Genomic DNA, 72089 nt, shown 5'->3' with positions numbered 1-72089 from the left:
TGGCTGCCTATTGCTTATGCAAATTCTTCTTTTAACAGTTTCCTGTCCACAGTGGGGAGGGAGACAAGTCTCATCCAGGGGTGCTGTCCGAAATGACGTTCTGGGAAAAGATGGTAAAATAATTTCCTGAGCTCTATGGAACCCTGTGACTACCTTTGGTAGGTATGTTGGGTCTGGCCGGAAGACTATTCTGTCTGGGTGGATTATCATATAAGGATCTTTTATTGATAAGGACTGTATGTCTCCCACTCTCCTTGCTGTTGTAATGGCGACTAAGAAGGCTACCTTTAATGTTAGCAGCTTAATAGGGATTGTATCTGCTGGTTGAAAAACATCTGACATCAGGAAATCAAGAACCAGTGATAGGCTCCAGGGAGGTACCACTTTTACTGGTATAGGTTGTGATCTGGCCACTGCCTTTAGAAAAGTTCTTTATATGCAACTCAGTGGACAACTGCCTGTCCAAAAAAAACTGATAATGCTGACACCTGGACTCTGAGGGTGCTGACTGCCAACCCCATGTCCACGCCATCCTGTAAAAATTCTAAAATAAACCTCGTGTCATTTGATCTGACACTATTTTTCTCTTTCCAAGAACAGAAAAAAAACCTTCCATACCTTGGAATAAATTCTTCGTGTGTTTTCTTTTCTACATCTTAACAGAGTGTTAATAACCCTCTGTAAAAATCCTAAACCACTTAAAGTCTGCCTTTCAGGATCCAGGCTGTGAGCTGGAAAAACCCCGGGTCTGGATGTAGCTGACTGTTCTGCATTAATAAGTCTGGCCTGGCTCCTAAGTGCCAAGGGCCCCTTATCCTTAGGGTCTGTAGAAACGGGAACCAGGCCCTTCTCGGCCACCAGGGTGCTATGAATATCACCTCTGAACGTGAGTGTCTCAACTTGTTGAGGGCTCTTGGGATCAGGTTGAACGGAGGAAAGGCGTACAATAGGCCTGTCGGCCATTCTACTGTTAGTGCGTCCAACCGGTCTGTTGAAGAGGAAGGATGTAGGGAACAGAAATCTGTTGTCTTTGCGTTCTGTGGAGTGGCAAACAGATCCAATATTGGTCTGCCCCACTGGGCTACTATCTGATCGAACACTTCCTGATTCAGTTGCCACTCTGCCTCCGTCAGGGTTGACCTGCTGAGCGCATCTGCCCAACGGTTCTGGGTCCCCTGTATGTGAGTTGCCATCAGTGACGTCACCTGTTCCTCTGCCCAGACTAAGATCTCCATGGTTAACTCTCTGAGACTCTGTACTCTGGTTCCCCCCTGCTTTCTGATATAGGAAACTGTGACCATATTGTCTGAAAACAACGTTACTTCTCTGTTGTGTAACTGAGGTTGAAACGACTGTAGTGCCAATTTGACAGCCATCAGCTCTCTGAAATTTGATGACTTCTGACTGAGCTGCGGAGACCACTGCCCCTGCACCTGATGCCCCTGACAGTGGGCTCCCCAACCCCATGCGCTGGCATCCGTATAAACTTTTACTGGATCTCTTTGCATCCAGGGACGACCCCTGGCTAGCCGGTCTGCATCCAACCACCAATGGAGTGACTGTAATACTGGCTGTGGGGGGACAAAGTGATTGTCCAAGGAGGCCTTCTGTTTGTCCCATGTCTGTAGTAGCCATGACTGTAATTCCCGCATATGAGCTTGCGCCCACTCTACCGCCGGGATTACTGCCGTCATGTGACCTAACAGGGTCATTGTCTGTCGTAAGGAAACTGTCGGGGCTAATTCATAGTCTCTCACCATTGTCATCAACTTGTCTACCTTTGACTCTGGTAGCAGAATCTTTTCCTGTCTTGAGTCCCATATAAACCCCAGGAATAGAGCTGTTTGAGTGGGTTGTAAGCATGACTTCTCTCTGCTGACTATCCATCCTAGCGTCTCCAGGGTTTGGATGCAGAGCTGTAAACTTTCTTTTAACGCTTGTTCTGTATTTGCCAGAACTAAAAAGTCGTCTAGGTATGGCAGGACCCTTACATTCTGGAGATGGAGATGACCGACAGCTTCCGCTACCACCTTCGTAAATATCCTCGGAGCGGAGGATATTCCGAATGGTAGGGCGCGATATTGATAATGGCATACCGCGTCCCCTATAATTACCGCGAATCTCAGGAACTTCTGAAATTGCGGATGGATAGGGATGTGGAGGTAAGCGTCCTCCAACTCCAAGGTGGCCATGAACGCTTCTGGCCAAATCAAATTGCGGATCGAAGCGACGCTCTCCATCCGAAATCTTTTCTCCAGAATTTAAGGGTTCAGGGGTTTCAAGTTGAGGATCAATCTGTATTTCCCTGACGGTTTTTGAATTACAAATACTCGGTAATAAAACCCCTTGCAATATTCCTGAACCGGAACCCTCTGAATTACCCTCTGTTGTAACAACTTTATCACAGAGGATTGAATAGCTACCGCCCTTTCTGGGTCCCTGGGAGTTCCTGTAATTACAAAATTTCTGGGGGGCTGGGCCCGGAATTCTATTTTGTATCCATTCCTTATTAACTCTAAAATAAAACTGTTCCCTGTTATCTTCTGCCAGGCTTGAAAAAAATAAAGAAGCCTTCCCCCCACCTGTAAGTCTCCGTCATTTGTCAGGCTTTGCAGAGGCTGGCTGTGGCTTATTGAACAGGAAGGTAGACTTTCCCCTGCCTGCATTATAAGTCCATCTCCTTGTTCTTTGGTGCTGTGGTTGCTGCGAGCTCTGTCTGCCTCCATGTCGTCTGAGAAAATAACGTTTCCCCTGAAAGGACCTATTTGTACCCCTTTTCCTTTTGTCTGGGAACTTTTTGGCTTTATCTGAGGACCTCTCAAGTATGTCAGTTAAGTCCTTGCCAAACAATAACTGCCCCTCAAACTCCATAGCGCATAACCGATGTTTGGAGGATACATCGCCCTCCCACGTGTTCAACCACACTGCGCGCCTAGCGGAGTTTATGAGAGCAGTTGATTTGGCTGTGGACCTTAAAGATTCAGTGGCCCCGTCAGCCAAAAAAGCTACTGTCCTGGAAATGACTGGTAGGGATTCCAAGATCTTTTCATGTCGGGTACCTGCCACTAAGTGTGCCTTTAACCCCCGCATCCACTTTTCCAAATTGCGCGTCAGGCAGATGGCTGCAATGGCGGTTTTAAACCCAAAGGCCGCTGCCTGCCATGCCCTTTTCAGAAGAATTTCTGCCTTACGATCCATTGGATCCTTTAAACTGCCCGCGTCCTCAAAGGATAAGTCTGCTGATTTAGAGTACTGGGCTAATGGTGCATCTAATTTAGGGCACTTTCCCCATACATCCTGATCCTCCTGCTTAAAGGGAAACCTTCTCTTAAACGACTTTGGTATGAATAATCTTTTTTCAGGCTGTTTCCACTGAGCTGATATCACACTTAATAGATTTGTGCACCGGAAACGTTCTGGTACCAGTTTCCTCCAGTCCCCTGTAAATATCATCCTGAACCGATGTGGCTGGAGTAGAGTCCTGGATATTCTCGGACTCGTATACAGCCTTTAAAAGCTCTGCTGTATCCTCCACACTAAACAGATACCTGGCCATTTTAGATGTGGAGGCTGTCTGGCCCTCTGAATCTCTAGCCTCCCCATCCTCAAACGATTCCCCCGAACCCTCCTCCAAAGATTCATTGGGAGAGTCAGGCTCAACTAGCCCAAAAACCGTAGGCAACACCTGTGACGGCTGCTGCGGACCGTGTACCAGTGGTTGCTCCTCAGCCTGTGTCCGACCCTGTATTGGTACTGAATCAGTGCTGACCACTACTGCCTGGGGTGGGGGGAGGGCCTGGGGCTGTACCTGCACCTGAGGCTGGGGCTGTGGCTGCGTGGGGAAAGCAGCTCTGAAGGCTGCAAATGTGGTTGTCAATTCTCTCTTCATTAACCTCATTAAATCTATCATTACCACATTAGTATCTGTGCTAGAATCCCCCTTATGCCTACACTTGTCACATGAGGATCTAGAACAAGTAGGTGGTAAAACATCTCCACATTTACATATAGTTACATATAGTTATTTTGGTTGAAAAAAGACATACGTCCATCGAGTTCAACCAGTATAAAGTACAACACCAGCCTGCTCCCTCACATATCCCTGTTGATCCAGAGGAAGGCGAAAAAACCCTTACAAGGCATGGTCCAATTAGCCCCTAAAGGGAAAAATTCCTTCCCGACTCCAGATGGCAATCAGATAAAATCCCTGGATCAACATCATTAGGCATTACCTAGTAATTGTAGCCATGGATGTCTTTCAACGCAAGGAAAGCATCTAAGCCCCCTTTAAATGCAGGTATAGAGTTTGCCATAACGACTTCCTGTGGCAATGCATTCCACATCTTAATCACTCTTACTGTAAAGAACCCTTTCCTAAATAAATGGCTAAAACATTTTTCCTCCATGCGCAGATCATGTCCTCTAGTCCTTTGAGAAGGCCTAGGGACAAAAAGCTCATCCGCCAAGGTATTATATTGCCCTCTGATGTATTTATACATGTTAATTAGATCCCCTCTAAGGCGTCTTTTCTCTAGACTAAATAAACCCAGTTTATCTAACCTTTCTCGATAAGTGAGACCTTCCATCCCACGCATCAATTTTGTTGCTCGTCTCTGCACCTGCTCTAAAACTGCAATATCTTTTTTGTAATGTGGTGCCCAGAACTGAATTCCATATTCCAGATGTGGCCTTACTAGAGAGTTAAACAGGGGCAATATTATGCTAGCATCTCGAGTTTTTATTTCCCTTTCAATGCATCCCAAAATTTTGTTAGCTTTAGCTGCAGCTGCTTGGCATTGAGTACGATTATTTAACTTGTTGTCAATGAGTACTCCTAAGTCCTTCTCCAAGTTTGATGTCCCCAACTGTATCCCATTTATTTTGTATGGTGCTAGACCATTAGTACGTCCAAAATGCATGACCTTACATTTGTCAACATTGAATTTCATCTGCCATGTATGTGCCCATATAGCCATCCTATCCAGATCCTGTTGCAATATGACACTATCTTCCTGAGAGTTAATGATTCTGCACAATTTTGTATCATCTGCAAAAATAGCAACATTGCTCACTACTGCATCTACTAGGTCATTAATAAATAAATTGAAGAGCACTGGACCCAGAACAGACCCCTGTGGGACCCCACTGCTAACAGTCTCCCATTTTGAGTATGATCCATTGACCACAACTCTTTGTTTTCTGTCCATTAGCCAGTTCCCTATCCATGAACACAGACTCTTCCCCAGTCCTTGCATCCTCAACTTTTGCACCAGACTTTTGTGGGGAACAGTGTCGAAGGCCTTTGCAAAGTCCAAGTATATCACATCTACAGCATTCCCAATATCCATATTAGCATTCACTACCTCATAAAAGCTGAGCATGTTAGTCAAACAGGACCTGTCTTTAGTAAACCTATGTTGATGCTGAGAAATAAGATTATTTTCTACTATGAAGTCATGTATAGTATCTCTTAGTAACCCCTCAAATAGTTTGCATACAACTGATGTTAAACTTACAGGTCTATAATTTCCTGGATCAGATTTTTTGCCCTTCTTAAATAATGGGAAAACGTGGGCTGTACGCCAATCCACTGGGACTCTGCCAGTTGCAAGAGAGTCACAAAAGATAAGATAAAGGGGTTTATCTATAACTGAACTTAATTCCCTTAGGACCCAAGGATGCATGCCATCCGGGCCAGGTGCCTTGTCTATTTTTAATTTATTTAGTCTTGCCTTCACTTCTTCCTGCGTTAAGTATTTAATATTACAGTTAGAAGATTGAGACTCTTCCGCCTCTGTAGTTTGCAACAGTGCTGTTTCTTTTGTGAAGACAGAAGCAAAGAAAGCATTTAATAACTCTGCCTTACCTTGGTCATCCACCATTGAGTTCCCATCCTCATCCTTTAGGAGTCCTATACAGTCAACCTTTCTTTTTTTAGAGTTAATGTACTTGTAAAACTTTTTTGGGTTAGATTTGATATCCTTAGCGATTTGTTTTTCAGCTTCAATCTTTGCCTGCCTAATTTCTTTTTTACAATTTTTATTGCACTCCTTATAATTGCTTAGTGCAGCCTCGGTCCCCTCCTGTTTTAAGACCTTATAGGCATTCTTTTTCCTCTTCATTTTATCTTTAACCTTTCTATTCATCCATAGAGGCCTTTTTTTATTCCTAGACATTTTGTTTCCATATGGGATATACATACTACAGTATTGATTGAGTATAAGTTTAAAAGCTTGCCATTTCCCTTCAGTGTCTTCCCCTTGTAGTACATTATCCCAGTTCACCAAACTTAGTGCCTGCCTAATTTGAGTGAACTTTGCTTTTCTAAAGTTCATAGTTTTAGTGGTCCCGCTGCCCCGTGGCCTATCAGTCACCAGCTCAAACGTTATCATGTTGTGATCACTATTTCCCAAATGTTCTTGAACCTGCACATTTGATACATTATCTGGTCTATTAGAAATAAACAGATCCAGTAACGCATTCCCCCTAGTTGGTTCAGTTACCATGTGAGTCAAGTAATTGTCCTGTAGTGCTGCCAGAAATCTGCTGCTTTTACCAGAATGGGTAGCCTCAATACTCCAGTCAATGTCTGGAAAGTTGAAGTCGCCCATAATTATGACCTCATTTTTACCTGCAGCTTTTTCAATCTGCTGTAGTAATCGCAGTTCTGCAGCTTCATTAATAAGAGGTGGCCTGTAGCATACCCCAATAAGCAATTGGCAACTTTTATTTCCACCATGAATATTTACCCAAACGGACTCCACATCTTCGCAATCTTCCTCCATCTCATCTTTGAGGACAGCTGTAAGAGAATTCTTAACAAAGAGACAAACCCCTCCACCTTTTTTCCCTGTTCTATCCCTCCTAAACACATTGTATCCTTTTAAATTAGCTATCCAGTCATGGCTTTCATCCATCCATGTCTCGGTTATTCCCACAATGTCATAGCCTTTGTCATTCAGAATGAACTCTAGTTCGTCTATTTTATTTGCAAGGCTCCGAGCATTGGTTACCATGCACTTTGTATTTTTACCACCACATTTACCAATTTTGTTTACATGAAATTGGCTACTTGAATTTTTACCAACCTCCTTAATCTTTACACTGTCCCCACCCCCCTCTCCACCCTCCATAATGATAGGTTCCCACTGTCTTTTTACCTCATCTTGTCTATGTATTGAGACTTTATCCTCCCGCCTCCCCCCAGATCCTAGTTTAAAATCTCCTCCAACCGTTTAGCCATCTTCTCCCCTAATGCAGCTGCACCCTCCCCATTAAGGTGCAGCCCATCCCTGCTGTAGAACCTGTAGCCGACTGCAAAGTCTGCCCAGTTCTCCAGGAACCCAAACCCTTCCTTCCTACACCAATTTCTCAGCCACTTATTTAACTCCCTAAGCTCCCTCTGTCTCTCAGATGTAGCACGTGGCACTGGCAGTATTTCAGAAAACACCACCTTGGAGGTCCTTGCTTTAAGTTTATCTCCAAGTACCTGAAAATCATTTTTGAGGACCTTCCATCTCCCACTAACTTTGTCATTGGTGCCAATGTGTACCATGACATTTAGAGCACTTGTTTGTTTTCTGAGCTGACTTTGCATGCTTCTGTAAGAGAAAAAACACAAACAATCTCTGTCAGTTCCACCCTGCCAAACCATTCCTTCTAACCTGTGCAGGGATCAGAGCTGTCTTGTACCTGAGTCTGCTGAGTTGTCTCATCCGCAGCTGGTACTCTGCTGTCTGCGGTAGCCTCCGCTTGTTCCATGTCCGCACAGACAGCGTGTCAGCGTCCACGTGTACCCCGCAGCTTAAAAGCTGATCTCCGCACTCAGCCCCGCCTCCCGAGGTCAAAGAAAACCTTCCGGCTGAACCACCCCTCGTACTGCGGTGGGCGGAGCTTCCGCGCGTGTCATTCCGCTTTCCCTTCCGGATTCCGGAACGCGCCCACGTGACCTCCAGCCTCGGCCAGGAAGACGCCGCACCTAGACTTTTGAACAGGCGGCCATGAGAGAGGACACCTCCGGCTCTCCTCCAGAGCTTTCAGCGCCGACAGGTAGTGTTTTTCTGCCTCCCCAGACGTTCCAACACCTCCATCCGTCCTGCCCACACAAGCATAGACTGCTCTCTCATGGGGAAAAAAAAGCCCTATCTCCACCATAGGTGCTATAGCACGCTCCCCTACGGTGTATAAAACAATAAAACACTGCACTAGTCCATGGGTGAGTGGAAACAAATGAAGAACTGATGATGGGAAGGAGGGGACTGGCTATATAGGGCGAGACCAAGGGCGGATCGATTAATTGAATTAATTTGCATTTGTTTCCATAGGGGAGGGACTCAATGGTAATCTCAGGTGAGCTGTCCTGGAGTATGATGAGAGAAAAATGCAATCTCTACTGTCACTGTATCCAGCCAGCTATTGTCTACACTTTACACACTGCAATATGCCTCTTCCAAATGCAATGTCCTCTTGAGCGGTCTGATTTTTTTTTTTTTTTTTTTTTTTTTTATAAACACACATTTTCACTGGTGTTTCTCTTTAAGTAGCTGACATACTCAAGAGTTGGAATGCCTAAGGTGACCTAGGTGCCTGGTTCTCAGTGGGCACGGTGTTCCCTGTGAAAGCAGGAATAGAACACAATGGAAAAGCGGTGCCACACATTATGTGCATTGTGTCACATACAGTAAAGCATGCTTCTCTGTATAGTTAATGCTGCAGTTATGCCGTAAACTCCCTGTATGCAGTGTGTTGGGAAACCCCACCATAACAACCACACTGTAAATGTTGCATTGCAACATTCTGAGTTACAATGTGGCTGTTAGGACACACCGCAAGTCTCCACTGTGAACATGGCTGTATCGTTGCCTCGGTTTGGTGCAGATACAGTTTGGCCGACTCAGGCCCCATTTACACTTAATCAGTTGGTAAGCTTTTTCTTTTTTTTTTCCTGCTCCATAGCAGTGCATTATGAAAAAGCTTTCAGGTAAAATGCATATAGTGTTAACTGAGCCATTGGGAAACATGGGCATTACTTTGAAAATCAGTTATATCTGTAAGACCACTGATTTTCAAAGTATTGTCCATGTTTTCCTTATGTCTCAGTTCACACATAGCGCGTTTTAACTGAAATCTTTTTCACAATGCACGGATATAGAAAAAAAAGCATACGAACGCGTACTAATGCACACTAACGCACACCACCTTATCAAGTGTAAAAGGGCCCTAAATGCTCTTTCACATGAACAGCTAAGCTGCACAATTGCCATGATTAAGTGCCTTCCAGTTGCAAAATAATGCAACCGAATGGTTACGTTCGTAATCACAAGTGTGTCAGCAATTGACACGTGGTGTGGTTACTGTCCGGTACAAAACCCCCCAAAAGAAAACACATAAAAGCACGGCATGTTGCATCCAGGGGCAGCTGCCACAAACTCAGACATGGATGCAAGAGGGCACCGCATATGACCAGCAGTTAAAGGGATACTTAAGTCAAAGGGGAAAAATAAGTTTAACTCACCTGGGGCTTTCCTCAGCCCCCTGCAGCCGATCGGTGCCCTCACAGCCCCGCTCTGATGCTCCTGGACCCGCCGGCGGCGACTTCCGGTTTCGCCGTCACCGGCCGACAGGCATGGGAACGCGAGTGATTCTCCGCGTTCCCAGCCATAATATCGCCCCCTATGCTGCTATTGCGACATAGGGGGTGATATTATGGCTGGGAACGCGGAGAATCACTCGCGTTCACATGCCTGTCGGCCGGTGACGGCGAAACCGGAAGTCGCCGCCGGCGGGTCCAGGAGCATCAGAGCGGGGCTGCGAGGGCACCGATCGGCTGCAGGGGGCTGAGGAAAGCCCCAGGTGAGTTAAACTTATTTTTCCCCTTTTACTTAAGTATCCCTTTAAGTGTACTGCTGTCAACCATTAGTGTAAAAGAGCATTTAGGGGTGGTTTACATGGGCGACTGCCGATGGCGCATTTAGCTCATGCTAAACATTTCCTGCATCTTTTATTCTTAGCCTCCATGGGGACACAGAGCCACAAATTACACTGGATGCCAGGGCTGTGGAGTCGGTACAAAAATCCACCGACTCCTCAGTTTAGGATTCCACCGACTCAGATTCCTAATTTGCATATTACAATCTTGTTGATTGAAAGTATGTAACATGAAATTCGTCTCTTAACTGCCAACGCTTAGGAATTTTAAAAGACAACTGAAGTGAGAAGGATATGTAACTGCTATATTTATTCCCTTTAGACTAAAACTAGTCCTTGGTAAGAGTACTTGTAGAAGGTACAGACAGGTACCCTTCGGCTGACATCTTTGTAACCAGTTTTCAGTGGGTGCCCGTCTAAAAGCCACTAATGGGGGTGGGGCAACAAAGTTATCAGGAGGGACAGTTTCCATCCAGACCACGTAACTAGATTGCTACCATACGGTCAATTCCTCCGTCTGAAGGAGAAACCATACAGAATTGGAGGAGAACTTCATAGTTCAAGAAACTGCTCTAAAGGAGAGAGTCCGCGGTAGAGGATATCCCAAGAATGAACTGAATGCTTTCAATGAAGCCTTACAAAAAAAGCGGGAAGAACTCTTATTCAAAGACCGCAATTCTATACGCGATGATCAGATCACCTTCACTTTCACCTATACCCAAATGGCCAATATTGTAAGAAACATTAAGAAGAACTGGTCAATACTAGTTAGGGACCCCATCCTGAAAACTTTGTTGTCCCATCCCCATTAGCAGGGTCGGACTGGGACACCAAGGGCCCACCAAGGAAGTTTCAGCCTGGCCCCCGCCCCCGTCCTCGCGCCCCCCCCCCCCCCGATCCTCCCCCCCTCCCCCCCCCCCGATCCTCCCCCCTCCCCCCCATTTTGGGCTCACATCCACATGTACTCTAGAAATTTGGCATGAGTTTATGGTAGGGAAAAGATAGTGAGCACTTCTGAGGACAGCCTCCAATAGGGATAGGTCCACATGCGGCGCGCCCGGCGCGCCGCAGCGAAAGTAAATGGGTGTCACCACGCACTGGAACATCGGCGTGGTCACGATGAGTCATGGGCAGACTTAAAAAAAAACCAAACACAACATAAGTAGCGGTGTTATTCACAGAGATTAGGTCCGACCAGATACATTTTAGATAAAATATTCAAGTAGTTACATGCCTCATGATAATTCATCAAGTAGTCAAACCGCAGCAGATTTTCCAACAAAATGCAATCAGGTTGGCGGCAGATACCCCCACAACATGCAATCAGGTTGGTGGCAGATACCCCCACAAAATGCAATCAGATTGGCGGCAGATACCCCCCCCCCCAAAAGCAGGGCTGTGGAGTCGGGAGTCGTGAAGTTGGGCAATTTTGGGTGCCTGGAGTCGGGAAAAAATGCACCGACTCCTAATGAATTTGTAACTGTAATTAAAATAGAATATATGATAAAATGTTCTATTTCTCAGATAATAGTCATTAAAAATAATGTATATATATATATATATATATATATATACAGTATATATACAGTAATAGCTGTGCTTAGTACACAAAAATGAAATAAACCAATCAAAATTAGTTACTTGTGCTGCTTCAATAAAGCAGTCCCCGTATTTTTAAGGTCAGATATACACATCTGATCGTGACTGTATATATGATGTGTACACAGGAATCTCATATATACTAAACAACATCTATGCTGTAAGAATAAAGCCTGATGTGTAGCTGTGTCACTAATAGAGATTGTCAATGAGATGGAAATAATTCTGCACTGATGCTGATTTATGCAAATGTATGCACTCCCTTTGCTGATGAAATCAAATAATTTGATAGGTTGTTAAAATTTGGTTTGGTGACTACAAATTAAAGGGTACCTGAGACGGATGAAAAGTAAAGTTTTATACATACATGGGGCTTCCTCCAGCCCCCTTCAGGCTAATCAGTCCCTCGCTGTCCTCCACCACCCGGATCTTCTGCTAGGAGTCCTGGTAATTCAGCCAGTCAGCGCTGTCCGGCCGCATGCCGCTCCCACAGCCAGGAACATTCTACACCTGCGCAATAGTGCTGCACAGGTGTAGTATGCTCCTGGCGGCGGAGTGTGTGCATGCGCACTACGCCCGACTGGCTCAAGTACCTGGACTCATAGCAGAAGATCCAGGTGGTGAAGGAGGACAACGAGGGACTGATTATCCTGAAGGCGGCTGGAGGAAGCCCCAGGTATGTATAAAACTTTAATTTCATCCGTCTCAGGTTTACTTTGTTACACAGTAGTACTAAACTCTACATATGCACTCCCCACAGAGCTGCAGGGAATCCACTGAGAATGCTGTGCACATTGAACACAGAGGTGTTGTCTGTCACCCATAAACCTTGTTCAGATTGTGCATGAAGAATGTGTAATAGAGGAAGAATCTCCTCATTCCCCTGCAGAGTACCTGCACATCATTCTTACATGTACCCACACTTACATTGCCTAGGGCCTGATAGATGTTCTTTGTTCCGGTTTGTACCTTTTACAAGTACTCTTACCAAGGACTAGTTTTAGTCTAAAGGGAATAAATATAGTAGTCTACATATCCTCACTTCAGTTGTCTTGTAAAATTCCTAAGCGTTGGCAGTTAAGAGACGAATTTCATGTTACATACTTTTAACCAACAAAATTGTAATATGCAAATTAGAGGAGTCGGAGTCGGTGGAATCCTAAACTGAGGAGTCGGAGTCGGTGGATTTTTGGACCGACTCCACAGCCCTGCCCAAAAGTGGGCAGCAGTGACCAGAAAATCGTAATGTGGGCAGCAGACACCTGAAAATCGTAATGTGGGCAGCAGACACCTGAAAATCGTAATGTGGGCAGCAGACACCTGAAAATCGTAATGTGGGCAGCAGACACCTGAAAATCGTAACGTGGGCAGCAGACACCTGAAAATCGCAATGTGGGCAGCAGTGACCAGAAAATCGTAATGTGGGCAGCAGACACCTGAAAATCGTAATGTGGGCAGCAGACACCTGAAAATCCTAATGTGGGCAGCAGACACCTGAAAATCGCAATGTGGGCAGCAGACACCTGAAAATCGTAATGTGGGCAGCAGACACCAGAAAATCGTAATGTAGGCAGCAGACACCTGAAAATCGTAATGTGGGCAGCAGACACCTGAAAATCGTAATGTGGGCAGCAGACACCAGAAAATCGTAATGTGGGCAGCAGACACCAGAAAATCGTAATGTGGGCAGCAGACACCAGAAAATCGTAATGTGGGCAGCAGACACCTGAAAATCGCAATGTGGGCAGCAGACACCTGAAAATCGTAATGTGGGCAGCAGACACCAGAAAATCGTAATGTAGGCAGCAGACACCTGAAAATCGTAATGTGGGCAGCAGACACCTGAAAATCGTAATGTGGGCAGCAGACACCTGAAAATCGTAATGTGGGCAGCAGACACCAGAAAATCGTAATGTGGGCAGCAGACACCAGAAAATCGTAATGTGGGCAGCAGACACCTGAAAATCGTAATGTGGGCAGCAGACACCTGAAAATCGTAATGTGGGCAGCAGACACCTGAAAATCGTAATGTGGGCAGCAGACACCTGAAAATCGTAATGTGGGCAGCAGACACCTGAAAATCGTAATGTGGGCAGCAGACACCTGAAAATCGTAACGTGGGCAGCAGACACCTGAAAATCGCAATGTGGGCAGCAGTGACCAGAAAATCGTAATGTGGGCAGCAGACACCTGAAAATCGTAATGTGGGCAGCAGACACCTGAAAATCCTAATGTGGGCAGCAGACACCTGAAAATCGCAATGTGGGCAGCAGACACCTGAAAATCGTAATGTGGGCAGCAGACACCAGAAAATCGTAATGTAGGCAGCAGACACCTGAAAATCGTAATGTGGGCAGCAGACACCTGAAAATCGTAATGTGGGCAGCAGACACCTGAAAATCGTAATGTGGGCAGCAGACACCAGAAAATCGTAATGTGGGCAGCAGACACCAGAAAATCGTAATGTGGGCAGCAGACACCTGAAAATCGTAATGTGGGCAGCAGACACCTGAAAATCGTAATGTGGGCAGCAGACACCTGAAAATCGTAATGTGGGCAGCAGACACCTGAAAATCGTAATGTGGGCAGCAGACACCTGAAAATCGTAATGTGGGCAGCAGACACCTGAAAATCGTAACGTGGGCAGCAGACACCTGAAAATCGCAATGTGGGCAGCAGTGACCAGAAAATCGTAATGTGGGCAGCAGACACCTGAAAATCGTAATGTGGGCAGCAGACACCTGAAAATCCTAATGTGGGCAGCAGACACCAGAAAATCGTAATGTGGGCAGCAGACACCAGAAAATCGTAATGTGGGCAGCAGACACCAGAAAATCGTAATGTGGGCAGCAGACACCAGAAAATCGTAATGTGGGCAGCAGACACCTGAAAATCGTAATGTGGGCAGCAGACACCAGAAAATCGTAATGTGGGCAGCAGACACCTGAAAATCGTAATGTGGGCAGCAGACACCTGAAAATCGTAATGTGGGCAGCAGACACCTGAAAATCGTAATGTGGGCAGCAGACACCTGAAAATCGTAATGTGGGCAGCAGACACCTGAAAATCGTAATATGGGCAGCAGACACCTGAAAATCGTAATGTGGGCAGCAGACACCTGAAAATCGTAATGTGGGCAGCAGTGACCAGAAAATCGCAATGTGGGCAGGTTGGTGGCAGATAACAACCCCCCCCCCCCCCTCAAAATGCAATCAGGTTGGCAGCAGGCAAAGATCGGCGGGCCGGGGCGGAAGCCACCCCCCTCCCTCACCTAGGGGCCCCCCCTCCAGAATTGCAGCCAGCGGCAGCACCGGGGATGAATCACTTACCAGCATGACGGAGATCCGTAGCTCTGCGTGCCGCTGGCTGGTCTCTGTCTCCTGAACTGACTGTCCAATCACGCTCTCGCAGTACTTCCTGCGAGAGCGTGATTGGACAGTCAGTTCAGGAGACAGAGAGACCAGCCAGCGGCACGCAGAGCTACGGATCTCTCAGTCATGCCGTTAAGTGATTCTTCCCCGGTGCTGCCGCTGGCTGCAATTCTGGAGGGAGGGGGGGGGAGCGCGGAAGGGGGGCCCCTAGGTGAGGGAGGGGGGGGGGGAGGCTTCCGCCCCTCCCCGCCGATCTGTGCACAATGTCCCCCCTTCCTGCGCTTAGCCCCCCTCCTTTTTAGCACTGAGGCCCCCAGGAGGCGGGACGGCCGGGGCCCACCGATGGGACCATCAGTGGGCCTGTCCGAGGCTGCCCATTAGTGGCATTTAGACACGCACCCATTGTCACGCACCCATTGTTGAGGACCATGTCACCAGGAGTGAGAGCGAAAACCACTGAAAACTGGTTACAAAGATGTTGGCCGAAGGACAACCACAGATGTAAATTTTGCTCCCACTGCCAATTTATGCAGACCGGCACGTCTTATTGTGTAGGCGCATTGCAGTGGACAGTGCGTGATTTGATAACTTGCAATACCAAATTTGTAGTCTACGCTCTGTGGTGTCCCTGCGGCCGATTTTACATTGGTAAAACCACTCTTCCCCCTAAAAAGAGAATACAGGAACACTGGCGTTCCATTGACAACGGTAAAGGGGCCACAAGAATGATAGACCATGTCTGACAGGTACATGATAGCAACCCAGATGTGGGTTTGTCATGCAAATTTATGCAGCTTGAAACCCAAAATGAACTTGTGGTAGGATTTGATTTTCCTAACAAACTACTGTAGTTGCACGCTTCCTCTTATTGTCGAGCACTGCCATTCCAGCGCAGGAGACTTGGGCGCAGCAGTGAGTAACTTTAGCGCTGTTAGAAGACGGAGCTAAAGTTACTTATAAAACACTATAATTTGGCCTCCAGCAATTGCTGGAAGTCGAATTATTTCATTCCCCACCATCCATGGCAGCCTAGAGGGGGAATAATATTTAAAATCAACGGGAATTTGTGCAGGAGCAGGATCAGCCATACAGCCCAAATCTCCTGCGCAGATTCCTCTCATGCGCCTTATTGTATCAAATACAGTAGAAGAGTAGATCATTAGTACCAGTTTTCTATTACTTTATAACCTTTTGCAATACTGCCATCTGCTGGTGAAATGTGTATTTTAAATTACTGAACTAATGTCTGTAATGACATTGCCTTTAACCACTTGCCGACCGCCCACTGTAGATTGGCGGCGGCAAGGTGGCAGCCCCAGGACTACGTAACGCAGAATGGCGTCAGGTCCTGGGACACTGTTTTGCCGGGGATCGCGCGCTGGGATGTGCGCGCATCCGCCAGCAATAGGCTCCGCCCACCCGCAACGTCAACCTGCCGGCCAATCGGAAGCGCCGGCGGGTTGTTAACCCGACGATCGCGGCATAGGAAGCGTATAATACGCTTTGTAAATGTTTACAAAGTGTATTATACAGTCTGCCTCCTGCCCTGGTGGTCCCAGTGTCCGAGGGACCACCAGGGCAGGCTGCAGCCACCCTAGTCTGCACCCAAACACACTGATCTGCCCCCCCCCTGCCCCCTGATCGCCCACAGCACCCCTCAGACCACTGTTTGCACCCAATCACCCCCCTAATCACCCATCAATCACTCCCTGTCACTATCTGTCAACGCTATTTTTTTTTTTAGCCCCTAAACTGCCCCCTGGGGACTCCTGATCACCCTACCACCCCTCAGATTCTCCCCAGACCCCCCCCCCCCCCGTGTACTGTATGCATCTATCCCCCCCGATCACCTGTCAATCACCAATCACCCCCTGTCACTGCCACCCATCAATCAGCCCCTAACGTGCCCCTTGCGGGCAATCTGATCACCCACACCATTAGATCGCCTGCAGACCCGACTTCAGATCACCTCCCAAGTGCACTGTTTACATCTGTTCTCTCCTCTAAACACCCACTAATTACCCATCAATCACCCCCTATCACCACCTGTCACTGTTACCCATCAGATTAGACTCTAATCTGCCCCTTGCGGGCACCCAATCACCTGCCCACACGCACAGATTGCCCTCAGACCCCCCTTATCAATTCGCCAGTGCATTTTTTACATCTGTTCTTCCCTGTAATAACCCACTGATCACCTGTCAATCACCCCCTGTCACTGCCACCCATCACCCCCTGTCACTGCCACCCATCAATCAGCCCCTAACCTGCCCCTTGCGAGCAATCTGATCACCCACCCATACCATTAGATCGCCTGCAGACCCGACGTCAGATCACCTCCCAAGTGCATTGTTTACATCTGTTCTCTCCACTAAACACCCACTAATTACCCATCAATCACCCTCTGTCACCACCTGTCACTGCTACACATCAGATTAGACCCCTATCTGCCCCTAGGGCACCCAATCACCCGCCCACACCCTCAGAACGCCCTCAGACCCCAGCCCTGATCACCTCGCCAGTGCATTGCTTGCATCTATTCCCCCCACTAAAAAGCACCTTGCGACACCCATCAATAATCTCCTGTCACCCCCTAGCACACCTACCCATCAAATCAGGCCCTAATTTGCCCCGTGTGGGCTCCTGATCACTCAGCCAAACCCTCAGATCCCCCTCAGACCCCCTTCCGATCACCTCCCCAGTGCATTGATTGCATCTATTTTCCCCTCTAACCACTCCCTGAGACACCAATCAATCACCTCCTGTCCCCCCCCTAGCACTCCTATCCATCAGATCAGGCCCAACACAACCTGTCATGTAAAAAGCCACCCTGCCTATGACAGGTTCCACAAAATTCGCCCCCTCATAGACCACCTGACATCAAAATTTGCAGATGCTTATACCCCTGAACAGTCATTTTGAGACATTTGGTTTCCAGACTACTCATGGTTTTGGGCCCGTAAAATGCCAGGGCAGTATAGGAACTCCACAAGTGACCCCTTTTTAGAAAAATGACACCACAAGGTATTCTGTTAGGTGTATCAAGCATTTATAGAAGATATTATTTTTTGTCACAAGTTAACGGAAATTGATTTTTATTGTTTTTTCACAAAGTTTCTTTTTTCACTAACTTGTGACAAAAAATAAGATCTTCTATGAACTCACCATACTCCTAACGGAATACCTTGGGGTGTCTTCTTTCTAAAATGGGGTCACTTGTGGCGTTCCTATACTGCCCTGGCATTTTAGGGGCCCTAAACCGTGAGTAGTAGTCTAGAAAACAAATGCCTCAAAATGACCTGTGAATAGGACGTTGGGCCCCTTAGCACACCTAGGCTGCAAAAAAGTGTCACACATGTCGTATCGCCGTACTAAGGAGAAGTAGTATAATGTGTTTTGGGGTGTATTTTTACACATACCCATGCTGGGTGGGAGAAATCTCTCTGTAAAATGGACAATTGTGTGTAAAAAAAAAAAAAAAAAAAAAAAAAAAAAAAAAAAAAAAAAATCTAAAATTTGTCATTTACAGAGATGATATTTCTCCCACCCAGCATGGGTATATGTAAAAATACACCACAAAACACATTATACTACTTCTTCTTAGCACAGCAGTACCACGTGTGGCACTTTTTTGCAGCCTAAAGTCCAATGAGTACCTTTAGGATTTCACAGGTCATTTTGAGACATTTGGGTTCAAGACTACTCCTCACGGTTTAGGGCCCCTAAAATGCCAGGGCGGTATAGGAACCCCACAAGTGACCCCATTTTAGAAAGAAGACACCCCAAGGTATTCTGTTAGGTGTATGGTGAGTTCATAGAAAATCTTATTTTTTGTCACAAGTTAGCGGAAATTGATTTGTATTTTTTTTTTTTTCACAAAGTGTCAATTTCCGCTAACTTGTGACAAAAAAAAAAAAAATTCTATGAACTCACCATACTCCAGGTGGATAGAATACCTTGGGGTGTCTTTCTAAAATGGGGTCACTTGTGGGGTTTCTATACTGCCCTGGCATTTTAGGGGCCCTAAACCGTGAGGAGTAGTCTAGAATCCTAATGCCTCGAAATGACCTGTGAATAGGACGTTTGACACTTTTTTGCAACCTAGGTGCGCTAAGGGGCACTTTGTGAAAAAAAACAATTTAATTTTAATTGTTTTTTTTCACAAAGTGTCATTTTCCGCTAACTTGTGACAAAAAAATATCTTCTATGAACTCACCATACTCCTAACGGAATACCCTGTGGTGTCTTCTTTCTAAAATGGGGTCATTTGTGGGGTTTCTATACTGTCCTGGCATTTTAGGGGCCCTAAACCGTGAGAAGTAGTCTTGAAACCAAATGTCACAAAATGACCTGTGAAATCCTAAAAGTACTCATTGGACTTTGGGCCCCTTAGCGCAGTTAGGGTGCAAAAAAGAGCCACACATGTGATATCACCGTACTCAGGAGAAGTAGTATAATGTGTTTTGGGGTGTATTTTTACACATACCCATGCTGAGTGGGAGAAATATCTCTGTAAATGGACAATTGTGTGTAAAAAACAAAATCAAAAAATTGTCATTTACAGAGATATTTCTCCCACCTAGCATGGGTATGTGTAAAAATACACCCCAAAACACATTATACTACTTCTCCTGAGCACGGCAGTACCACATGTGTGGCACATTTTTTGCTCATGGGCATGCCTTTAAGCCAGACAACTGCCAACAAAGTCGTGCTATGAGCCCTCTGGAGGAGCCTCTTGCAACGGCCATGCGTGTCACTTCTTCTTCCTGCTTCATTCAGTGATGCATTTCTCTAAGGCCTCCTTTCCACGAACTGTTAAATTGAAAACGGACCAAAACTATTTGGTGTAGAACGGAGATTCAGGCATCAAATGCAAGAGGAGAGCACAAGCTACAGAAAGGTATGCATCTTTAAGTACTTTGCAGTATGGGTCGGAGTCCCGAGAGGTGCTCGGAGTACCTTTAAATGAAGCAAAGTAAATGGTCGGATCATTCAAAATCAGCCTCACAACTCACAAGTTTACCTAAGGCAGCAAAAAGTCTAGAACCGGCCCTGCCCAACTCCATGTCATGCACGGTTGAAGATCAACCAATAGAAAAAGAAGGTAAAAATAGAGATAGACCAAAGACCTAAAAACAATTTCCCTTGAAAATACAAAAATGCACAACAAAAAAAGATTTGAGCTTTCAACAACAAAATGTGCTGGGAATTCAGCTATGGCAAGTACAAGACAAACCTACAGTAAATCATATTGCATCTGGGCATGCACAGATCACTTGTTTAACACAAGCAGTGTAAAATATCATTATAGCTTGCCTGTATTTATAGACATTTCAGCTAATTTCAAAGGTAGGTCAGAAGGTGCCACTCCTGCCGGTGAACCTAATATATCGGGTAAGGCGTTTCTACGTCCCGTCCTTGCAGATGTAGCGAAATCCAGAACTGGCTCCACTTCTGTCATCTTTACCTGGTGAACAAGAAAGAAATGAGATGCTATAAAGAACAAGAAATTGTTATCAGAGTGGGCTTAGAACAACAAAACCAAACTCAAGAGCAAGGCTTCTATACAAACTCAGGTTTGGAAGCTGCTAAATCATTATCCAGAAGCTTCATTGAAGAAAACCAAAGACTATTCTTAGGTGCCCCTCTTAGGTCACGGGAGCATGGCTGAAGTGGTGTGTGGCTGGGACAGTTGCGGAATTTAATTGTGGTGAAAGCAGCACAGAGGGGACAAAAAGGACATAGAGGCATCGGAATGAATATAGCAGACTGGAAGAAGCCTCAGGTAAGTAGAAGTCATCTTGTTAACCCTGCATTAGGGCCCATTCACATTTGCAAATCGCTAGCGCTTTTGCTAGTGTTTTGCTTTGGCGATCTACACGCAAAAATTTTGTATAGCACTAATCGCAGGCAATTAACGCAAATCGCCCAAGTGAGAACGGGCCCATAGGGTATTATGGCACTAGCGCTTTAAAAGCGCTTGAGCGTTTTGCCGAAATCGCCGGCAAAACACTCAGATGTGAACGATGCCTTAAAGGACAACTGAAGCGAAAGGGATATGGATATAGAGGCTGCCATATTTACTTTCGTTTAAGCAATACTAGTTGCCTGGCTACCCTGCTAAACCTCTGCCTCTAATACTTTTAGCTCTAGACCCTTAACAAGCATGCAGCATATCAGGCGTTTCTGACATTGTCAGATATGACAATAATAGCTGCATTATACTAATTCCACTAGCAAAAGCCACCGGATGTTTTTTTTTTTTTTTTTTTAATCTTCATTCATAATTCTTCAAAGTTGCGGACAAACATGTGGACACATTTTTGGAATTTCAAATCACATAAAGAAACTGCCTGACACGTGTTTCATGGCTTAGAGCCACTTCCTCAGAGGCATACAGTATACACGCACACCAATTGTCGACCAAAAGAAGTATACCATCGCAATCTATGAATGCAGAAATAAAAGACAAGCTGTTCATAAAAAAACCCTGTGGCTTTTGCTAGCGGAATTTGTATAGCGTTTGTATTCTGGGGTGGAACAGAACTACTTAATTTATTGTGATTAATATTATCTGCATGCTTGCTGCAGGTATGATTCAGACACTACTGCAGCCAAATAGCAGGACTGCCAGGTAACTGGCATTGTTTAAAAGGAAATAAATATGGCATCCTCCACATTCTTCTCACTTCAGTTGTATGAATTCTGATTATCTTTTACAAGGTTTCCTTTCCGGTCCAACAAATTCTGATTCTGGCTGAAATTTTCAGATCTCCTCTACTGCACAAGTTAGGGCTGGTGCACACCAAAACCCGCTAGCAGATCCGCAAAATGCTAGCAGATTTTTAAACGCTTTTTTTTATTTTTCTATGGCGTTTTGCTAGCATTTTGCGGATTGCTGCTGCGGTTTTCAGTATAGTAGATTTCATATATTGTTACAGTAAAGCAGTTACTGAACAGCTTCTGTAACAAAACCGCCGGCAAAACCGCTCTGAAGTGCCGTTTTTCAGAGCGGTTTGCGTTTTTCCTATACTTAACATTGAGGCAGAAACGCATCCAAAATCCAAAAAATGCCTCACCCAGGCATTTTTCGTTTCTGCAAAACGCCTGCCGCTCTGGTGTGCACCACCCCATTGAGATACATTGACCAAGCAGATCCGCAGCCGCAAGCGGATCTGAAAACGCCCAAAAAGCCGCTCGGTGTGCACCAGCCCTAACTCCTCACTCCGTTGTACAGTTAGTGACTGGACAGCAGGTCAGGAGAGGTAAAGCCTCAGCAAAGGAAATGGAGGAGGGCAAAAAGAGGTAATAGCTGCAAAATATGATCAGTACAGCGGTTTCATTATTAAAAGAACACACTGCAGAACTGGATTCTGCAGTTTGGAACAGGCCCAATCAAATGCAGTAACTACATAAATGGATGGACCAAGCTGGATAAATCTGCATAGAATTTACATAATTTGAATGCACTGAAGTGTAAAGCCTGGTACATACATGCAATTTCGATTTGCCAATGTTACCACTGCTATGTAGCATGAAAGGCCCATTCTCACGAGGGCAATTAGTGGGTGATTCCCGCTAATCGCTGAAGCATAAGCGCCAGCGCAATAGAAACCTAATGGCAGTGATCTGTCTCCACTGCAATTGCCACAGATCGCAGGCATTTCACGGCAATTGCGAAACATGTTGCCTGAAGCACTTTGCTGCGATTCTGGTGCAATCGTGGTACAGCGCTTATAAAAGCGATGATCACGATTGTCAGGAATCGCTGGAGTGTACAGTGATTTTATGGCGCAGAGGCTGCTGACCTCACCAGGTCGGCTGCTGCAACGGAGGGGACCCAGGCCACCGGCAGGAAGGAGAGCTGAGGCAAGGGACAGAAGCTGTCAGGGGCTAGAGGAAGCCCCAGGTATATAGATACACACACATCCCTGATGTATTCTTTAATGAGGCCCCTTTTCCATAGAAGGCTGTAGGAGGTGGATTCACCGCCTGTCAGCGGCTCCCATACACTGGCTGGGCACTTGCTTGCACTCAGCACAGGCATTTGAAAGGCAGCACTACCCCCCCCCCCCCCCCTCAGCATTACATCATGACAAGTTATTCTTTTTGCGCCGAATAAAACCATTGCGTGTCAGACATGACAGGCATGGTGGTACCAAACACTGCCATTTAACTGCATGACATTGCAGCCAAAAGGCACTTGTGACAGAGAGCTGGGAAACTGAATTGCCGTACAAGCACACAGCTCAGCGGTCTGAAAAAAGGGCTTTCCATTTGTGGTCCGGATGGCTCTGGATGCTTTAAGATCAGGGGCATCTGTGCCTTTTTAGCACTGATTGCTTTCATTGGCTCACAGCAATCACAGGGTCAGGAGCCAATGAATCAGCAGAAGGCCCCATTCACACTTGAAAGCGCAAAATGCCGGTACGGGAGTGATTTTTCCGCGATTTCAAGTGGGGGGAAAAATAAAAAATAATCACTGAACACTGCAGCGATACTCCCACAATCGAGTTTAGCGCTTCTATAGCACTGAAACGCAATAGACGGGAAATCGCCTGAAAATGGTGCAGGCTACGCCTTTGCATTTGCAGATTTTCGTTAATCACCGGCGTTTAATGCAAATCGCCCAGGTAAGCACAGGCCCATAGGGTATTAAAGCACTAGCGCTTTCAAAAGCGCCAGTGCTTGAGCGTTTTGCCACAATCGCCGTCAAAATGCTCTAGTGTGAATGGGGCCTAACAGCAGAGTGAATGGGTGCAGTAACGTGAGAAGTGTCAGGAACAGCAAGAGTGATGAGACGGCATGGCAGGGATGATTGAAATCTGCACCCTGGCAGGAATAACTGGACATAACCAACGTTAATCAAGCCCAGCGTGGTAGTGAAATGACTATACGCACGTTCATTAGTCAAAATTACTATAAAAACAGCGTAATTTGGCCGTCAGCAATAGGTGCAAGTCGAATTAAGTACCCCCCTACTGTCCACAGCAGGACTTTTGCAGGAGCAGGGTGAGACTTTTTGACTTTATGCTGCGCTTAGTTATAGGTACGCCTAGAGGGAGCTCTTCTGTTTATCAGAATGTAGATCTGCACATCTAAAGGGATACAGAAAAGCCTTTTTGAAGGTTTCCTTCTCCTGTTATGTGGTCCTCACATCTTCCCCACCAGTGCATCAGATCACAGGGAAGAATTGACAGCGCATCCTAGGCCTGAACGATTTTAGGAAAATATTAAATTGCACGATTTGTCAGAAATTGCGATTCGATTCACGATTTTTAATACACAACCATGGATCAGCAAACAGATGGGTGGGGGAGTATGAGTGCCCCCAGTATAGGTAGCCAAGTGTAGGTGCCCCCAGTATAGTTTAGCCAGCAATAGGTGCCCCAGTATAGGTAAGCTAGCTATAGGTGTCGCAGTATAGGTTAGCCAAGTATAAGTGCTGCAGTACAGGTTAGCCAAGTATAGCTGCCACAACACAGGTTAGCCATCCAGATCACCTTTAGTGTATATAGGCAGATCCCCCCCTTTTAGTGTGTACATAGGCAGATCCTACCCCCTTTCCCCCTCCCCCCCAGACACTTTAGTGCATATAAGCAGATCCCCTCTAGTTTCCCCCTTGCCACCACTGGTAGCGCTCCGCTCTGCTCCCGGCCCCCTACTTCAATTATTTGCCTCATCATATTGCTGTGTGATGAGCTGTAGTGTAGAACCAACGAGTGTTTGTGACGATCTCAAGATCATCTTGCCACGGATCAAGATTTTCGGTTTAGAAACTAAAATTGTTCAGCCCTACCGCATCCTAAAACGAGGCCGGATCTGAAATTACTATCAGAGGTGTGCAGAGCCTAGGCCTGAAAGATAAATCGAATTTAAACCGAAATCGTGGTCACCAACATCACAATTTTGGAATCGTCAAAGCAACAATTTCTGTGATGACATAATTTCCACATTGGGCAAGTTTGAAGAAGCGGCTTCAAACTTACCACAATTCCCGGCGTGTGCGGCCCGTGGCATCGGCAGTGTTGGACATACTTTCCGACACGAGTCCAACGCTGTCCATCCTCTCATGCCATCTGCAGGCTCTTGTGCATGGCATACTTCCTGGTTCCCGTATGTCACATGACATACAGGAAGTATGCCGTGCATTAGAGCCTGCAGGAGGCGAAGTGAATAGATGGGCATCGCTGGACTCTTACTGGAAGGTATGTCCAGCACTGCCGCAGCTTGGGGGACATAGGGAGCACACAGAGAGACACAGAGGATGCACAAAGAGAGCCAGTGACATAGGCGCACGGAGAAGGGGAACAATGCTTAATTTGAAGGAAATCGTGATTCCAATTGAAATCATGATTTCGGACAGAAATCGCTCAATTAAATTTTTTCCTAAAATCGTTCAGGCCTAGCTGAGCCCCCTAGAAGCAAATACACACCTGGTATTCAAAACAGATGCTAAACTAAGCACTATAGCCCTAATCTACCTGGACCTACAAATCTGTCCACAAAACCTGTCCAACCTACATTTCCGATCTTACTCAGAGGTACACACCTAGCCGCTCACTCCGCTCTTCCAATGAACTTCGCCTAACCGCCCCCCGCATCACCCAGTCCCATGCACTCCTCTAGGACTTCTCAAGAGCTGCTCCAACACTATGGAACTCCCTACCTCCACCCATTAGGGCAGCCCCCTCCTTCAACATCTTCAAGAAAGCCCTCAAAACTCACCTTTTCACTCTGGCCTACTACCCCTCACAAGTGCTCTAAACCTACAGCTGAACTCTGGTCCCCTACCATTCGTGTCCTTACCTCTCCCTCTAGATTGTAAGCCTTTGGGCAGGGTCCTCCTCCTTTTGTGTCCTACCTGATCTTGCACCCCCATTACTGTGAACCCATGCTATGCATCTGAGTGAACCTAACTTGCCTAATCTCCATGCTCCATCCAGTGACTGACTAAGCATTACCTGGTACTCATACTATGCGGTGTGATCTGGTTTTCTTGTATTCCTGTATTGTCATACTGCTGAATGTCACCCCTAAATATTGTCTGTAACCTAAATTAATGTTCAGCGCTGCGTAATATGTTGGCGCTTTATAAATACAATAATTAATAATACTACTAATAATAATACTAATAATAATAATCTCTGAATAAAAACAGAATGCAAATATTTTTCTACCTGCATGAATTTGCATAAAAAAAATTTCAACTGGGATCCGATTGGCCATCCCTAATCATCTCTACTAAGTGATAATCAATAAAGTTTATATAATTACAAGCTAATACAGGATTATGTAAATGTTTGCATCTTGAAAATAGACCAAAATGTGCATTTTACAAACCTAATAAATAGAGATTATGCAAATTGTATATGCACATTTTGGTCCATTGCAAGCTGCAGATATTTGCATAATCCTGAATTTTGATATAAAATTAGCTATCCCTATTATTCACAATTAGAAATAGAATGAGATGCAAATAATTCCAAATTGATGCAAGAATATGGACATTTATACAGCTTGGACCAATTTAGGCCTCCTTTCCACGGACTGTTGAGCTGTGTGCTCAGCAAGCAGTTACTAGGCAGAAGTAAGCAGTTACCAGGCAGCAACAAGCTGTTACCAAGCAGCATTGAGCAGTTGAGAGGCATTTCACTGCCTATCAACAGTTCGTGGAAAAGAGGCCTATATTCCTCCTTGGCAGGATTCGGTCCATTTTCAGACTGAATTTGCATAATCGTGCATCCACTCTGATTTGCATCTAATTCACCACCCCTAGTAATGATTAGGGATGCTTAACGAGTTGAAAGCAAAATTATGCAAATGTTGTATGCAAATTTGTGTAGCTTGAAGATTATTCAATCAAATCTCACCAAGGTGGGATTAGATTGGTCCATTATAAAGATACATATATTTGCTTGCAAAATTTGCATAATCCTGCATTAATTGGATTTGCATTTAATTGGCCATCCCTAGTAATGATTCCACTGGCAGTTGAACTGTGAGCTAAGCAAGCAGTTACCAGGCAACAGTGAGCAGTTACCAGGCAGCAGCGAGCAGTTGTGAGAATGAGAGGCATTTCACTGCCTATCAACTGCCCGTGTAAAAGAGGCTTAAGAGCGTTAATCACTAGCTTTCAAAATCTGATTAGTTCCAAGCAAAGTTCTAGTTCAGCTCCTGCCAATTTTGGTTAAATTGATAAACAGAAAAAAAAAAAAAAAAAGTGCCATATTACCATATGTGGGACGCATGTGCCACAATTGTATAGGCATCTTTACATCTCTGCAAGGTATTGCATCATGTTAACCAAACGCACTTTCTACGGTGCATTTCTGAGTACGGCCAAAAATGCACAATTTACTAATACAATTTTCATGCTATGAAAATAAGCTGTACATTTTTTAAACATGTAGAGTGTGGACTGCGTTGTGTAAAAGCACAAAGTGGGGCGCTAGTTTACTTTAGGGGACCCAGCTGGAAACAGGGAAATTCCACTAACCTGATTGGGTGGATGGCGCCCTTTTGAACGTCTAAGTTTCCAATAAGTTGTAGTAAACTGCACCCAAACTATGTGACCAATAACACTTTGTGCTGTAGAGGGTGCTGTGATTAGACGACTGTTCCCAATGAGATTTCCTGCAGGGTCCCTTAAAGTAGACTAGTGGGACTTTAGTCTAAATATAATTCACAGCAAATGCTTAAATAGAAACAAAGACCCGAGCCGAAGCTCAAATACTCAGAATCAGGGCTGGTGCACACCAGAGCGGTTCTGAAGCGGTTTTTTAAACCGCTTGCAGGGGGAAAACCACTTGGCTAATGAAAGTGAATAGGATGGTGCACACCAGAGCGGTTTGTTTTTTCCACAGACGCAAAAAGCATTTTTTAGATTTCTGAGGCATTTCTGCCTCAATGTTAAAGTATAGGAAAGTGGAAAACCGCTCTGAAAAACGCTAGATCAGAGCTGTTTTCCAGGCATTTGTTACAGTAGCTATTCAGTAACAGGTTTACTGTAACAATATTTGTAATCTGCTACACAAAAACGCTCAAAAAACGCTAGGCATGTTTAGAAAACGTCTCTAAACATACCTTGAATTGCTCTGAAATCTGCTTCAAAAACCTCTAGCATTTTGCAGATCTGCTAGTGGTTTTTGGTGTGCACTGGGCCAAAGATACTTAACTAAAGAGAGGGAAGCCTCAGGATCCTATTGAGGCTTCCCTCCCTGCTGTGTTATCCCCTGTTGCTGAGCACGGCCACCCAAAAGATTAGCGACAATGCATCATCGCTAATCCTAAATAGCTGTCCCAGCCCGCACGCACATGCGCAAAAAGCCAAAGCCGCAGGCAGGCTCACATTGCTACTGCATGGACCCACTTCCAGAAGAAGAGCTGTGTGACCTCGATGTAAAAGGGGGGCCGCACTCTGCAATGGGGGGCTTTACAGCAGAGAGGGAAGCCTCGTTAGGATCTGCAGGCTTCCCTCTTAAGAGATCTATCTGGTTTAGATCACTTTACAATATAAATGCAACCCCCCCCCCCCCCCCCTCCATTTTTAAGGCCTTGTTCATATTTATTTCAATTTGCCCGCATTGTGTGGGATTGTGATTTTGCGTTAATTGCCCATCTAATGTATTTCAATAGCATGGGATTTGACAAAGGGAAGGGGGGGGGGGGGGGGGGGGGAATTGGGTGCATTTTTGCCATTTTTCTGCATTTTTTTTTTATTTTGTGTTCCAGAATGCCTTTTCTTCCCCCCATGGTTTTGTAATGCAAAACCATGCAATGCCAATGAAGATGCAGGAAAGTTGCATTTGTTATGCAAAAATCACATCCAATTTTGGCAGTATGATTTTTGCAGAATCAGGACTTGTGTGGAAAAAAAAAAAAAAAAGGGAAATTACATGCAAAATTTGCAGAGGTATCTGAACTACCGTAAGTGCATCTCTCCAACCAATTACAGTACATGTAGACTAGAGTACATGCATTCTACTTTATTCCTTTACTAGCTGGACGCCCGGCGTTGCCCGGGTATGTATTTGGCTAGTGTTGGCTCTGCCCACTTTTCCTAACCCTAACACACAATTACTATATTTCCTAACATTGTTCAGGTATGTATTTGGCTGGTGTTGGCTCCGCCTACTATTTCTAACCCTAACACACAATAACTCAATAACCAAGTTTGTGAGCTTTGCGGTCTTTGGCATCAATAATTTGCATTGAGAGTAAAAAAATCTGATTGGCTGTTTGTGGCTCCACCCCTTTCTCTGAATGTGAACCCCAGTCACCCAATGACCAACGGTACCAGGTTTAAGGCTTGTGCCATTAACAGTGCAAGAATGGTAGCAATTACATATTCCCCTTGAAAATCAATACATGAATTTTGATTGGCTTTTGTAGGCTCCACCCACTTCTCTGAATATTAATCCCAGTCAGCCAGTGACCAATTGTGCAAAGTTTGAGAACCCTACCATTAAAAGTAAGAATTGCTGCAGTTTACATTTTCTCAGTGAAATTTGCATTTGTCTCCGCCTACTGATGACCCGGCATTGCCCGATTATGTATTTTGCAGGTGCTGGCTGCGCCCACTTTTCCTAACCCTAACACACAATTAATCAATTACTCAATGACCAAGTTTGTGAGCTTTGCGGTCTTTGGCATCAATAACCTGCATTAAAATGAAACAAATCATATTGGCTGTTTGTGGCTCCACCCCCTTTTATAAATTTGAATCCCAGTCACCCAATAATCAACTGTACCAGGTTTGAGGCTTGTGCCATTAACAGTGCAAGAATGGCAGCAATAAAATATTCCCCTGAAAAATCAATAGGTAATTTTTTATTGCCTTTTGTAGGCTCCACCCACTTTTCTGAATATTAACCCAGTCACCCAGTAACCAACTGTGCAAAGTTTGAGAACCCTACCATTAACAGTGTAAGAATGGCTGCTGTTTACATTTTCCCAGTAAAGTTTGTATTTGTCTCCGCCCACTTATGACCCGGCGTTGCCCTTTTATGTATTTGGCTGGTGTTGGCTGTGCCTACTTTTCTAACCCTAACACACAATTAATTACCAAGTTTGCGATCTTCGAGGTGTTTGGCATCAATAATATGCATTGAAATGAAACAAATTTAATTGGCTTTTTGTGGCTCCACCCCCTTTCTGAACTTGAACCCTAGTCACCCAATGATCAACTGTACCAGGTTTGAGGCTTGTGCCATTAACAGTGCAAGAATGGCAGCAATGTAAATATTCCCCTTGAAAATCAATAGGTTAATTTTGATTGGCTTTTATAGACTCCACCCACCTTTCTGAATATTAATCCCAGCCACCCAGCGACCAACTGTGCAAAGTTTGAGAACCCTACCATTAACAGTGTAAGAATGGCTGCAGTTTACATTTTCCAGTGAAATTTGTATTTGTCTCCGCCCCCTTTTTGGTTATGGGAATAAAAAGTATCCTATACTTTATTCCAGGTTATGTACTATGTGTGGGCCAAATTTCATTCAAATCCGTTCAGCCATTTTTGCGTGATCGAGTAACAAACATCCAAACTTTCCCATTTATTATATTAGTAGGATAACCTTTTGCAATGCTGCCATCTTTTGGCAAAATGTATATTTCAACCGCTGATCTGACATAGCCCTAGTTCAGACAACCATATACTGAAATTAAGGTTTCTGAATTTGCATTATTTAGGGCCATTTTCACAGGCGGCTGAACTGAGCGCTCAGTGATCAGTTACCAAGCAGCAGCTAGCAGTTCTCATGCAGCAGAAAGTAGTTGTGAGAGTCTTCATTGCCTATCAACTGCTTGTGGAAAAAGGGCCCTTAGCTCTCTAAGTACGCACCTCTCTGGGGACACCCGGGTTTTCAGGCCAGTATGTCCCATGAGGGGTTCGGAATATGGGAAGATAAAAAAGGCATACAACAATTGGGACACCTCTTTAATTTATCAACAGGTAAATGGAAAACCTTTACAGAACTCAGGTCTGAATTCCATCTCCCTAAACACCATTTTTTATTTTATGCACAAGTAAAATCATATGCTTCTTCATTAGTAAAAAAGACTTATCACAAGAACAGATACAAAATGAATTCGATGCTTTCCTAAAACCAGGACTACATAGACTCCCCCTGTCAACAATGCAAGCAACCCTACTTAAGCAGCAACAAGAAAGACACGCGAAAAACAATTTGAAATCCTGAAACAAAGATATAACAGACCCAGAGTTAATGACGCAAATCATAGAAAGGAACAACCTATATATCGCCAGATCATAAATAATGAAAACTGGAGAGACTCACATTTCAGACTGATGCATAGAGCGAAATACGCCTTTGATATCAAATACAAAAGTCCACCTACCAACTATATGCCATACTGCCCTAAGGCTGCTTACACACTAAGACGTTACAGGCGCACGTTAATGCAACCTGTAACGCTCCCCCAACGCACAGCAATGTAACACAAGTGGGCTGTTCACACTGCCCACGTTGCGTTACATGTAACGCTGCACGTTCTGCCGAAAGTGCAGCATACTATAGCGTTAGAGCGGCTTAAGCCGCGTTAGACTGCTTGCACATGCTCAGTCATGTTGGGGAGGAGCGGAGAGCGGCCAGGCACATGGCTAATTAATATTCACTGCACATTGTGACGTGCAGTGTTTACTTCCTGGTGCGGCCGCTCTGTGCGGCGATTGGCCGGCGGGACCACGTGATGCCGCATGCGTCCAAGAGTACGCATCACGGACGTCAAAGTGAGCTGCACAACGCGGCTCACTCTGACGTCCAAATCGAAGAGCACCTGGCCTTGCGTTAAGGGGCACGTTATGCGACCTTAACGTAGCACCCAACACAACGTCTTGGTGTGCAAGTAGCCTTATGTCAACTCCCAAAAGCAAACCTATACCATTGCATATGGGAATGCAACTCTATCAGATCTTTCTGGCTACAAGTCAAAGACTATATTAAACAAATATGCAACAAAGAGGTAGAGATCTCACCACAACTGTTTCTTTTCCATTATGAAAATCAACATTTAGGTGCAGAAGGAGAAGACGCTACTACTATTCAAAAAACTCCTTTATTGGGACACTTGATTTTAGCAACAAGCAAAAAGGTAATCTATAACAAATGTATTTATCCCAGCAAACCATCAGTTTGGGATACAGAAAAAGAACTGCTACAGCTACTTAATTTTGACAGACTAGAGTGACACTCTAACACAAAGAGAAAGCAGCTAAAACTTTTTTTTTTTTTTTTTTTTTTTTTGAAGAAAAAGTGAAATTCATAGAATACGCCTACTCGAAAAAGGACATTCAACTTATGGTCACTCCATTTAAAATATACTGAATGGTACGCAACAATGGACCTACTGGGTAAACTAAAGGGAACATAGATATGCTTCGACTCTTATTGAATCTGACTGAAGAACCATCTCTTTTGCTAGATAAAACATTTAAAATATTTGATACTGTAAATGACAAAAAACAGCATAGAAAGTTGGAACAGCAGACAAAAAGAGAGGGCGGAGGGTAGGGAAGGGGGTTGGGGATTTAAAGGGATAAAATAAAAAATCCTATACATCTACAATGTCAAGAATAATATAAATGTAAAAATTATGACTTGTATAAATGGGGTCCCGTAAAGGAGGTTTGAAACTCCTGATGACCCAATTTCAGATGTTGGCATTGTAAGTCAATTATACTGTATGTATTATAGTTTTCTTTAATACAATATTTTTGAAAAAGGGCCCTTAATGCAGAATGGACATGAAGTCTAATGGTCATAAAGGGATGGGTGAGATAAGCAACAAAACTTAGGCCTCTTTTCCATAGACTGTTTACAGGCAGTGAAATGCCTCTCAAACTCACAACTGCTTGCTGCTGCCTGGTAACCATTCACTTCTGCCTGGCAACGGCTTGCTGAGCACACAGTTCAACTGCCCATGGAAGAGAGGCCTTAGGTAAGCTATGACATTTAAAGAGGAGCTCCAGTGAAAAATGTAATTTACTATAATTATGTATAAATGATTTAGTCAGTGTTTGCCCATTGTAAAATATTTTAAAATCGGCGCTAGTCTACTTTAGGGGACCCACCGCAAATCCCCATAGAGAATTTGAGCTGTGCTGAAAACGGAAAGAATTTCCGCTTTCTGCTCGTTGAAAAACACCACAAGTCATATCTATGGAAAGCTGAGACTCTGCTCTAACGAATGATGCCACTTTCGGTGAGCAAAAGTTGAAACTGACCGCGTACGAGGCGCCGAACGGCCGCGATCGCGGCTCCGTCGGCCATCTTAGTTCTGTGCTGCTGATATCTTTCTCCCTCCTCATTGGAGGGATTGTTAGCTGGGGGCGTGGGAGAATTTTTTTTTTCTGAAGCCGGAGAATTGGCGAGTGGAGCCGTGACGTATGATAGTTCCCCGGGACCGGGCAAACCCCACAAGCGACAGAATCATCATCACCCGTGACCCTTCCCTGGGCCAGGACACCACGGGATCCAGGGTGCCAGGAGGGCACCCCTGCCAGCCAGCAACATGGTGTCGTGGATCATCTCAAAGGCCGTGGTGTAAGTTGTCCTCACTGATCACTACAGCTGCCAGCTGCTGGGGTGGTGAGGGTTAACCCCACCGGTGTTTACAAATAACAATACAGCTGTGTGTATGTGTGTAGATAGCCGACAGAGTACGGTGCCTCCTACGCGGTGAGCTTCAGCTTTTGCTCACCGACTGTGGCATCATTCGTTAGAGCAGAGTCTCAGCTTTCCATAGATATATGACTTGAAGGGTTTTCAACGAGCTGAAAGCGGAAATTCTTTCAGTTTTCAGCACAGCTCAAATTCTCTATGGGGATTTGCGGTGGGTCCCCTAAAGTAGACTAGCGCCTTAAAATCCCTGATTTATATTCTGACATTACATGGTGACATTTTTTTTACTGCTGGCAAGTGATATAGCTGCTGCTTGCTGTTTTGGCAGTTGGAAACAGCTGTAAATAGCTATTTCCCACAATGCAACAGGGTTCACAGACAGGAAACTGCCAAGAGTACGTACTCAGAATTTCTTTGTGGGAGGGGTTTCACCACAATATCAGCCATACAGGACCCCCTGATGGTCCGTTTGTGAAAAGGAATAGATTTCTCATGTAAAAGGGGGCATCAGCTACTGATTGGGATAAAGTTCAATTCTTGGTCGGAGTTTCTCTTTAAACAATGCTTAGCTGGCTTAGGGGCGTAAAGTGTGTAAAGAATATGGAATATCCCTGACAACACCACCAGGCTGAACTGTTGAAACTAGGCAGGATGGATTAAGGGTGTCATGCAGTTTCTGCCATTTTTTGAGTCTACCATCTGAATATTGCAGCCAAAAGTGGACTCATTAGACCAACCAGTATTTGTCCTATCTTGTATTATCCAGCTTTAGTTTTGATGAGCCTGCGCATACCGTAGCCTCAGAACCCTGCTGACAGGAGTTTCAAAATATGTAGGATTATGTAAATGTATGCAGCTTGAAAATAACCAAATTCCAACTGAGTAAGATTTTGACTAGTCCATTTTAAAGAGTTACATATAAAAATGTGCTTCATTATGCACCAACTCAGAATTATTTGCAGCTCATTGCCCATTCCTAGAAAGCAATGGCACCCAGTGTGGTCTCCTGCTGCTGTAGCCCATCTGCTTCAAGATTAGACATGTTGTGTGTTCAAAAATGGTATTCTGCATACCTGGATTGTGACAAGTGTTTATTTTTGAGCTACTGTTGCGCTTCTATTCACTCATTCTCCTCACGACAACAAGGCATTTTAGTCTGCACCACTGACACCGATGGTTGTGCGTGAAATTCTCAGTAAATCGTCAGTTTCTAAAATACTCAGACCAGTCCTTCTGGCACCAACAGCCATAACACGTTCAAAGTTGTTAAATCCCCTTTCTTCAGGATTCTAATATGCTGAACATTAAATTCTCTTCACAACCTGTAAATGGCTAAATGCATAGAGTTTCTGCCAGGTAATTGGCTGGTTAGCAATTTGTAAATGAACAGGGGTGAGGGCTGGAACACACTAGAGCGATTTTTTAAGCATTTAGGGAGCGCTTTAAAACGCTAGCGCTTTCCCTAAACACTCTGCCAATGTAAATAAATGTAACAAATTCCAAAGTAGCGATTGCGATTAGCAAAATCGCAATCACAGGACATGCAGTATTTTGGGAGCGTTTGCACTTAAATGTAGTGTATTGAAGCGCTTGCAAATCACTCTTGAATTGCTACACATAGCGATTTGAGTGCGATTGCAAGCTGTAATAAAATTCTGATACATTGAAAGGACCAATCAGAATTAAAACCGCTAATCGCTACACAATCGCTGGCAAAAAGCTTTCACTTTTAAAATAGCTCCCAAAAGCGCCGGAAAACACTCATGAAAGCGCTTACAAAACTCTGAATAAAAACGCTAGCGATTGCGTTTTGTAGTGGGTTCCAGGCTTAAGGCTAGTTTCACAATGGGACGTTATGGAGTGACATTAGGGAGGCATTGCAATGTTAAGTGTCTGACGTTCACAGTGCAACGTTAGCATTGCAGTGTAACATGTTGCGCTATGATAACGCACTGCTGCAAGGAGTTACTGTTAAACGCACATGTTAATAGGTACAGGAAAACAGAGAGAAAAAAAAAAAAAGGGGAAGCAAACGAGAGCCCAATGCAGTCTAGTATGTTTGGTTGATAGAGGATGGAAAATTGTAAGCTTATGAGAAACACTTACCTCCAAGGTAACCACCGTGTAGGCAGGTGTGGAACTTAACCTGGCCCCATTCAGGTTTAAAGAGAACCTGAGGTGGGGTTCTGACAATGCAATCCACATACAGAGGCTGGGTCTGCCTATACAGCCCAGCCTCTGTTGATATCCCAATCCCCCCTAAGCCCCCCCTGCGCTCTGCTATCCCCCATAAATCACAGTCACGCTGTCGACATGCCGCGTGTCGCAGCGGACTGCGTTTACCTCTATAGTGTCAGTCTGCTGCTCCCCCCGCCTCCTGCATAACTCTGGTCCCCGCCCACCTCCCTCCCCGCTGATTGGAGGGAAGGGATGCGGGCGGGGACCGGAGCTATGCAGGAGGCGGAGGGAGCAGCAGACTGACAGTACAGATGTAAACACAGCCCACACAGAACGGGTATGATTTATGGGGGAATAGCAGAGTGCAGGGGGATCTGGATAACAGAGGCTGGGCTGTATAGGCAGACCCAGCCTGTGTGTAGATAGCATTGTCAGAACCCCACCTCGGGTTCTCTTTAAGGCACTCTCCTTAGAAAAGAAAGTTAAGGCAAGAAGACCCTTCCACCTGACCCTGTCAGACAGAGGCACTTTGGCCTTTATCGACGGAAACAAATTTTCTCCTATTTGCCTGATGAAGCGGGCAATAGACCTGTGAAAACGCATTGCAAAATTTTTTGGGAGTAATGAAATAAACGATTATTCTTGTACTGACTCCAATCTGTCAAGTCTTCTGTGGGGAAGGTAAGTCCACAATTACCCCACACCCACATTTCATTGTTTGGAATTCACTTCATACTTTACTGGTGCCTCTGTTCTACAAACAGGTAGAGGGAAGCATCGTTCTCATCGTCTGTATGCAATGCGGCAATAATGTGCGGTATGACTTTTTGTTCTGTTGCGTTTTTTTTCCTGGTATACAAGAAACCCAGCCTTACTAGTAAAGTGGCCAGTGGAATGATGTAGGAATAGAACTGCAAGTTTCTTCATGCATGTACCCTTACATGCAGGTCTTGGCCTGCAGAATGGGCCAATGGATTAACAGGACTTCCAGTCCAGATGTTTCTCAAAGGAAATACAGATAGCAGCCCCCTTTTCTTCTTCACTACAGGTTTCAGGAGTGTTTTTTTTCCAAGAAGCAAGACCCTTTTTCCAGCAATATGAGTCAGTGCAGGCAGAACTGTGCATTTGTAATATAACCGCTGTGTCTGGCTTTAGTACAAATCTGTTTAATCTACGTTAAGAGCAGTAAAATGTGTAAGGGACCATGGACAGCTATTCTCCTGGTAGAATTACCCAAGACATGTAACCGAATGCTCCATTGTTTAACAATGCAAGTAGCCATAGGGACCAAACATCAAAACTGCTCTACTTCCACACATGAGATCAATGAACTGTACAGAGCATCATGCATTATTAGTGTGAGTGACAGATGGAAATGAGCAGTCAGAAAAGAATACAGTTGAAAACGGAAAACTTAAGTAAACAGATAATACACAAATCACTATGGAAACCTCAAAAATTTTATATCTGCTGATTAGGACCAATATCTGGCATCATCCAGATGATGTGACAAAGAATTACCCAGTATTGAATAATTTATAGCTTGTAGGCAAGATGCAGCTAGCATTGTGAAGCAGTAGAAAAAGGAACACATAACATACTGTCATATGATCCAAATGGTGTCAATGTGGAGGCAAAGCAACAGATATAAAAGGGGAATTACTAATGCAGCTGAGGTGGTGTTGGGTGTGTTTCTGTGCAAGCAGTGACATATGGCCCTTACATCCAATACTGTAAGACAATAGCTTTACGGTAGGTCACACTCTAGGCAGGTCTCGGAAGCTTGCAGGTTCTTTGTACTGGATGGAGATGGGTAATAAGATGCACATAATTCTGCCTTCCATGAAAAGGTCATTCTATCATATGCAGCTTGGAACTGGGCCAATCAAATACAGCAGGAAGTTAATTTGATTGACCCAATTCTAAGAATGTCCATACACAGTACATTTTTTTTGAACTATTCTATTTGGTTGAATAGTTTTTATAAAAAAAAAAAAAAAAAAAAAAAAAAAGATTTTCGATTTTCACTCTATTCAACCATTTTGGTAAACAAAAAACACAAAACGAAAAATCGACCATTTTAATTGTACTGTGTATGGGCACCATAAGCTTTATTTGCATCCCACTGACCATCTCTAGTAGGGTATTATAAAGCACGAGGAGTGACAGGATAGAGTACACGGCACAACCCTGTGATTCCACTAATCTGGTATATCTGATCATGTGTACTAAATGCCCAGAAGGCATTTACATGGGAGAAAAAAAAATAAAAAATATGTATCCCTTTTGAAGTGGCATGTAGGAAGTCTGACCAAGGCTGCACAGCCAAAAGCTTATGCTTATTCTTTTAAGTTAGCCAATAAATGGTATCATTCTGATTCAGAACTTCTTGCTTTCGCCAAAGATGAAGTTTTAGTGAAAAAAAACTTCTAACCCACGAACTGGGGTAAAACAACAACAACAAAAAAAAAAAACAAAAAAAAAAAACATTGAGGCTAGGTTCACAGTAGTCAGTTGCATAGCGTGCACGCTATAATGCTTTAGAATGACTGAACTGCAATGGAGACTTGACAGATTTACAGGGAATTACAAAAACACAATTACAACACTGAAGAAGTTAGGTGTTCGCTTAGCCTCACAGAAGAAACTGCTCAATTTCAGAGTTTTTAATAAATAGCACAACAGACATTGCTGGCCTATTTGGTTGCAATAGTGTCTGACTTAGACCAGGAACAAGCATGCGTTTAATCTTGTCAGATCTGACAATGTCAGAAACACCTGATGTGCTGCATGCTTGTTCAGGGTCTATGACTAAAAGTATTAGAGGCAGATGATCAGCAGGGTAGCCAGGCAACTGGTATTGCTTAAAAATGAGATATGGCAGCCTCCATATCCCTCTCACTACAGTTCTTTAAGTCACAGGTGTCAAAATCCATGCCAGTGTTTAGGATGGACTGAGAAAGAGGAATGTGTTCTACCTGATGGACCACACTTTACCTTATTCAGGCCCATCAATTAATTTGAGCTGTGTGTCACACACACGTGAGGACCTCGGCCCTCGAAGGATCGGTTTGACATCTCTGCTTTAAGCGCAAAGTGATATGCTTCACAGAATGGGCCACAACAGAGGAACGGACATGTTTAACGAATTCTTCTTTAAGCACAGAATCTGTTCAGACATGTTCTTTTGTGTCAGCTCTGGTGTGTCTGTTGCAGTAACGGAACACAACCCCCTGACCTGCACAATTTTTGTGGCTACCAGAAAAAAAACTCAGTGCCAGATTTATCAACCAATTACCGACTGTTTTTTCTTCTTAAACAGTTCTAACCAGCAGAGAAACAGTTCTGCATGATAAATAATGGTATCATCCTGATTCAAAACCTCTTGCATGATAAGAAACTTAAATCCTACGTAATAGCGGCAGTTTAGTGTGAATTTCTAGAGCTGCACTACAGGTAAGAAAAGTGCAAATCCATCCCTAAACTGTCGCAGATGAAGAAGTACTTAATACCAGTTCTACAGATAGTGCAGCAGTGCAAACTAGACATGATTTGCGAAGTGGTGGTGCTCCTCCCTGCTGAATTCCTCACTCAGGGCTGGTGCACACCAAGCGGCTTTTTGGGCGTTTTCAGATCCGCTTGCGGCTGCGGATCTGCTTGGTCAATGTATCTCAATGGGGTGGTGCACACCAGAGCGGCAGGCGTTTTGCAGAAACGAAAAATGCCTGGGTGAGGCATTTTTTGGATTGCGGATGCGTTTCTGCCTCAATGTTAAGTATAGGAAAAACGCAAACCGCTCTGAAAAACGGCACTTCAGAGCGGTTTGCCAGGCGGTTTTTGTTACAGTAGCTGTTCAGTAACAGCTTTACTGTAACAATACAGGAAATCTACTACACCAAAATCGCTAGACAAAACCGCAAAACACTAGCTGAAACGCTACAGAAAAAGAAGAAAAAGAGTTTCAAAATCTGCTAGCATTTTGCGGATCTGCTAGCGGGTTTTGGTGTGCACCAGCCCTCAGAGCCTGCTAGTATCAATACAGCAACAGCAATTTCCCTCACACACTGCACTGTCTGAGAGACCTTCCTAATTCCTATTTTACAACAGTTTTGGAAGGAATCTAGCAATTTCTTAAAGGACCACTATCGCAAAAAAAAAGTAGGCAGTTAAAATCTGATAGAACCAACAGGTTTTGGGCCAGTCCATCTACTCATGGGGGATTCTCAGGGTTTGCTTTGTTTTCAACAGAATTTCCTGAACAGCAGTTTAACTGCCAAAATAGTAAGATACCAGCCAGCCTCCCTAACCACTTGCACACCATATTGTCAGTTAGGGACCTTTTCCATTGCTAAAGTGATGCAAATGTGGCTACCTTGTCGCACTGCATCTCTTCCGCTGCTGTTTGCTATGGAGGGAACGGTGGGCGGATGTGGCTGTGCAAGAATCTGCAGCATGCTGCAGATTCTCAGATCGCTCCGCATAACCTGCACGCAATGGAAACTGTTCCGTTGCTGTGCAATGTTTTCAGGACACCCGCAGTGCGATGCTGGTATGTAGTTGCATCGCACTGCATGTAGTGGAAATCACTTTAACTGGCTTAAAGGACTTACGAGGCGAAACGCCGAAAAAAAGTTAATCACTTGCCTCATCTGTTAAGGCACGGAGGATGCCGTCCACGCCCTCCGTGCCGATCCGCCGGGTCCCCCCGCTTATTAGCCCCTCGGGCCGGCTGCCGACCCCACGGCCCGGGTCGGGCTCTCTCGCCTCTCCCAAGATGGCCGCATCCTTTGCCCGCGGCTGCGCAGTCCGCATAGCCGCAAGTGCGGCTGCGCAGTTCTAGGGCCAACCCCTCCGATCCACGCTACGTGGATCGGAGGGGTTGGCCCTAGAGCTGCGCAGCCGCACTCGCGGCTATGCGGACTGCGCAGCCGCGGGCAAAGGATGCGGCCATCTTGGGAGAGGCGAGAGAGCCCGACCCGGGCCGTGGGGTGGCCAGCCGGCCCGGGGGGCTAATAAGCGGGGGGACCCGGCGGATCGGCACGGAGAGCGCGGACGGCGTCCTCCGTGCCTTAACAGATGAGGCAAGTGATTAACTTTTTTTCGGCGTTTCGCCTCGTAAGTCCTTTAAAAGGACATCCGAGGTGAAAAACAAATATATCTATCCTCATTCTCTTAAAAATGATTTTTATTTTAAGATATCCCACAGTTTTATTTTATAATTAAATCTAGTTTTTACTGTTTCATTCTCTCTGCTCAATGACATTCATTGAAACATGTCAGAGCTATGAATTTTTGACCCTTTTTATCTCTTGCCTATTCTCAGAAGGAAAGTGTTTTATGGCTACAATTACTTATTAGTGAGGATTATGCTATAGCCTGACCTATTCCTGACTCAGGCAGAAGCTGTCACTTACATACCTGATGTTTAACTTTCTCAAGCAGAGAAAAAAAAAATAAAAAATAAAATTCTTGCTTCCTCCAGCCCCTGGCAGCCGATATGTCTCGCCGCAGCACTGGTGTCCCTTGCCAGGTCAGGAGCGCTCTGCACAGAACACTAGGCCATGTGAGCGACGTGGCCGCGTGCTTGCGCAGAGGATGCCGACCTGGCGAGATCGGCATCTGCAACAAAGGGGACCATGGGACACCGGAGCTGTGGCTAGGGACAGATCGTCTGCCAGGTGCTGGAGGAAGCCCCAGGTAAGTAGCCCCCCCCTCGGACCTGTGATTGAGCAGGAAAAGCAGAAGCCTTTTAGAAGGAATATCATGGAAATATCAGCAATAGCGGAACAGGATTCCTCAGGGAAGGTCTTGGGAGCTGAAGAAGAAGAGGAGGCAGCTGCAAAACAAGCAGCAGAAGGCAAAGCCTATGGCTATGGCAAACGCTAGTAACTACCCAGTTGTATTAAGCCGCTAAGGCACTACCTGATAAAAAAAAATCAAAAAAAAAAAAAAAAAAAAAAAAATCGTAAAAACAAACCATGGAGGTAATTATACATAATTGTACACACAGATGCATTTCTTTGCATAACCTGGGTTTTTAAATACAATACCCTTTTGATGTTCATATGACGGCCACCTTTACCTTAACTGGAAAGATTTAGTCCGCCCTCACTACCCATGCTGCTGTCACACTGTTTTCTAATGACTTGTGGCATCATCTCTTCTGATACTATCAGCATGAACTGTGTTAACGAAGCCAGCAAGCCTTGTAAGGAAAGCCTTAAAGAGCAGCACCTAGGTTGGGAAGATCTGTCGCTAAACATGCAAGATGTCAAGCCCTTTATACTAATTGCTTAAGGCCCAGTGCACACCAAAACCGCTAGCAGATCCGCAATATGCTAGCGGTTTTGGGAGCTGATTTCAGAGCGATTCTAGGTATGTTTAGAGAGGTTTTCTAAACATACCTAGCGGTTTTGCGTGCGTTTCTGTGTAGCAGATTACACATATTGTTACAGTAAAAGCTGTTACTGAACAGCTACTGTAACAAAAATGCCTGGCAAACCGCTCTGAACTAGCGTTTTTCAGAGCGGTTTGCGTTTTTCCTATACTTTACATGGACGAAACGCTTCCGAAAACCGCAAACGCGCAGCAGGAGGCGCGTTTGCGGCTTGGCAAAAACCGCCGGTGTGCACCATCCCATTGCAATACATTAGACAAGCGTTTTTAGAGGCGGATGCGGCCGGCGGATCGCTCCAAAAACCGCTCGGTGTGCACTGGGCCTAACTCAGTGTTTGAAGATTTGGATGTATTAAAACTGTAAAACATGAGTGAATGACTTTACTGTGCAAGGTATCTAACCCTGTGTACACAGCGAACAATCACAGCAAATGGAATGATGATCAACATTTATAAACAATTTCTAGAATACCTTGTGGTTTTTTTTAGGTGGCGCTTTAATTATTACAGAGATTTTGGTTTATGCTGAACTCCTTTGTTTGACTTTTTGCTTTAAAAATGGCATTGTGCTTGAAGTGAGACCAAGCATAAACTCCATTTGTTTAGTCAGGCCTTGTTCACATAGGTATTTTTTTGTAAAAATGTAATCGTGGGCGATTTCCAAATCCCTGGAAACGCGTGTGCAGTGATTCTCTATGAGAGAGTTCATATCTGAGCAGTTCGCTAGCGATCTGCTTAGAAAAACTGGTGCTTGGGCCATTTTTGAGACAATTTGCCTCAAAGGAAGCTATAGGAAAAAAAAAAAAAAAAAAAAAAGGCTCATAAAACCGCTTTGGCATGCGATTGCGTGAGCTTAAAAAAATTGTATTTATTGTTTTTGGATCAAAAGACTGAAGCGCTCTGCAAAAGCCCTTAAAAAAAAAAAAAAAAGCCCACAAAAATAAGTGAACATGCACAAAATCACCAGAAAACGCTTTTAAAAAAAAATGCTGAGGAAAAAAAAAAAAAAAAAAAAAAAAAGGCTGAACGCAATGTGAACAACACCTCAGGGCCCATTCACACTGGGAAACTTTTTGTGCGAATTCCAAGTTGCTTTGAAAAGCGCTAGTGTAATTTATAATATATGACAGTGAACTCACTACAGCCAGCGATTCATGGAAATCAGAAACACGGTGCATTTGACCCCAGTTCAAATGTTAAAATATAGCCGTCGCTCAAAAATCAACAACTCTGCAAAATGCTATTGATATTGCAATACCTAATGTGAACGGGGCCTAAGGGTACTTTCACACTGCATCAGTTGTGGTGCAACTAACAATATAACCGCATTGTAACAGTACAGCAGAATCCCAGTTATTTGTGACGCCACCAACACACAAATGGGGGAGCTATGGAGGCGTGCCTTTCTCCCTCATTGCCAGGGCTGTGGAGTTGGAGCAGTTTTGGGTACCTGGAGTCGGAGTCGATGGTTTCATAAACTGAGGAGTCGGATGATTTTTGTACCAAACCCACAACCCTGGTAAGAATTAGACTAAGGAGTTCCTGGAGTCGGTCGTTTCATAAACTGAGGAGTCTGAGTTGGATGATTTTTGTACCGACTCCACAGCCCTGATTAATGTAGAGCAGTGCACAGTGGAAGACACCAAGTTCTTCTGCATTTTCCGTAGGCTTCCAATATGGGTCAGCACATCAGGTAACATACACGAAATGGGAGCGGTGCTGAGAAAGCGTCAGAAAGGTCGGCAGCCGTTAACAAGTTGGCACCCAAAGGTCTGGTAAGTGTCTTCCGCTGTTCACCACTCTGCATTACAGTCACCTCTTATCTAGGTGTCCACAGCGCTTACACACGGCCTGTCAATGCTGTCAATGCAGCAGCCGGGACTTTCTTCTAGCCTTGCAAAGCCTTGCCCCAACCCCCTCTATGATGTATGCCTGTAATAGCAGCACACTAAGGTGTCTAAGGAGCCAGGTGTCCCGCGCCTGCGCAGCCCCGACTGGCCATGAACTAAGTGGAAGAGAGGTCTCTGGGGGGGGGGTTTAACGGATGCCCCAGCTTGCTTGAAACAACTGGAAGTTACACATAGCCAGCATTAGGCAATCCTTGATTATGGTTAGAAACCACATCACTCTGGTGTGATCCATCCTACCTAAATGCATTAGCCAAGCACTTTTTAAAGCGCTAGCATTTTTCTAAAGCACTCAGAGGTGCACTAGCCCTGAGATCCATAAATATTTGGACTTTTTTCTAATTTTGGTTCCGTACATTACCACAATGAAATTTAAATAAAACAACTTAGGCCAGGTGCACACCGAGCGGTTTTTGAAGCGATCCGCAAACCGCTGCCGCCTTGGAAATGTATTTTAATGGGCTGGTGCACACCGGCGGTTTGCGGTTTTTAACAAACCGCAAACGTGGGTCCTGCAGCACTTTTGCGATTTGCAGAAGTGTTTCTGCCTCAATGTAAAGAATAGGAAGATCTCAAACCGCTCTGAAAAACGCTAGATCAGAGCGGTTTTCCAGGAGTTTTTGTTACAGAAGCTGTTCAGTAACAGCTTTACTGTAACAATATATGAAATCTGCTACATAAAAACGCTCTAGAAAACCTCTCTAAACATGTCTAGAATCGCTCTGAAAATCTGCTTCAAAAACCTGTAACGTTTTGAGGATCTGCTAGAGGTTTTGGTGTGCACTGGGCCTTAGATGCAGTTGAAGTGCAGACTTGCAGCTTTATATCAGTGGGGTGAAATTGAATTTTGTTTGACACAATCTGTTCATTTCAAGGCTGTATTTTTCGGACCATAAGACGCACCTGACCATAAGACGCACCTAGTTTTAAAGGACAAAAGCCAGGGGAAAAAAATATTTTAAATCTAGTGCATCCATGGTGCAGGGGCATCTTCTAGGGATCCCATTTTCAATACATTCATGGTCAAATTAAAATCCACATTAAAAACCATAACCAGATAAGGTAGTTATAGCTGACTTTTTATTACCGTAACTTATCCCTACTGTAGATTAGTGAATCTGGTGCAGGCAGTGGAGGTTAGCAGAAGTGTAAACAAAAGACATGTATACATTTATACACTATTAACCTCTTCACCTCAAAGGGTTTTTCTGCTCAAAAAACCAGAGCAGTTTTCACCAGTCAGCGCTCCTTCCATTCATTCACCTTTAACTTTATTACTAATTACAGCGAAACAATCTATATCTTGTTTTTTTGCCACTGTATAGGCTTTCTTTGGGGGGTACTTTTTGCTAAAAATTATTTTCTTCTAACTCAGTTTTAATAAGAAGAATAAGGCAAAGTTCACAGTGGGACGTTAAAGTCGCGCGTTAAAACAGCATTTAACGCAGAATAACTCACTGCAATGAAAAATCAATGCCCTGTTCACAGTGCACACGTTGCATTGGTATCTAACGCTGCACGTTAAGTAAAAGTACTGCATGCAGTGCATTATACACGTTATTAGCTGCGTTGGACTATTTGCACATGCTCAGTAATGACTTGGAAGCATACTTTTCATTGCCTGTATTTTTTACTGTATCTGCTGTATGCGACGGTAACACTGCGTTGCCACTTTTTGGGCGCGTTGCAAGCTTGCGGTGCGACTTTAACGTGGCATCAAAACGCAACGTCCCACTGTGAATCTAGCCTTAGAAAAAAAAAAATTGAAAAAAAAAAACATTTCTCAGTTTTCAGCCATTATATTTTCAAAATGAAACATGCTACCGTAATTAAAACCCACACATTTTATTTTCCCATTTGTATCGTTTATTGCAACGTTTAAACTTTTTCCCTAGTACAATGTATGGCGCCAATATTTCATTTGGAAATAAAGGTGCATTTTTTAAGTTTTGCGTCTATCCCCAATTACAGGCCCATAATTTATAAAGTAATAGTATACAGTTTTTGTATACATATAAAAAAAGTTCAGTCCCTAGGAACTATTTATGTATTTTTTGTTTAATTTTGTAATTTTTTTTTATTAAAAAAAAAAAAAAAAAAAGTGTAACTTTAGGGGAGTGTGGGAGGTCAGGGGTTAATAATAATAATAATAATAATAATAATAATAATAATAATAATAATAATAATAATAATAAAAAAGGTAACTAGGGATAACAAAAAAAAAAAAAAAAAAAAAAAAAAAAAAAAAAAAAGGGGGGGATGTAATATTACAATTTGGCCACAAGATGTCCTCAGTAGTACTGTTTGTACGGAAACTGAAGCACTACGCATACGGAATGAATGAATGGCCGAGACGTACAGACGGCTGCAGCCATTCACATGGGGAATTAGATCAATGAATGGGATTTGTTTTCCCATTCATTGATCTAGCGGCAGGCGATCGGCGGTAATGAGCGGCGGTACCGAGCGCGGGGGGGGGGGGGCGAGCGTGGCGGGAGGGACGTTATGGCTTAAGGACAGCAATGGCTTAAAGAGACTCCGTAACAAAAATTGCATCCTGTTTTTTATCATCCTACAAGTTCCAAAAGCTATTCTAATGTGTTCTGGCTTACTGCAGCACGTTCTACTATCACCATCTCTGTAATAAATCAACTTATCTCTCTCTTGTCAGACTTGTCAGCCTGTGTCTGGAAGGCTGCCAAGTTCTTCAGTGTTGTGGTTCTGTGATGAATCTCCCCCCTCCAGGCCCTTCTCTGCACACTGCCTGTGTATTATTTAGATTAGGACAGCTTCTCTCTTCTCTCTTATCTTTTACAAGCTGGATAAATCCTCCTCTGAGCTGGCTGGGCTTTCACATACTGAGGAATTACAGACAACAGCAAAGCTGTCTGCACTCTGCAGGAAGAAACAGCCTGACACTTCAGTAGAAGATAGCTGCAGGGGGAAAGAAACACACAAATGATCTCTTGAGATTCAAAAGGAAGGGTGTATACAGCCTGCTTGTGTATGGATGTATTTTCTATGTGTGGACATACTGTACATCAACCTACTTCCTGTTTTGGTGGCCATTTTGTTTGTTTATAAACAAACTTTTTAAAACTGTTTTTAACCACTTTTAATGCGGCGAGGAGCGGCGAAATTGTGACAGAGGGTAATAGGAGATCTCCCCTTACGCACTGGTATGTTTACTTTTGTGCGATTTTAACAATACAGATTCTCTTTAAGGACGTTATGGCTTAAGGACAGCAACCCTGAGACTTGTCTCCCTCCATTTCCAACTGGACAGGATACTAGTTAAAAGAATTAACATAATTGATTAGGCAGGCACACTACATAAGGCAGCATTCCCTTACCCTCATCAGTAATAAAAAAGACCACACAGAATGATGCTTCAAATAATTTTTATTAACAATACATCAGGGTGGGTAGTAAGGGTGCTGTCCTTCCGACTCCTGGAAAAGACCTTACCGTAAGTAAGTTTGTCTTTCCAGGACGTCTCAGGACAGCAACCCTGAGATGATAAACAAGACATAATTAGGGAGGGATTACAGCCTGCAAAACTCTTCTACCAAAACATAAGTCAGAGTTAGAGGTTAAATCAAGTCTATAATGCTTAACAAAAGGTATTGTGGCTTGACCAGGTTGCAGCTTCACAGATTTATTAATAGTAGCCCCTGCTCTCTCTGCCCAGGAAGTAGAAACCGCTGTGGTTGAATGACTCTTTCGCTAGTCCTGATAACTGCTTGCCCTGGTGCAAGTAAGATAAAGCAATAGCTTGTCTGATCCATCTTGCAATAGGTTTCTTTAGATGGCTGCTTTCCGGCAAAGAGAACCAACAAAGCATTGGACTTCCTCCAATTCTTGGATCTCTGAAGATATTCATTCAATTAGACACCTTAACACCTAGACAGTGCAACTTTTCTCCCTTTCGATTTGATGAATTACTGCAAAAAGATGGTAAAAAGATCTCTTGAGATCTATGGAATTTAGATACAATCTTAGGTCAGATAAACGTTTGTACATTTGATCAATAGTAATAGGTCTTCTTGTTCCTTGGTAATGCCCACAGCCCTATGCATAGCTTCAAATAACTCATTCATAAATTCTGTGGAAAAGCGAATTTCTGAGACTTAACGCCTTTACCCTCAGATGCGTCTACTTCGCCCTGTGGTAACTCTTCCAATAATAGATATCCACTCTCCCTTCAGACGTCAAATTTATCTGAATCAACCTCGACTCTCTACCTCTTGAGGAGGTCTGTTAGGAGGATTTAGAAGGACCAGCAATAGGTGAATCAGAAGTAGAGAGGGTAAATGTCGGTGTAACATCTGAATTAAAAAGTATGAAAGCAGATTCTTCCATTTCTTTAATAGCAAAGGACATCTCTGATCTCAACCATCCCATCAAATCTTTAAGCTATATAGGGGATTCATCTTTCACTACCTTTTCAGTGCATAATTGACACAGGTGTTCTGCAGAATCAGGCATACGGTCACTGCACATTTCCTAGATTTAGACACCGCTTCAGAAGACACTGCATGCTTATCAGGTTTGACAGCTTAGTCTTATCCAACTTGCCATTCTTGGAATCCGTTTTAACAGCTTCCTAACAGTTTCTCCTTTAAAGAGAAACCGTGACCAAGAATTGAACTTCATCCCAATCAGTAGCTGATACCCACTTTTACATGAGAAATCTATTCCTTTTCACAAATGGATCCTCATCAGGGGGCTCTGTATGTCTAATATTGTGGTGAAGCCCCTCCCACAGGAGATTGAGGACTATTTTACTGGCAGTTTCCTGTCTGTGAACCTCGTTGCATTGTGGGAAATCGCTGTTTACAGCTGTTTCCAACTGCCAGAACAAGCAGCATGTACTTCCAGTTACATCACCTGCCAACAGTAAAAACGTCACCATCTGATAAATGTCAGAATGTAAATAAAAGAGAGGGAAGCTTTTAAAATGGGCCAACACTGACTACATTTATACATAATTATTGTAAAAATGAAGAATTTTCACTGGGAGTTCCTCTTTAAATGGAAGACAACACCCACCGCTATGATAGCTCTAGGCTAGGATCACAGTGGATAAGCTTATAATGCATGCATAGTAACGCAACATTATGAGTGTGAACTGCACTGGAGACCAGACATGGCCTTTTTACAAATCTGCATGCCGCTTTTTAGAATAATGCGATCAGGTACAACCACGCACTGTGCACAGACCCATACATTTGTATGGGCAGTGAATTTCCATGCTGAATAAATCTGCCCTTTGTGCAGATTCAACAATTACTTATAATACTGAAAAAAATCTACTGTCCACATTGCTTAAGATTCCAGAATCTTGAAACCCTCTGCTTTACATTCACCTTTGCCAGAATATAGAGAGGGGATAAAACATACAGGGGGAATTACACTCTAAATACTAAGCGTGTATCTCACTGAAAAATTGTCAATCTCTACAGCCAGTAAAGGTTTAAGTGCAGGCTTGACAAATCAAACAAAATTCAAAACAAATCCAAAACAGATCTGAAACAAATGCAATGCAGATCTGAAACAAATGCAATACAGATCTGAACCAAAGTAATGCAGATCTGAAACAAATGCTATGCAGATCTGAAACAAAAGCAATACAGATCAGAACAAATGCAATGCAGATCTGAAACAAATGCACAATAGATCTGAACAAGTTTGAAACAAGGAACTTCTTGAAACTACCCAGAGATTCACTTCCTGAAAATTTCCATAGATTGTCAATCACCATCGCTGCAGTTCAGGCTTGACAAATCATCTTATTATAACCCTGGGGAAGCCTATTGCTGCAATGGCAACAATTCACCTTCGCCTCCTGCTTTGCACCCACTGCTAGATTGCATGGACACAGAGGACAAGAGAAAGTATAAACTTATACCAGGGAAACATTACTCTAAAATCAACCATGTGAGTGTACATCCCTGCAACGATTGTCGGTCTTTACAGCTAGCATAGGTTTACTGCAGGCCTGACCAATCAAATGGGAAGCAAATGACTCCTTGCAACTATCATTACCCTGAAAGTTTCCATTAGCTTACTAGATTATAGAGGAAACAAGAGAGAGGGTAAAACACACAGGGGGAAAAAAAAAATAAAAATAAATAAATAAATAATAAAAAAAAAAAATCACACTCTAATGTGAACTATATGAGTGAATATCCCTGCTGCTGGAACAAGCTTGGAAGCTCTTGTCTGTGATCCCATCTTTCCAGCATGGGGGAGAACGTCAGGAACAGTACCATTTCTTATGCTGTCTAGTTCTCCTATATTGGACTCCCCCACCAGCACCAGTCTCCCGACCATGGCTTGTGGCCCAGAGATTTCATGCATGAGCAGTGCTGCCAAGAGGACACCAATCCGGCAAAATAAACTCAGCAGCTATTCCTCTTGGGTGTTTCCAGGACGGAAACCAAGTTAAAACTGAGGAACCAGGGGAGGGTGCTTGATAACCCTCAAATAATAGCCGGTATAAAGACAGAACAGAAGACCCATACCAGAGAGGGAGTGGAGCTTGACTCCTCAGAACTATGGGAGCAAGAGCCTGCGGACGCTTCCATGGTCAGCATACACAAGACTGACCAGGATGCACAACCCTTGAATAGGTCACCTGAAGGTTTCCGCTCAAACATAATGAAAAGGTTTGCTTTACCTTAGAACTCCGCCGCCTTACCGAGCAGACTAGCTCAATCAGCGGCTAAATGCGGCGAGATGTCCGCTGGGATGCACGCCGAGCCATGGAAAGCATTCTACTTCCTCCTTGGTCACGTAATGCGGAAGTCACATGTCCCCCTGCGCGCGTCCTTCAGCGGAAGCGTCGGTAATGCTGCCGGGGACTTAGATCGGTGAATGGGAATTATATTCCCATTCACTGATCGGGGGGGGGGGGGGGGGGGGCAGCGGCAGCACCACTGCCTATCTGGACGGATATATTTGTCCAGATATGGCGAAGTGGTTAAGGATGGCTTCTTTCACCAGCATGGAGAGCTCTTTTGACTGCATGCTTGTTCACAAGATTATCCACATGCAGCCAAGCACCACACCTCAAATCAACTTCAGGCCCTTTATCTGCTTAATTGATATTGACAGAAATGATGGACTTGCCCTGCTCATGAAATAATCCTTGAGTCAATTGTCCAGTTACTTTTAAGCCACTGAATTGAAGGGATTGTGTAAAAATTAAAAAAAAAAAAAGTTTTAGCTGCCTCACATTTTTATGCAATAGCTTTGTTCACCCTATTGAACCACCCTGGCGTTCTGTTGATTGCGCCAGGGTGGCTGCGCAGCACTATTTTTTTTTTTTTGTTAAATCATGTAGCTAGCCTAGCACTAGCTACATGATAGCCGCTGAGCAGAGGCATCCCCCCCCCCCTTTCCGATCGCCTCCGGCGATCAGAGCAAACCGGAAATCCCGTTCAGAACAGGGATTTCCCGTTTGGCTTTCCCCGTCACCATGGCGACGCTCGTGATGATGTCACCGACGTCATCACGTCAGAGGGAGTCCCGATCCACCCCTCGGCGCAGCCTGGCGCTGATTGGCCAGGCTGCGCAGGGGTCTCGGGGGCGGCCTGTTACGCGTCGGGTAGCGGCGGATCGGCGGCAATCACGTCCAACATGCAGCTAGCAAAGTGCTAGCTGCTTGTTTAAAATAAAAAAAACATTGTGAAACTCGGCCCAGCAGGGCCTGAGAAATCCACCGCGGCGGTAATGGACGAGCTGAACTCGTCATTAGCGCTAAGGTGGTTAAAAGCTGAAAGTCTGCAAATATAGACCAAACACCTGGTACACACTTAATTATAACTGGCCAATCACTGACCAGTTATATACTCTCTATGTAGTTTAAGTGTTTACCTACGCAATCTGCTCATAATATTCAATATCTATTGACCCTCATACTACATGGAGGTGGTAACATTGGTCAGTGATTGGCCAATCGTAATTGAAAATGGGTATCATGCTTAAAGCGGTATCGTCACCATAAAAATCAAATTTCAACAGCAACTGGTCTGAGTGTACTAAGTGATAAAGATGCTAAGCCTGCATTCAAAACCTTTTCTGCTGTTATGATTTGGAGTTATCACATACTTAAAGGACTTACGAGGCCAATCATTGAGAAAAAAAAAAGCTGGGTCCCCGCCACTCAGTAGCCCCCCGAACGGTCCCCGACCGCACGGCCAGGGTCGGGCTCTCCAGACTGTACAAAGATGGCGGCCGGAGCTGGCCGCGGCTGTGCAGTTCGCATAGCCGCGAGTGCTGCGCAGCTCTAAGGCCAACCCCCCGATCCACGTAACGGGCTGTTTCCCGCAGCTATGCGGACTGCGCAGCCGCGGCCAGCTCTGGCCGCCATCTTTGTACAGTCTGGAGAGCCCGACCCTGGCCGCGCGGTCGGGGACCGTTCGGGGGGCTACTGAGCGGCGGGGACCCAGCGGAACGGCACGGAGGGCGAGGTCGCAGGTAGTCAACTTTTTTAATTTTTTTTCTCAATGATTGGCCTCGTAAGTCCTTTAAGGAGCACTGGCCCTCTAGTAGTCGTGCCAAAGAATTGCATGCTGGGGGTTCTTTTTATCTATAATCTATTCCTCCTCTGAGGAGCCACATGCGGAAGTAACACTAACAGAGTAGTGGGATGCGGTGGCGTGGTGGAGCGAGCGCGCCCTGATATTCCAGCACACGGCGGCCAGCCCGGGAGGCCGCATGCAGTGGAGCCGGTTCCTAAAACTCCACAGGCTTACCAACTACCTGTGATATGTGAGTGGAACTTTTTAATAAATACCTTTTATGATAAAGATGCCTGCACAATGATAGCATTTGTTTGCATTGAGGTTACATTCAAGAAGAGGCAAGAGGTGATATCTGAGTAGCATCTGACTGCCACAGGGTGTGGGGAGCCTGTCAAATACCCCAGAGGCGAGATAAGGCCAATGTAATTGCTGGCCCATCTTATTTGGTTAGTGAGGATCCTTCAGGGTGTTCCTGGTGGTGGTGACATTATTATTGTCTATGGTGGAGCGCTATTCTGGAATAGAGACATTCAGGGCTGGTGCACACCGAGCGGCTTTTTGGGCGTTTTCAGATCTGCTTGCGGCTGCGGATCTGCTTGGTCAATGTATCTCAATGGGGTGGTGCACACCAGAGCGGCAGACGTTTTGCAGAAACGAAAAATGCCTGGGTGAGGCATTTTTGGGATTGCGGATGCGTTTCTGCCTCAATGTTAAGTATAGGAAAAACGCAAACCGCTCTGAAAAACGGCACTTCAGAGCGGTTTGCCAGGCGGTTTTTGTTACAGTAGCTGTTCAGTAACAGCTTTACTGTAACAATACAGGAAATCTACTACACCAAAACCGCTAGACAAAACCGCAAAACGCTAGCTGAAACGCTACAGAAAAAGAAGAAAAAGCGTTTCAAAATCTGCTAGCATTTTGCGGATCTGCTAGCGGGTTTTGGTGTGCACCAGCCCTTATTCCTCCTCTTCCCTTTATTTCCCTGCCTGCTGCTAATCTGAAACCTGATCTCCTACTCACTTGTGTTTACAAGCAAGGCTGAGGCGACTCAGCGATTTTAGGAGAAAAAAAAAGGAAAGGGCAGAAATTACATCATGAGTTAGCCTTAACTGTGGGCAAAAGACATGGCCCCCACCAGGAACAGAATTTTTGTCATTTACTATATAACATTCACTGAAATCAAAACGTGCACAGTATAATACATATGTTATGTAAGTAGATCAAGTATTTATCTACTTATATATGTGTTTTTTTCCCTGGCATAGTATGGCTGATCCTACTGCTTTAAAGAGAAACCGTAACCAGGAATTTAACTTCATCCCAATTAGTAGCCGATACCCCCTTTCCATGAGAATTTTTTTTCCTTCTCAAAAACGGATCATCAGGGGGCTCTGTATGGCTGATATTGTGAAACCCCTCCCACAGTGTGATGTCAGGACCATGGTTCTGACATCACTCTGGGAGCCTTGTTGCATTGTGGGAAATAGCAGCTGTTTACAGCTGTAACCAAACCTGTTTCCCCTCTGCTGAGGACAGGGAAAGCCTCTGTATGATCCAGAGGCTTCCCCCTCCCGAGGCAAGTACCCCTTAGGGGCACTTTTTTCCTTCAGGTACACTTTAAGGGCTTCTTTCATTAGGACTGCCTTCTACAGCAGACATGACCGTCTAATGTGAAATCTGCTTCATTCAGCTGCAAAACAAAAAAGTAATGACCTTTGTGAACTTTTCGCCTCTAAAATAATTTGAGCTGCCCTTTGTCTGCCAGGTAGTAGCCTTTTGCCTTCTATTTACTTGCCAGGAAACCAGACTGAATGGGAGAAGTTATCGGACAAGCTCATTTTCAAAGATTTTTAAGTAGAACTATGTTTATCTTATTAAGTCACATATCACTTCAGGTATGCTTTAGGTTAGAGGCCTGCATCAGGTCAGGTACCCAAAATGCAGGTCGGGTACCAGTTTTGATTTTTATCGGGTTGCGGGTCATGTGCGGGTAGCGGGGCTGCAGGTGCGGGTTTGAAAAATTAGACCTGCACAGGGCATCACATCGGTACCCGCAGGTTACCCGAAATGCGGGTCCTGCTTTGATTTAATCAGGTTGCGGGTCGGGTGTGGGTAGCGCGTCTGCCGTTGCGGGTACCAGATTCCCCAGGAAGCGGTTGCCGAGCTGCGGGTCTGAAAAATTAGACCCGCGCAGGCATCTATTTTAGGTCCCTCCCTGTTGATGTTTAATTGTTTTATCATTTAAACAACAAGAAATGCCACTTTTTATCCTATTAAGCAGGCAGTAATATGACGAGTACACAAAATAGATATAAAAAAAAATGCCACCAGCATTTTACCTACAGTGGGATAAGGCTAGGTTCACAGTAGGACGTTGCATTCCCTGTTTGATCAGATTGCAACAGTACAAAAAAGGAGTACCGCACTTTATAGCCACGTTGCGTCCCATACAGTCAAAGCAAAGTACAATAGGAGAAAGAAGCAACCAGGAGTATATTAAACTAAGTTAAAAACACTAAAATCGAGAACAGGGGGATGTTGCCAAGTTCAATAACGACAGGCACTCAGAACTCTGGCTAATAACTCCTTTGGCACTGTATTGGCCTGAGGAAGTGGGCTTAGACCCACAAAACGCTAATAAATTTTGACATACGATATGTGACTCGATGTAAGCCACCTCCACCTATTCAACTTAGTTTTATATACTCCTGGGCGCCTCTTTCCTATTGTGATGTTTACACCCCCCAACTTTCCAGTTTGGAGGGGTACTTCCAAGACACACAGGGTGCTACCACTGTAGAGGCGAGCAAGGTGCCAAGATACCCTTTACTTTCATGCAGTCAAAATGCACTTCACTGTACCTGTAGTAGCTGTAGGGTATTGTACCGTGTTAGCCATCAGTAAAAGCAAGAAGTTTTAAATCAGGAGGATACCATTATTGGCTAACTAAAAAGAATAAGAATAAGCGAGCTTTCGGCTTTGCAGCCTTAGTCGGGATTAAATCCTAACAGGATTCTGTACACATGCAAAAGATCAGTTCCTGTAAAATGCATTCATAGTCTAGGATATCTGCAGATTTCATACACACCTTGTTTAATGGACATCCATCTGCAGATCAGATCCACCAGGAAGGTGTATCTGATCTGGTTCAGAGTGAGACGTTGCGTTGCATTCCCTATATAACAAACTCAATGCAATAGAACAAAAAAGTCGCACCGCACGTTATGCGACCTTTAGGTGGCATACAATGAAGCATAAAAGAAATCAAGCATGCTTCACTGCCTCTGTAAGGCCCCGTTTCCATTTGTGCGCGGCATGCGTCTTGGGAGACGTGATGCCGGCACAACTGCTTGTGTCTCGCAGCCGAATCCCTGTAGCCACGCTATGCACAGTTATGGGATTCGGACAAGCAGTGCGATATTATGCTGCAGGGCCTCCGATTTTTCCTCGGCCACGAATTTGGATGCTCTGCATAGACTTCTATAGGCTGCCAAATTCCATCCAAATTCGTGGCCGAGGAATTAGCCCGCTTTCGCACAAGTGGAAACTTAGCCTTACTGCACGCGTTCTACAGTAATGCAGTGCATTGGGATACTGTAGTGCGTTGAATCCCAACACCACATGAACTGGAATTGTGCCATAGACTTACTATTGCAGTGTGACTTTCTGCAATAAAGTTGCACCACAATGTCCCACTGGGAACCTACCTTATGAGTCCAGATTTTCCCTATTGCTCTGGGTAGTTAAAGTGCAGACCCCACCCTCCATTTGGTTTCATGCATAAGCCTCTGTACCAAAGCAGTGGAAAGAACCTGTAATCTGGGAAGAACATGCACCAACTCTTTCAACTATGGGAGACCCACAGGGGTGTCTGGTTACAAAACATTTAAAACAGAGTTCACACTAGGTGCATTGTTGTGTAATGCTTGTGTTGCAACGCAGGCACAATACAACACGCACTGCAAAAAGTGCATTTAGTAAGTAATGTGGTCTGTTACAATACAGGTGTTATGAACATACTTATACGACTGTATGGGCAAGGACTTCATAAAGCAGCTACTTGCGGTGTGTACTCTCGCCCCAATGCCGTAAAAAGGACTACGGCCTTTCTCTCTATCCATTTTTTGCCTGTTAAATTCTGATTTAAGTTAATTACAATATTTCTGATATTTTGCTGTGCACTTAACCAGCAGAAAGCACTAAAATATAACATCGTGCAGGTAATGTCATCATTCACATCACCCCTTGGTGATGCATTTGAATGTTAAAACACTAAGGGCTCGTTTTCACTATTGCGGTGCGGAATTGCCTGGATTCCACCGCTGACAAAAATCGCATACAGATGCGATTCCGCATGCGTTTTTGCTGCGATTTCGCAAAGACAGGGTATATGCGATTTTAACCATGTCACTGCCTGTGTTAATTAACATGGGTACCTATGCGAAATCGCGGGGAAAAAAAAAACGCATGCAAAAAACGCATGCGATTTCCATATTAAATACATTGCCTGCGATTTGCCTGCGATTCGCCTGCATTCCACACGCAGGCGAATTCTGCGGGCTCTGCCGTGCAGAAAAATCCTGCACAGATAAACGCAGAAGAAAACGGACAAGTGGAAACAGGGCCATCCACTTGTATTGGTTATGAGAATCTGCATGCGGGCAACGCATGCGGATTCGCCCTAGTGGAAACGGGCCCTAAAAATGTGCAGTATTTTTAGCATGTGGCCTGCAAATGGTAAGGTGTTTATCATTAATAATGACAGGTCAGGTTATAAAAAGAAGAACTTTTGTGGATGAACCCTAACGTACAATTTAAAATGAAAGATTACTTTGTACAATAGAGCAGATTGTTTTGCTAGAGTGGACCTTAATACGGTACTAATAAGGATAGCTTGCATAACAAGCTGCAGTGATGCTTCTGTAAAATTCTGTCTCATGTCTTCCATAAATTAAAAGTTTCAATGATTACCATATAGTCCCCGTCACTCCACTTCACTGAACTCCAGCATCTTATTTTTTTTTTTTTTGGGGGGGGGGGGGGGGGGGGGGGTGTGCAGCCCTGTGTTAAAAAACACTAGGTGAAAAAAATAACCACATATGTAAAAAGGAGATTAACTATGAAGTAACTAAAAGTGCAAGATTAAAGTGCAAATTAAGCATTTTACATTTACAAAAAAAAAAAAAAAAAAAAAAAAAAATTAAAAGTAGAAATTGCAGTAAAACCATCTGCTATAAATACTGAATAATAGTGAACTGAACACAAGGCTGAAGCCTACCCAGTTGTCAAATGTTCACCACCAGTATGAACTTTATGAGAGGTGAAGCTCAGAGTGTGAAGTAGTTTCTTTAGTAGCCTGTTCCTTCGGGGTAGGAACACACTAGGCAGAATCGCATATGCATTTTCCACTTTGGGCTCTATTCACAAAGATGACAAAACACCGCAAAATTTTACCGCTATATTTCCGCCAGCGGTAAAATCCGCATTTTTTCCACATTCACTAATATTTTCCGCATGTAGAAAAAAAGATGCGGAAACAGCCATTATTCATGCGGGAATCATGCGGTACAAAGTTCGCATGAAAAAGTGTTTAAAAAAAAAAAAAATTAAAGTCCAGCAAGCACAGCCCTTAAGCCTCCAGACTTCATTAAAGTCAATGGGATGCGGAATATATCACTTACTATTTGTAGGTGATAAAAAAAAAAGTAAATAACGACGAAAAGATACGCCTGAACATTTTTGAGAATTGATTTATTGCGGAAAATACCGACTTTTGCAGAAATTTTTCCACATGAATCCCGCACTTTTCCCGCATGCAGAACATTTTGAGAATGCCAACTTGACAGTGTTTTGGGCACAAACTTCCCGCATGCGGGAAGTCTTTGAGAATAGAGCCCTATGTGCTATGGGGAAAACCCATGAGAAATTCTGCCTAGTGTGTTCCTTCAATCACAAAAAAAAAAAAATCTAAAGCTTTTCTACAACAGCATAAAAAAAACAAAAAAACAAAACAAAAAAAAAAAAAATCACAAAATTGTTCTGTATTGTTTACTTCTTATTGGGTCTTTCCCCTTTATAAACCAATAGGAAGTATCAAGTATTTGTCACCTTGTATCTTCCTGCAAAATACTTCTCACATTACAGGTGTTCTCAGGAGCGTAGCAATAGGGGGTGCAGCGGTAGCGACTGCATCGGGGCCCTTGGGCCAGAGGGGCCCCGAAGGGCCCTCCCTCAACTACAGTTTTAGCTCTCTATTGGTCCTGTGCTCATAATAATCACTTCTATATATACATTGAGTAGTGGTAAACATTAACAAGCTCTTCCCCATCCCCTTCTCGCACCTCCGACACTGTAGTTGCCATTGTCAGGTTTTGGTGCGCCGTATCAATTGTTATGTATAGAGTGCCTGGGGGGCCCCATTGTAAAACTTGCATCGGGGCCCACAGCTCCTTAGCTACGCCACTGGGTGTTCTAAAGCAAAAACTTTGCTATGTAATGAGCATGTATTAAAACAATATATTGAATAACCTTCATAATTTACTCCCTTCTGTGCATAGCACTCTGTGCAGGCATGTGCTTTCTCCACACTGATCACTGCAGTTATTGATGGAATACAATGGTCTGTAGACATGGGACATATGTATGGCAGCACATGTAGCAGGACAGACACATGATACACACACACATGTAAATATAGAGTAATGCAGGAGAAATGCAATGAAATGGCTGGCTGTAGTCACACATGACATGCAGCTGCAGGCAGCATTGTGTATTATGGAGAGAAGGCTGCACATGACACACACTATGGAGAGGGCATCTTACCTGGAGAGCAGCAATCAGCACAGAAGCTGGCTGGCCAGGCAGTCACACGCAGCAGCAGCTAGCCGGACACACACCCTGCTGCCACTTATTACTGACAATAGAGCATCCTTCCAGCCTGCATCTCTCCTCTGTGGAGCAGAAAGAGATCATACCAAAACTAACAAGATATGGGGGGTGCACAGGAATCCACCTGACCACCCCGGACCCCTCAGACCTGCCACATGTGCCCTACGTCTGCTTACCTATTTAACACCATGTTCTCGCTGACCGACACGCCGCTGAGCAGTAATATTACTGCCAAATCTAGTTTCGCCTCCCCTCCATTCCCCCACAGGTTGGTTGCATCCGGTCTGCCCTTTTTTTCAAGTCGGCCTTCCAACCTATTCCAGGTTTGCTCAGTTCCCGGGCTGTACCAAGTGCAGTGCGCGGATGGCAGCGGCAGCAGTATATGACGGGGGGGCGGGAGCTGAGCGAAGTAGCGAACAGGTAGCTAGCTGCTGGCTGCACGCTGTAGGTGCTGGATGGCACCATGTCAGTCAGCAGCGCTGCAAGTACAAAGCGGGCACAGCTCAGCCATTCCTCCCATAACCACCACTGTAATACGGCAGCACTGTGCAATCTCTGAGGCTCATTTATCACAGCAGTGCAAAGAAGCAGTTGTCCATAGCAACTTGTTATAAGCCTGGCTAATCAGCAGTGGTTGCCGATTGGTAGATCTGGGCACCTGCTCCACATTTGCTTCATAATATTTTTGCTTCAGCAGAATTTTTCATTCATTTATGGACAGTCTGTAAAAATGTCCCTTTTTATTGCACATTTGTGAAAAGAAAATTCCCGCTACACAGATCAGTGGGGAGAGCGAGAAGGCAGGTGGGGTTAAATGTGAGTTGTTACTTTATGCTGGGAATACACAATGAGATTTTTCAGCAGATTTACTGTACGATCAATTTTCATATTGTTTTTCTTATCAATTTCAATTCACTTGTACAATGGCGTAGCTAATGAGCTATGGGCCCCGATGCAAGTTTTACATTGGGGCCCCCCAAGCACTCTATACATAACAATTGATATGGCGCACCAAAACCTGCCAAGGACAACCACAGTGTCAGAGCTGCAAGAAGGGGATGGGGAACAGTGTGTTAGTGATCACTACTAGTCAAAGTATCTATAGAAGTGATTATTACCACCACAGACCCAAATAGAGAGCTAATACTGTAGTGGTGGGAGGGCCCTTAGGGGCCCCTCTGGCCCAAGGGCCCCGATGCGGTGGCTACCTCTGCAACCCCTATTGCTACGCCCCTGCACTTGTATGTGAAATCAATCAGAAAAACAATTGAAAATAAGATCGGACATGTCGGAAATTATCTATCGAACCATCTATCTGCCAGAATATCTCATGGTGTATGTTCCTAGCATTAAACACTTTTTACTATTGCTCTCCTTTAACCATATTCCGTAGTGTCAAAAATGTTTTACCATGTGGGTTACATTTTGTTTAAATTTTTGTCCACAAAAAAAAAAGTGAACCACTCCTCTTCAAATGTAAAAGACACATAACCTGAGGGATAAAAGCTTGTACTTGTCTAATGACCATGATATATTGGGTAGCTTCATCCACTGGAGCCACCAGGGACGGATCTAGGGGGGGGGGAGGGGGGGGCAGGCGGGTCTCTTGCCCCAGGCGCAGTTTGTTGAATTCTTAAAAAGGCGGCAAAATTTGGATGGGGAATTGAAATTTAGGTGCCAAAACCTGAGCTTTAAACGCCAAAATCTGACCTTTAGGCGCCGTTTTGGTGCCAAAACCTGACCTTTAGGCACCAAAACCTGACCTTGCCCCAGGCGCAACTTTGTCTAGATCCGTCCCTGGGAGCCACAACGTTTTGGGTGGCACAGACCAAGTTCAAGTGCCATAATTGCTCATTCTTGGACTCACCGAATAGTGCTTTTCACATGCCCATTTGCAGTGTCGGACAGGAAGGTGATAAAACAGGAAATCCACCTGCTGGCCAAACACCAGAAACCATATGTTATTACTCCCAATAGAAACCTGTAGCAAGTCTTCACTGTGAGCAGCAACACCAGATTACTGCTGCTTGGCCGGCAAGTGGATTTCCTCAGCTTTACCACCTCCCAGTCCGACACTGCCCACCTGATACTGCTTCCGATGGCATGGCACACCATGGAGCTACTGGTGGGCGGGGAAAGGAGGGGAACAATGCAGCTCTGTGGATCTCTGGACCTGAAGTGAGAAAAATACGGTGGTGTCCACCGGCGTAGCAGTAGCCATAGTAGCTGCTATGGGGCCCTGGTTCAGAAGGGACCCAGGTGGTACTTGATGTCTTCACCATTCATTTTCTTGTGTTCTTCCACCTTATGATTTTGTCTAAATGCCCATGGACTATATACAGTATAGATTGCATGAGAATGTAAATTGCCTATTAACTCATATCCATAGGGTAGGGGCAGGTGGCATTGCTTAAGAATGCTTATATCTTATGGCTCCATGAAAGTTTTGCTGTGGGGCCACATAATCTCTAGCTACCCCACTGGTAGCCATCTTCATTTTCTTATAAACAATTCCAGTTGCCTGACTTCTGTGCTAATGTTCTGCCTCTAATACTTTACGTGGCTGACCCAGGATGAGCATGCAGATCAGATGTTTTGATTCTGCACTGACTCCAGTACTTGTTGCAGGTGTGTCACTCAAAAACAGCTAAAGCAAGAAATTCTGCATGACACTGGGAATGAAGATGGCAGCCTCCGTGTTCCTCTCACTCCAAGGGAACTTGAAACGAGAAGTGTCTAAGGTTCCATACTTTCCTGGGGTTTCCTTAAGCCCCCTTAGGGCCGCTTGTCTCTCGCCGACTCCCCAGGTGGCTCCAGTCCCCGTCAATTCAGCCTGAAAGCCTGGCCGAGTCGCGGTTTGTCATGCATGCGCGGTTTGGCTAGGCGCACTAACACGCCACGCTCCCGTCTCTTGGAGCATTCTGTGTCTGCACAGCACTATTGTGCAGACGCAGATTGCTCCCAGAGATAGGAGCGCGACGGAGGAGTGCGACGGAGGAGCACACCTGGCCGGATCCCGCATGCCGACGAAGCACAACTCGGCCAGGCTTTTGGGCTGAATTGCCGAAGACCAGAGCTACCCGGGGAGTCGGCGAGGGACGAGTGGCTCTAAGGGGGCTTAAAGTGAACCTTAAAGAGAATCTGTACTCTAATATTCTTACACTAAAAAGCATACCATTCTATTCCTTATTTTCTCCTGTGCCCCTCTGTGCTGTTTCTGCCACTCTCTGCTGCAATCCTGGCTTGTAATTAACAGTTTTAGGCAGTGTTTAGTGTGTGAGTCATACAGAGTGTGCAGGGGGCCTGCAGAGGGTGTGTATCGCTTCTATCCAATCACAAGCAGCCCTGCACATTCCACACATTCAAGCCTTAGCTCGACAGAGGATAAGATTTATTACAGAGACAGTGCAATTAGGAAAGGCTGCAGTAAGCCAGAGCACATTAGAACAGGCATAGGAACTTATAGGATAGAAGAACTAAGGCTGAAAAATTTGTTACCGAGTCTCTTTTCAAGTGTCGGAAAAAAATGAGTTTTACTCACCTGGGGCTTTCCTCATCCCCCTGCAGCCGATCGGTGCCCTTGCCGTGTCTCGCTGATCCTCCCGTCCCCGCCGGCGACCTCTTCCGGTTTCGCCGTCAGGACCCGACAGGCATGGGAACGCGAGTGATTCTTCGCGTTCCCAGCCAAAATATCACCCCCTATGCTGCTATTGCTATATGCTTCTCGTCTCAGGTACACTTTAAGGCAGCTCAGATACAGTTTTCAGGCAGGGTTTACGCTTATTAAAAATTGCTGTTTTTCCCAAAAAATATTTGTGATTGTGTGCAAATGTGTTTGCGCTTTTTGTGCGTTAAAAGAAAAAAATGTTATAGCTTACTGCTTATTTTCATGTGGCTTGTGCAATTAATTTGTTTGTGTAAACTGATGAGAATGCATAGAAAGGAGAGGAGAGGTCTCTGATCGCTGTTGGAGCCATGGATGAGGTGAGCCGTGCTGCAGCTACTTAAATGTATGCACGGGGAGCGGCGGAGGACACAGAGACAATGCAGGGAGTCCCCAACATTGTGGCACTTCATATTAATGGGCTTTCATAAGTCGGAGACTCCCTTTATTTGACATATAAGACAGGGACGTTTTATCCCAATTTTGGGGGGAGAAAATGTGCGTCTTATATGCCGAAAAATACGGTACATCCGCCAGGATAGAAACAAGCATGTAAGGGGACATTTGCGTGTCCTGGTAAGCCACTCTCTTCCTCGCAGCCTCTGGTACTGCTTTAGGCCTCGTTCACATCTGCTGCGCTGAAAAACGTGTTAAAATGCATGGTAAAAAACGCATGCGCTTGTGCGCGCTTTAGTCCGCGTTTCTGTGCGTTGCGCTGCGCTTCTTTAAAGCACGTTTTGCTTACTGTAGCAGCAGCAGTTGTCAATTAAATTTTGTTTTTGTATGTAAATGTATTTTTTTCTCCAATTAGGGGTAAAAAACGCATGCGCTTCTATGCGCTTGTACGCGCTTCTGTGCGCTAAAAAAGCGGACCCATTCACTTGCATTGCTGTGCGCTTTACAGCTCAGCGCACAGAAATGCCTGCAACACTACGTTTTTGTAACGCTGCTCAGCGCAGCGCATAGATGTGAACCAGCTACATTTAGTTACATGGACAAATCAATACCTTGCTGATCGCACAGGGCAGTGCGCTGTGGAAAGCGCACAGAAACGGCCCTGATGTGAACGAGGCCTTACTCTGTACACCATGGGACGCCAACCAAACGTGTATGTAAGCTCTGGCCGATGTGTTTCATCAGTATTGACTCACCAGGATTGTTATACACCAGCTATTCTGGCTTTTAAGGTTATAAGGGAATCATTATTGTATTTTCTCCATCCTGAAATAAAGCATTAAGTGCATTGCTTTTTGCTCATGTATAAGAGAGACTTGTGAGATCCATCTGATTTAAGAAGGAGAAACTAGAGTAGAATCCCTTTATAGTACAGGAAAAGTAGTTTTTCAGAAGTCTACTATATCAGAATTGGTCTTACATTGTATATTTATATAGACGCATTTGCTGGGACCTGAGGACTGAGTTTACTAAATCCAGAGGTTTACTATATCAGAGCATGGCCGTATCTCAAGCAAGGCATGTGTGGTCCTGAACCCCTAGCGGCAACTTTTAGGAGGCGGCAACATTCAAGCTACCAATATAAATTTTCATTTTATAGTTGTCCAGCCGGGCATGGGGGGGGGGGGGGTCATGCAAGGGTGAGGTGTGTAGTGATGCAAACAAATTGCCCCCCCCCCAACTGCAGCCCACAAACTCGCCGCATATTTGTATTTTGGGGGGGGGGGGGAGCTGCCTCATTATATGCATTTTCTGGTGAAACGCTGCCTCATTACGTGCACTTTCTGGTGAAACGCTGCCTCATTATGTGCATTTTCTGGTGAAACGTTGCCTCATTACGTGCACTTTCTGGTGAAACGCTGTCTCATTACGTGCACTTTCTGGTGAAACACGGCCTCATTATGTGCACTTTCTGGTGAAACACTGCCTCATTACGTGCATTTACTGGTGAAATGCTGCCTCATTACGTGAATTTACTGGTGACATGCTGCCTCATTACGTGCATTTCCTGTTCAAACTCTGCCTCATTACGTGCATTTTCTGGTGAAACATTGCCTCATAACGTGCATTTTCTGGTGAAACGCTGCCTCAGTGTAACAATTATGACAGCCACGGCGAACGGTTCCGCCGCCGCAGCTGTCCTCGTGTCCCTGCCCGTCTCTCCGGTGGTTAGGACGCCGAGGACGGGGCTTTCTTTGGCACATAGGGTCGCTGTCTTGCGCGGGCATGCGCACAGACAGGACCTTTATGCCAGAAAGAGAAGCGTCAGCTGACCTGCTGGTCGGCTGACGTCAGAGGAGACTCACGGCGCCCTGGTTTGGCTGATGGGAGGGGGCGTGCCAGTGAGGTCTCCTCTGCTTCTTAAGCCTCCGGGCATCATTCACACATTGTCTGTTATCATGAATACTCTGCGTGTTAGCGCTCAGACCTTAGACTAGATCCCAGGTGTTGATGCTAAAGATTTCACACCTAGTCTAGAATATTGCTACCTTGTTACTGTTTATTTGATTGAGACTAGTTCCTGGGTGTTGATGCCAAGGACTTCACACCTAGACTAGGATATTGTATTGTATTGATCTCCTGTGTATGACTCTTAGCTATCCCCCCTAACTGTGATCCTGCTTTCCGTTCTTGTACCTTTGCCTATCTGCCTTGTTGTTGCTGAACCTTTGCCTGATTACCGACTACTCTTCTGTCTCACTATTCTGTACCGATACTTACCTCTCTGTTGCTGAACCTCTGCCTGATTACCGATTATTCTCCTGTCTCACGATTCTGTACTGATACTTACCTCTCTGTTGCCGAAACTTGCCCGTCAGACCATTCTACTCACCAGTGGGCCCTCGCCACTGGTGAGGTGCTAGCTTCACCAGCGCCTCTGGTGAAGTTATTATTTTGTGCAGTCCTGGTTGTGTCTCCTAGGCTTCAGTACAGTCTGACTCACCTGCTCCAAGGGTGATCACTCGGCTGCAGTACAGTCTGACTCGCCTGTTCCCAGTTAATCACTAGTTCAGTACTAGTTGAATCTCATAGGCTGTAGTACCGTCTGAGTCACCCGCTCCACGGGTAATCACTTGGCTGCAGTACTTCCTGAATCACCCACTCCACGGGAGATTCGGCCTCTTTTCTCCAGCCTGCTGGAGCTTGTACTCTAGTACACGCTCAGTGTACTGATAGTACCTCACTGTCACAAACGCTGTTGCTTCCTGCTTCACCTGCTGGTGTCACCACAAGTCACCAGCAGGTGGCTCTGTTTGCTTTTCATGGTTCTCTGCAGTTAACAGGTTCACCACTAGATGGATAATCACAGGTTACACATGTCTCTGTTCAACAGGTGTCTGGCAAGGCTGCTGGTTTCTATTTAAGCTGGCCACTCCCTTCACACTTCGCAGATCCTTGTGTCAGTGTGACTACTGCTTGTTGGTCCACTCTCTTGCTCTGCTCTGTGTTTCCCCTTTGTCTGATTGCCTATGTAAGCCTCTGGCTTACATCCTATCTTGCCTTGCTCTGTGATTCCAGTCTGTCTGTCTGTGTGAGCCTTTGGCTTGCGTTCTATTCTGCCCTGCTCTATTTCTTCTCTGTGTCCCAGATTAGCTAGAGTGTATTCATGTATGAATATCGTAGGGGTTCTGGTCTTAGTGTATATTGACCCTGGACTGTGTTTGATGTCGATTCTGCTTGATGATTCTGTACTGCCATTGTTATATTTGTATATATGTATATAGCACTGTTCATATTAAACACTAATTCATTGCATATCTGTGTCCTGACCTTTTGTATATGCTACTAAATGTGATCAGCAAATACCCTGCTAGCAGGAAACGTGACAGAAGGATCTGCCAAACATTGATCACTGTAGCTATACAAAAGGTTCTGACAGCACCCTGTGTGCTGATCCCAGAAAATGGATCCAGCTCAGGTGGATTCATTGGTGCGCCTGGCTAAGGAGCACAAGATTATTTGTCAGAAAATGCTTTCTGAATACCCTAAAGACCAATTGCTTGACCTATATAAAAGTGTGCAAAGTTTTGTTAACCTCCTTGGCGGTAACCCCGAACGTAGGTCGGGGTAAGCCGCGCAGGAGGTTTTCTCCGGCCCTGCTCGGCCGATTTGTTTAATTTTTTTTTGCTGTACGCAGCTAGCAGCTTGCTAGCTGCGTCAGCACACCGATCGCCGCCGCCCCACGCTCGATCGCCGCTATCCGTCGCGCCGCGCGGCCCCCCGCCCCCAGACCCCATGCGCTGCCTGGCCAATCAGTGCAAGGCAGTGCTGAGGGGTGGATCGGGACTCCCAATGACGTCCCGACGTCAGTGACGTCATCCCGCCTCGTCACCATGGCAACGGGGGAAGCCCTCCAGGAAATCCCGTTCTTTGAACGGGATTTCCTGATCGGAGGTCGCCAAAGGCGACCGAAGCGGGGGGATGCTGCTGAGCAGCGGCTATCATGTAGCGAGCCCTGGGCTCGCTACATGATATAAGAAAAAAAACTGCGCTGCCTCCTGGCGGAATTTTCTAGACCGCCAGGAGGGTTAAACAAGGAATGTTTGGCGTGGAGGAAGTTATACCGTTGTTGGATATTTGGACTGATCTGATTTCGTTTGGTCCCATTATCCAAAATTATGTACCTCCTTTTGATCATGATGATATAGTTTGTTTGCTGCGTTGGCTAAAGGATGATCAAGCTGAATTCTTTGAGCATTATTGTGATGAAACCAGAGAGGTAGTACAAGAATGTGTGGAAGATGTGCAGTACCTTGTCGGTATAGGAGTTTGTGTGTATCAAGAAGTTTCTCCTTTGCTGACAGCTTGGTATAAGATTCGTTCTCTCTTGCGTCCTGTTTTACAGGACTCTCAATCTTCTTCTTCTGTTTCTCACTCCTTGTCCTCAGCAGCAGTATGTCCATTGGTTTCTAAGCCAGTAAATGTAGCTGTTCAAGTTTCAAAATCCTCTCGCAGAGCAAAGTCGAAAAAGAAGAGGTTCTTTCCTACCGCTTCTATACAGCATTTGTCGCCTGTCCATACTGTACTTCCAACGTCGACTGTGGTTGTTCCAGCCATTTCTACTTCAGCTGCTGCCTGTACTTTGATCCAATCTGTGACCAACCAGCCTGCTAAAGACGGGGTAATACTTCAGCCTGCAGACAATTTACGTGTGAAAAATTACAATCTTGCTCAACCTGCAAATGACCAGCATGCTACAGACTGTGTAACAATTCAGCTAACCAACATGCAGGAGACTATGGCTATCATTCATGAACAGGCTGTCGGTAAAGAGAATCAGTGCGAGAAAACACAGCTGGCGGATTTTTAGACTTCTGGGTGGGCATTCATAAAGATGTATCCGTGTGCGGAAGCAGTGCGGAGATTCCCCGAGCTAAGCTGGCGGTAGACAGGCGGTAGGCTTGCGGAGACACGGAAGCTGTCGAGTTGATACATTTCTCCGTGTTCCGCTCTGCTGCAGCTGCCTGGGAGGTCTGTGTTTCTCCATTCACTTACATTGTTATCGCCACATCAGAGGGAGCGGAACTTCCCGACCTCACACCGCTTGCGGTGATCTTTATGAATGAACATTTTGCTACATTTGTACCGATAATCACCGCACAAGGCGGTGATTTATCACTCTGCTCGGTAGTGTCATTTTTCCATGCGGAAAGAGGCTTTATGAATGCTGACTTTGCCGAGTGGTCGGTAAAGTCAGCTGTTTTAAGCATTTCCGCATGCGGAAATGCTTTATGAATGATAGCCAATGTGTAACAATTCAGTTAACCAATATGCAGGGGACTATGGTAATGTTCAGCCTGTGACCAATACACATGCAATTTCATGCAACTCTGATCAATCTACAACCAATCAACATGTTACAAACTGTATTCCACTCCACTCCAGTCTGCAACCAATCTGCTTACAAATGATGGTAATAATGATCTGTCTGCCAAGAACTCGCATGCAGTTTCATGCAATCTAGATCAATCTGCAACCAGTCAGCATGTTTTAAACTCTGCTTCAATTATGTTTGAAACTGCTCAGCATACAAATGTTTCCACAGATAATCACTCTGCAACCAGTTCACATGCAGTTCCATGCAATCTGAATCAATCTGTAACCAATCGGTATGCTATAGACTTTGTACCAGTCCAGTTTGAATCCAGTCAGCATGTTGTGAATTCTGCCTCAACTCTGTTTGAAACCAATCAGCATACAAATGTTTCCAAAAATAATTGCTCTGAAACCAGTTCACATGCAATATCATGCAATTCAGATCAATCTGCAACCAATCTGTGTACCAGAAATTGTATTTCTGTTCAGTCTGCAACTAATCAGCATATAAATGTTTTTAAAAATAATCACTCTGAAACCAGTTCACATGCAATAACATGCAATTCAAATCAATCTTCAACCAATCTGTGTATCAAAAATTGTGTTTCTGTTCAGTCTGCAACTAATCAACATATAAATGTTTCCAAAAATAATCACTCTGAAACCAGTTCACATGCAATGTTATGTATTTCAGATCAGTCTGCAACCAGTTTGAATGCCAAAAATTGTACACCAATTCACTCTGCAATCAATCAGCATACAGACGTTTACAAAGATGATCGCTTTGAAACCAGTTCACATGCAATGTCATACAATTCAAACCAATCTTCAGCTGATTTGTGCTTTGTAAGTTGTGCATCAGTTCAGCCTGAAGTTAACCAACATGTAATAAACTGTTCTACATTCCAGCTTGCAATCAGTTTGTATACAATAAATCGTGCTTTGATTCAGTCTCCAGTCAGTCAACATGATATGCATGGTACTTTTATCCAGTTTGCAACCAGTGAGTGTGCAACAGGTTGTGTTTCAAGTCCACCTACAGCTAATGGTGTATAGTCTCAGTCTTTCAGAGAGATGTTTGTTTTAGCACAACTACTTCAGCTCCTGCCAATAGTTCTGGCTCAACCATCTCAAATTCTTCCTGCTGTTCCTGTACAGTCGTTACAAGCCTTGCCAGCTGTGCCAGAGCCATCATTGCAGACCTTACCAAATGTCCTTGCACAATCACCACAAGTCTTGTCAGTAGTTCCAGATCAGTTATTGCAAAACTTGTCTGCTGTTTCAATCTCCTCACTGCAAACTGTTCTTGATCAGTCATCACAAATTTTGCCAGCAGCTTCTGCACAACTGCCATTGGAAACTTTGTTAGCCATACTTTTGGGTACTGTGTGCACTTCTGCTATATCACCAGAGACTTTGTGCATGCCCATTGTACCCTCAGAGACTTTGAGCATGCCTGTGGTACCCTCAGAGACTTTCTGCATGCCTGTTGCGCCCTCAAAGACTTTGAGCACACCTGTTATACCCGCAGAGACTTTATGCACATCTGTTATGCCTTTAGAAACTGTGTGCATACTTGTTATGTCCTTAGAGACTGGGTGCACGCCAGTGTTGTTCCCAGAGACTTTTTGCATTCTATCTAGCTACCCAGAAACTGAGTACATCTTTTTTGTGCATTCAAAGACTTTGTATATTCCTGCCATTTATCAGGTGATTTTGTAAAATTTTTCCATGTACCCAGACAATTTTTGCATTTTTGCCATGTATACAGAGACTATGTGCTTCCCTTTCATTCCCCAGAAAAAATGTTCATTTTTGTTCAGCAGGTCTTTGCTTCTAGTCAGCTTTATTTCCCATTTGTTACCTACAGAATACAGCTGTCTGAAGATTGCTTTGGGTATACTGAGGTTTTGCTTATTGGGGTCCTCGTTTCTTGTTTTTGGAACAGAGCCATGTTTGTTGCCGGCACTATCAGCAAGCTGCCGGAGCCACCTAACTGTGTCTGGATGTTTTTGATTTGCACGAGCGCTCTTTTGCTTAGTGATGTCCCTGTGTTACAGAACATTTGCTATTATGGTTCCCGCAGTCTTGGTGATCTTTCGGAACTGGGGCAAGCCTGTTCTAGGTTTCTCTCTCTTTCGGATGAAGTCGCCTTGCTCGGAGGTAGTGGAAAGCACCCTAATGGGGTTGCCATTGTCTTTGAGGAACTTGCATTGGTACCTGTTGGCAAATGCTGTTTGGGTCAAGGCATCACCTGCAACTTGTGGGTTTTCGGTTCAGTGCTCAAATGTGCAGTCATTAATTCCGGTGTCCTGGGGCTCTGGTTTGCAGCTGAGACGGTTGGTCATCGAAGTGGTTCAAGGGACCCTGGTGGTGGAATTCCTTGTTTTATTCAGAGTGATCTTTGGATTGGCTTGCTCCCCTCCGGGTTCTACCTTAAGGTGCAGGTATCATTTTGGAGCATCCGGAGGCTGCTCTTGAAAGCGGGCCAATGTCACAAACGCTGTTGCTTCCTGCTTCACCTGCTGGTGTCATCACAAGTCACCAGCAGGTGGCTCTGTTTGCTTTTCATGGTTCTCTGCAGTTAACAGGTTCACCACTAGATGGAGTATCACAGGTTACACATGTCTCTGTTCAACAGGTGTCTGGCAAGGCTGCTGGTTTCTATTTAAGCTGGCCACTCCCTTCACACTTCGCAGATCCTTGTGTCAGTGTGACTACTGCTTGTTGGTCCACTCTCTTGCTCTGCTCTGTGTTTCCCCTTTGTCTGACTGCCTATGTAAGCCTCTGGCTTACATCCTATCTTGCCTTGCTCTGTGATTCCAGTCTGTCTGTCTGTGTGAGTCTTTGGCTTGCGTACTATTCTGCCCTGCTCTATTGCTCCTCTGTGTCCCAGATTAGCTAGAGCGTATTCATGTATGAATATCGTAGGGGTTCTGGTCTTAGTGTATATTGACCCTGGACTGTGTTTGATGTCGATTCTGCTTGATGATTCTGTACTGCGATTGTTATATTTGTATATATGTACATAGCACTGTTCATATTAAACACTAATTCATTGCAGATCTGTGTCCTGACCTTTTGTATATGCTACTAAATGTGATCAGCAAATACCCTGCTAGCAGGAAATGTGACACTCACCAGCCCTTTTGGTGAGGTCTCATTAAACTATTAAAGTTACGGTTGCACCTAATCACTACACACTCAGC

General features: G+C 44.7%; 1 long non-coding RNA gene across 1 annotated transcript; it reads left to right on the top strand.

The window, feature by feature from the left end:
* Positions 1 to 32830: 32830 nt before the first annotated feature.
* Positions 32831 to 70171, top strand: LOC137544421 (uncharacterized). The gene is made up of 3 exons (XR_011025859.1): positions 32831 to 32861; positions 43786 to 43893; positions 69575 to 70171. It is a non-coding gene; the product is annotated as an uncharacterized lncRNA (long non-coding RNA).
* The last annotated feature ends 1918 nt before the right edge of the window (positions 70172 to 72089 follow it).

Source organism: Hyperolius riggenbachi, chromosome 2, assembly GCF_040937935.1.
Source record: "Hyperolius riggenbachi isolate aHypRig1 chromosome 2, aHypRig1.pri, whole genome shotgun sequence".
NCBI lineage: Eukaryota > Metazoa > Chordata > Amphibia > Anura > Hyperoliidae > Hyperolius > Hyperolius riggenbachi.
This window is presented reverse-complemented; position numbering and strand designations above follow the sequence as displayed.